This window comes from Oncorhynchus keta, unplaced genomic scaffold (genome assembly GCF_023373465.1).
Source record: "Oncorhynchus keta strain PuntledgeMale-10-30-2019 unplaced genomic scaffold, Oket_V2 Un_contig_10373_pilon_pilon, whole genome shotgun sequence".
NCBI classification, from domain to species: domain Eukaryota; kingdom Metazoa; phylum Chordata; class Actinopteri; order Salmoniformes; family Salmonidae; genus Oncorhynchus; species Oncorhynchus keta.
In genome coordinates, this window is record NW_026277080.1 from 14,682 (window position 1) to 73,752 (window position 59,071).

The 59,071-nt window shown below is 43.6% G+C and overlaps 1 protein-coding gene and 1 long non-coding RNA gene across 2 annotated transcripts; both read left to right on the forward strand.

Annotated features, from left to right (window-relative positions):
* The first annotated feature begins 8,704 nt into the window (after positions 1–8,704).
* Positions 8,705–9,542, forward strand: LOC127916971 (uncharacterized). The gene is made up of 3 exons (XR_008096796.1): positions 8,705–8,786; positions 9,368–9,411; positions 9,515–9,542. It is a non-coding gene; the product is annotated as an uncharacterized LOC127916971 (long non-coding RNA).
* A 14,493-nt stretch (positions 9,543–24,035) lies between these two features.
* On the forward strand, positions 24,036–53,334 carry LOC118370020 (titin-like). The gene is made up of 15 exons (XM_052500372.1): positions 24,036–27,254; positions 27,460–27,621; positions 29,073–29,131; positions 29,260–29,280; positions 32,981–33,237; positions 33,545–33,606; positions 36,005–36,206; positions 36,451–38,117; positions 38,396–38,615; positions 39,747–39,957; positions 40,072–40,260; positions 46,839–47,037; positions 48,158–48,237; positions 49,962–50,033; positions 51,392–53,334. The coding sequence occupies exons 1-14, from the start codon at positions 24,132–24,134 to the stop codon at positions 49,993–49,995; spliced, it is 6,486 nt and encodes a 2,161-aa protein (XP_052356332.1). The 5' UTR covers positions 24,036–24,131; the 3' UTR covers positions 49,996–50,033; positions 51,392–53,334.
* The last annotated feature ends 5,737 nt before the right edge of the window (positions 53,335–59,071 follow it).

Here is a 59,071-nt window from a genome sequence, read left to right on the forward strand (position 1 = left end):
ATTGGGACTGGTGTTCCATCCGATCCAGAGGTGGATTAATTGGGACTGGTGTTCCGTCCGATCCAGAGGAGGTGGATAAATTGGGACTGGTGTTTCCGATCCAGAGGTGGATTAATTGGGACTGGTGTCCTTCCGATCCAGAGGTGGATTAATTGGGACTGGTGTTCAATCCGATCCAGAGGTGGATTAATTGGGACTGGTGTTCCATCCGATCCAGAGGTGGATTAATTGGGACTGGTGTTCCATCCGATCCAGAGAGGTGGATTAATTGGGACTGGTGTTCAATCCGATCCAGAGGTGGGATAAATTGGGACTGGTGTTCCATCCGATCCAGAGGGATAAATTGGGACTGGTGTTCCTCCCGATCCAGAGGTGGATTAATTGGGACTGGTGTTCCATCCGATCCAGAGGTGGATTAATTGGGACTGGTGTTCCATCCGATCCAGAGGTGGATTAATTGGGACTGGTGTTCCATCCGATCCAGAGGTGGATTAATTGGGACTGGTGTTCAATCCGATCCAGAGGTGGATTAATTGGGACTGGTGTTCCATCCGATCCAGAGGTGGATTAATTGGGACTGGTGTTCAATCCGATCCAGAGGTGGATTAATTGGGACTGGTGTTCCATCCGATCCAGAGGTGGATTAATTGGGACTGGTGTTCCATCCGATCCAGAGAGGTGGATAAATTGGGACTGGTGTTTCCGATCCAGAGGTGGATAAATTGGGACTGGTGTTCCATCCAGAGGTGGATTAATTGGGACTGGTGTTCCATCCGATCCAGAGGTGGATAAATTGGGACTGGTGTTCCTTCCGATCCAGAGGTGGATAAATTGGGACTGGTGTTCAATCCGATCCAGAGGTGGATTAATTGGGACTGGTGTTCCAGAGGTGGATGGGACTGGTGTTCCGATCCAGAGGTGGATTAATTGGGACTGTGTTCCGTCCGATCAGAGGTAGTTAATTGGAATCCGATCCAGAGGTGGATTAATTGGGACTGGTGTTCCATCCGATCCAGAGGTGGATTAATTGGGACTGGTGTTCCATCCGATCCAGAGGTGGATTAATTGGGACTGGTGTTCCATCTGATCCAGAGGTGGATTAATTGGGACTGGTGTTCCAAAGGTTCAATTGGGACTGGTGTTCAACAGGAAATCTCAAGATTCTGCCTCCAAAACCTAAAGAAAGACAAGGAAGCGTCAGAAGTGGTAATTGGGATTGTCCTTTCCAGAGGAGGTGGGCCAATTAGGACTGAGTATTATTAAACGCAGCACACTGCCGCTGGATTAATGACTTCAACCACACTTTCCTCCAGAGGAAAAAGTCATCACCTGCCAGAGGTGGGAACAGTGTGTGTCTCTCCAGAGGAGGTGGTGTGTGCATCTGTTCCGTGTGTGGATTAATGTGTGTGTTCTCTCCTATTGTGGATGGTGTTCCATATCAGAGGTGGTCAGGCTGGTGTCCATTCCTCCTCCTGGTCCTAAGAGAACAGCTGGGTGATCTGGTGGCTGCTCTGCTAGCCTCCATGCTGGATGTAGAGGCCTTCCGTCAGGGACTGGTGCTCCTACGACCTGGAAGAGTCCCCGTCCAGAGGTGGATTAATTGGGACGGCCTCAGAGCACTGATTAACACAGCTGTCCCCAGGACACCCACCTCCTCACCCTGCTGGGGCAGAGCCTGGTGGCAGACCAGAGGTGGATTAATTGGGCCTGGGGACAGCAAAGGTCAGTAATTAGTCACCAGTGAGCTCCAGAACTGTGTTAATTGGGACTGGTGTTCTGTCTGTGTGTCTATATGCTTGACAGGTGGTGTATATACCTCTGTGCTAATTTTCGTTCAATTAAGCTGTCCAGGAAAACAAACTCTCCATCCCTCTGCTTTAAGATGGTGGCTCAGCCTCAGAGGTATAAATTGATAAACCTGTCATCATAATAATGTCTGTGTTATTCAATGTTACTGTGAGGTCTGATATAGGTGCTCAATATAACAGCTGGGTGATCTGCAGGCTGCTCTGGCCAGCCTCCATGCAGGCCGTCCAGGGCCGCTCCCTCACGACCTGAATGTCCCTGTCCTGGGCGCGCACGGCCTGGCACTGATACACAGCTGTCCCCACACACGCCCACCTCCTCACCCACTGGGGGCGAGGCCTGGTGGCAGACCCTGCCTGGGGACAGCTCAGTATAGTTCAGGAGCTGAAGTGGCTGTGTCCAGCGTGGGGATAGATGGTGTATAACCTCTGTGAGTCCCCTGGACTCTGGGATCACTCTGAGATGCAGGCTCAGCCTCAGAGGTATAAATTGATAAACCTGTTATAATAATGTCTGTGTTATTCAATCCACTGTGAGGTCTGGGTGCTCAATATAACAGCAGGTACTATGAAGGCCAGTTAGCAGCGCCAGCTAGAAGAAGTGGCCCTGTCAGCGCACACACACACACACACACACACACACACACACACACACACACACACACACAGTGAGTGGCCCCTGACTCAGTTTTGATGAAGTGGCAGTGTCCAGCGAGGGGAGAGATGGGGAAGTTGGAGGGATTGGGAGATTGAGGGGTGGAGATGTAGAGATTGGGAGACTGAGGGGTAGATGTAAATTCAGGAGACTGAGGGTGGAGATGCTTAGAGTTTGGGAGACTGAGGGGTGGGATGTAGAGATTGGGAGACTGAGGGGTGGAGATGCGGGTGGGAGACTGAGGGTGGAGATGTAGAGATTGGGAGACTGAGGGTGGAGATGTAGAGATTGGGAGACTGAGGGTGGGAGATGTAGAGATTGGGAGACTGAGGGGTGGAGATGTAGAGATTGGGAGACTGAGGGGTGGAGATGTAGAGATTGGGAGACTGAGGGGTGGAGATGGCTTGTTGGATAGAGTTAGGTGGGGTTGGGATCACACCCAACCAGCAGCAGAAGTGAGCTTGGTCTCTACTCCCTCACAGGTCCTAGAAGGATGGAGGATTTACACAGGCAGTAAGAAGGGATCTGGGTGGGCGAAAGTGTGTGTGTGGTGGGGATGATGAGTACGGCATGGGTGGTGTGTGTGTGTCCAGGGAGGGCCCAGGAACGTCAGAGTTTTTGGGGCCAGCTGGCATAGACCAAAGTAGGCCACCTCTTTGGGGTCTTTATGAGCTGGTTCCCTTGAACTCATCCAAATAGCAATTATCTGTCTGTGTATGCAGGTACAAGATCTGAGTTAAAAGTACGAATAAAAAAAAAAACATTTTTATAAAAACAAGTCCAATGACCAAATCTGACATCCCGATTCTCGAACTGCAACACAGACATGTACGGAGTTTGTATCAACCGACATGGAGATTATTCGACGCAGCTGCCCCTCCTATTTGTTGTGATGCTGAGTTTGCCGACTGCCAGCTGTAGGTAAACACATGGACAAATCCCTTTTCAACTCCGTGTGTCGTGGAAATGTAAACATGAATTGTTTCAAGCTAATGTTAGCGAACATAAGATGGGCATTCAGTGGGCTCTGAAGTGCCATCATTTCACTCACATTTGCTAGTGAAATAAATTAAATGCAAATACGAAAAATAACTGGTCGCATTTGTGCGATTGTGATATACATTTAATTCTGCGTCCCATTAGTTGTATTTTCCACGTAACATTGCGAGGATCACGCAACCTGATAGAATGTAAATGTAATTATGATCCACGTCACAAAAAGCAAAAGTATTATAACAAAAAATCAAGACTGCGCGATGACGAATGCATGAGTGTCCGGTATTAGCTATAGAGGCAATGCTTCTAAAATGCCTTTGCACTAGATTTGAGATGTTATACATTTCGAAAATCTGAAATGCGGTATGCGCTGCAAATAAATACAATAGGCACGCGGACTCTTCTAGAGAACAGCGTTCAGATTCTCTTGGCGGTAGCCTACTTCGCTTTATTGTAGCCAGTTTTGCGGTCTGTGTCGATGCAATCATTTGTTTTTGTTTTTATGTTTTCAAAATGATTTTGCTTTTAGTGTTGATTAGGAACCGTGTCTAAAAATGCCACTACTTGTGAGCTGGCCCTAGTGATTGGCACTGTTTAAGAGGTGACAAAGCGTTCCCTATACTATAGCGACTAAACTTGGGCGCATGTGCTAAGAAAAAGCGTTACAGATACAAATGTTTTTATCGTTGATAGGACATTTGTACATTTTAATACCCTAAACAAATATCATGTTATTACTTGTTTAATAAAATAAAAACATAAAAGGCCCTTTTCTTTCTAATTAGATCTTGTTAGTGACTTTTACCATATGTGTAAATGGAATGCTGTGAAGAAAGTATACCAACCTTTTTATAGACTTGATTTGGTACAATTCTATAATTGCGATCAGACTCACACACAGCGTGAATGGGGGTGAAGAAAACCCCAATTCTCCGCGTGCTATGCGCACGAAGTTGAATCTCCAATTTGCCATGCTCCTCTGGTACTCTAACAAGTTGGACAGGGTTGGCAAGTCTGCAGCATGTCTGGCCAACACACACACAGTGAGTGGCGTCATCCTCTTCCTCTCTGCTATTCATCATCAGAGCAGACCTTGACTTTATCATCTCGATCCCCTCATTCTCATCACTCACCAAAACGTTGAATTTGATCACCTGTTCCCCTTGTCCAAAATACATTGGAGGACAATCCCCATGCAGTCAGATGAATCTGTAGAGTCTGAGGTGTTTGACTGGGGGTGATGACTTCTGGCTGGTGATTCTGTAATGTTTTTCTGTTCTGTTCTTGTTCCGATCAGGGAGCCCCAGTCGGACGAGAAGGAACCACAGAAGCAGAGAGCCTTACTCCAGACTCAAGGGGCCTGCTGCCCACCAGGTGAGGGCAGTATATCTTGCTGCCCGCCAGGTGAGGGCAGTATATCTTGCCCAGGTGAGGGCAGTATATCTTGCTGCCCACCAGGTGAGGGCAGTATATCTTGCTGCCCACCAGGTGAGGGCAGTATATCTTGCCCACCAGGTGTATATCTTGCCCACCAGGTGAGGGGCAGTATATCTTGCTGTCCACCAGGTGAGGGCAGTACTCATCTTGCTGCCCACCAGGTGAGGGCAGTATATCTTGCTGCCCACCTAGGTGAGGAGCAGTATATCTTGCTGCCCGCAGAGTGCTTGCCCACCAGGTGAGGGCAGTATATCTTGCTGCCCCCAGTATACCAGGGTGAGGGCGAGTATATCTTGCTTCCCACCAGGTGAGGGCAGTATATCTTGCTTGCTGCCCACCAGGTGAGGGCAGTATATCTTGCTGCCCACCAGGTGAGGGCAGTATATCTTGCTGCCCACCAGGTGAGGGCAGTATATCTTGCTGCCCACCAGGTGAGGGCAGTATATCTTGCTGCCCACCAGGTGAGGGCAGTATATCTGGCTGCTTACCAGTTTATTGTTATGGATGGTTTCAATGTATAATATACTACCTGTTAGTATTAGTTGTTGTTGTTTACACATTAACTATTGATCTCTTCAGGTTGATCCAGTACCCACCACTCCCTTCCAAAGGAGGAATCACCGTGACAACAGAGGACCTAGACTGTCTGGACAGTGGCCAGTTCCTCAATGATGTCATCATTGACTTCTACCTTAAGTGAGTTCTAGTGATCTGCCTGTGGACCAATGTTTTCTCCTGTCATTTGAACATCTTAGCCACCTGGCAGATGTAACCTGTGATCATACAATGCGTGGATCTAATCCTGAATGCTGATTGGTTCAAACCATAACTAAGTACAATGAAGCAGGACTAAGGGGACTTTTCTGACCAGCAGCCCTTTGACAGGCTGACCAGCCAAAACCTTAAACTGACCATTATCATAACCAAACCCTAACATTAGCTTCATTTAACATATATGGAAATCAGCCATGTCCCCATAGTTTAGCTCAGCCCACACAGCATGTGACAGTACAGCAAATCCTCAGCATCTTCCTGTCCCCTCAGGTATCTTCTCCTGGAGCGGGCCCCGGGCCCCTGGCAGAGAGATGTCATGTCTTCAGCAGCTTCTTCTACAAGCAGCTGACCCGCCGGGACACGTCCCTGGAGGAGGAGGCTGCCATCCCGTAAGGAGATCAGCACTCAGCGTCTTTTAACGTCTTAGTGGGCGGCTCGGCCGCGCGTCACATGGCGCCCTGCGGGCTCATGTTGGCCTTAGGCTCTGGCGGCGCGCTCTCGTAGGCTGGTGGCTTAGTCGTATGCTAACGATGTTAACGATGTTAATGATGGTATTGACAGAAGTTAAGGAGCATTTTACTCTTGTTAAGAGTATTGTTAAGAGATATTCTTCCTGGATTGTGATGGAAGGAGTAGTATGCATTGCTGTGAAGTGTGTCCCCTCCCCTTCCTCTCAGGGCCAGGGACAGGAGACACCAGAGGGGTGAGGACGTGGACCCGCCATGTTGACATCTTCAACAAGGACTACCTGTTTGTGCCCGGTCAATCACAAGTGAGTGAGAAATCACAGAGGGGGTAGAGCCAAGACTTGACTAAGAACGACACCATTTCTGTCGACTTAAGCAAAGCAGAACAGAATACTCTACAGAATACTCTACTACACTATACACACTGCCCTGCACTACACTGCCCTACACTGCTTTACCCTACACTATACACACTGCCCTGCACTACACTGCCTTACCCTGCCCTACACAGCACTGCCCTACACTGCTTTACCCTACACTATACTACACTGCCCTATACTATGCTACTTTACACTACTCTACTCTGCTGTACACTACATTACTCTACACTGCTCTACTACTGTACACTACTCTATACTACACTACACTACTCTGTTGTACACTACATGTCACGACATGACACCACACTCCATTGATTGGGAAAAACAGTGCTCTTTTCTTCATCCTTCCCCTCTAGCTGTCATGGCTCTGACAAGGAGACATGAAAACAGGGACATTAAACTGGAGGCGGAGGCAGTGTCCAGGCAGGGCAGGGCTCCAGCATAGTGGAGATGAATGGATGTGGCCTGAGCTGTAGTCTCTGTCTGTCTGTGGGTGTGTACTAGTCTCAAGGCTGCGCTGGTGTTGAAACAGCCTCTGTCACGCCTGACGGGGGCCGGATGTGCGTACCTTCATTCATATGTCTGTGGAATGATGACGGTCTGGATGGAGTGCTGCACAGCGTTCCTGTTCCCTCGACTCCCCACTTCACTTTAGGAACGCAGTAGAAGGGTTTTAGTCTACATACTGTACCTTTGTCAACACGGTCTTCTGTCCCCGGCACAATGATTTAGAACCCTTGCTCAGTCCGTGGAGCGTGACTCTTGCAATGCCAAGTGCTGTAGGTTCAATTCCACCCATAGGGAAAATGTCTGCAGGCATGACACTAAGTCACTTTGGATATCAGTGTCTGCTAAATGGCATATATTATTATATACAACTGCAGACCTATTTTACATCTCTTAATGGGTTTTCAATAAAAAAGCATCAGTGACAATACCTCCCGACTGACGTGTAGCTGGATAATGGGCTACGCTCCAGATACAGATTTATATTCTGACACGGTATGTTTCAGTATGTTCCTATACAAAAGAGAAGGCTAGGGACACAGCCAGGCTGGGACAGGGACACAGCCAGGCTAGGACAGGGACACAGCCACGCTTGGACAGGGGACACAGCCAGGCTAGGACAGGGACACAGCCAGGCTAGGACAGGGGACACAGCCAGGCTAGGACAGGGGACACAGCCAGGCTAGGACAGGGGACACAGCCAGGCTAGGACAGGGGACACAGCCAGGCTAGGACAGGGACACAGCCAGGCTAGGACAGGGGACACAGCCAGGCTAGGACTGTGGACACAGCCAGGCTAGGACTGTGGACACAGCCAGGCTAGGACAGGGACACAGCCAGGCTAGGACAGGGGACACAGCCAGGCTAGGACAGGGGACACAGCCAGGCTAGGACAGGGTCCACAGCCAGGCTAGGACAGGGACACAGCCAGGCTAGGACAGGGACACAGCCAGGCTAGGACAGGGGACACCGCCAGGCTAGGACAGGGGACACAGCCAGGCTAGGACAGGGACACAGCCAGGCTAGGACAGGGGACACAGCCAGGCTAGGACAGGAGTCCACAGCCAGGCTAGGACAGGGTCCACAGCCAGGGCTAGGACAGGGTCCACAGCCAGGCTAGGACAGGGTCCACAGCCAGGCTAGGACAGGGTCCACAGCCAGGCTAGGACAGGGCCACAGCCAGGCAAGGACAGGGGACACAGCAGTTCCCTATAGTGTCTTGTGAATGCCATTTACTCCACTAGACTGACTGGTTTCTCTCTTTACAGATTGAAACAACACATGCTGCCGTTGCTCTGTATTTCCATGATCAAATCCATCTATATGTGTAGATGAGAATGTAGATGCGGTAGCACAGATCTCTGTATCCCCAGTCCATTACGCTTTCTCTCCTAGGATAGGATACGATGAACTGTAATGTCCCAGATTGTCTTAGACACACAGTACAGCTGTATACAATATAGACACTGTACGTTACACACTGTACATAATGTATACATTACCCTTATCATACACATTGAACACTTCTCATATAGCCACATACATGATACATTGCACATTCCCTTGTGTCTGAAGCTCTTGTGTCTGATTCCCCAGAGCCCACTGGTACCTTGTGGTGATCTGTTTCCCTGGCCTGGAGCAGGCCCAGCATGAGTGGTCTGGCCTAGCTGGAGTGGAGGCCAACGGGGGAAGAGGAAATGCCAGCCCCAGGCTTCAACTGGGCCTTCTCCAGAGGCCAGCAACCCCAAACTGCAGAACGGAGCAGGTGCGTTGGACAGCGCCCGATGCATTGTGTGTTTGTGATATTTACCTTGGCAGAATCTCACTTCTCTCACCAGGGCTGTAATGTAATAGTGTTTCTAATCAACCCGGGTTGCGTTTACACGCTTCTTTAACTTTAATGATCAAATTAACGTTGGGTTAGATCCTTTTTATTTTCCTCAATAATGTTGGAAGGCAACTAGTGGGCTTTTTAGGCTGCGATGTCAGTCCCTAACTACCCTTTAAAACCCTATGTTAGGGCTTATGTTGAAAACAACTGAAGACCTCTGAAAATGAGGTCTCTCTCTAAAAAAACTGACGGTTAGGGGGTGTTCTAGTTATACCTGGATGTGATGTGTGTTATGTCTGCATGTTCATGCATGTGTGTAATTGAATCCTAACTGCAGATGGAATTATTTGGTTGGCCTGGTGGCTGTAGTTCAGGTCTAGCGTGTCCTCAATACCCAGCCAAGAAACACTGAGAAACAGAACATGCACATTTTGGCCATAACACCACAGATCAAAATCAAAGTAACTAAACATTTGCTGCTGATTTAAAAGTGTGTGTGTGTGTACGTACTTCAGGGAGAGCCAGTGGGAAACCTACATTGAAGCCCCACAACCCACCAGTAAATATCACCCTCTTTTGTAAATCAATAAAAAAATTGAAAACATATCAGATGTTTTGAGCATGTGTGCAACATTCTAAATGACATTATCCCAATTTTGAAGGCGTGTACCCAAGATGGTTGTCAGAGGAGACCATCATTAAGAAGTGAGAGTGCATTAACTGTGAATTAATTGGCTGTACTTCCCTCCATCTATAACAGTGTGTGTAATATCAAGGGGTTGTCTTGTCTCTGTAGACCCTGCATTCTCATCATGGACTCTCTGAAGATCTCTTACCATGAGAGCATCTATAAGCTCTTGCGAGTGAGTACTCTCTGTGTGTGTGTGTGTCTGTCGCGCTTGCATTGTTTTGTGTGTGTGTGGTTCATATGTGTGTGTACACTAGTTTCAATCTCTCCCGTCTGTCCTCTCCAGTTACCTACATGTAGAGTGGGAGGTGCGTAGAGGAACACGCAGAGACTTCACTGTAGACAGTATGAAGGCTTCCCACTGTACAGTCCTCTACAGGACAACAGCAGCGACTGTGGCCTCTACCTCCTGCAGTACGTGGAGAGCTTTCTGCAGGTACGGCCCTCCCCCTGTAACCCCCACGCTTAACAACAAGCTGACATCAACCATCCATTTCATGGGCACTTTTCTGTCTCCACTACACTGTCTAAAACACTTGATCTGAAATGATAACTGCCTGTCCCATGTATGACATCACACCTTATTCCAAACCTCTGGTTGGCTCACTGACTTTCTCCAGAACCCAGTGGTGCACTTTGACCTCCCCTGCGTTTGGAGCGCTGGTTTCACGGCAACAGGTGTGGAGGAAGAGGGAGGAGATCCGGAGCCTGGTGATGGGCTGCACAGTTGCCGGGGCAACGGCGGGAGCAGCTGCAGGTAGCCACGGTACCTGATCAGCAATGCACTACTACTACAACACGCCTAAACTGTGAAGGACTTTGACTTTTTAAATGTACAATACATGGAATATTTATACTATTTTTGTATTACTATTTTTTTTAAATAAAATGTCACAGGATGTTTGTTTTCTCACTTGTATGTAATGTGAATGTACAAAATAATAGGATCGTAAAATGGAATAAAATTGTTCATGTAATGTTTAGTTTTTTGTTATGTTATAGAAGAGCATTTGGAATGGACATATGAGTGAGCGCTCAAATCTAGTTTGCTGAGCAAAAGTGTAACTCGTGTATCCAGAACAGGTTTCTTTTCAAATGTCCTTATGACTCACACATAAAACCACTATAAATATTAAAGTCAATATTACTCAGTTATTCCTGTTCAGTGTGTCAGGCTGTTGTTTCTGACCATCAGTCATAAAGGACTCAATATGCACATGATTGTTTGCAGCTGCTAAACAATAGTGTTATCACACTAGTCAACACGTTGCAGTGTTTTAGTTTTGGCTCTCATGTTGTAGCTGCTTCGTTTGTAAGAGAAACCCAATGTTCCAGTGAGGAACACCAAGTAAGCTTTACACAATGACCACTTGTAATATGAGGATTAGAACAGCACCTCTCCCTGTTCTGTTTACAGGCAGAAATCAATTCCCCCTTTGTGTTTGTGCTGTATGAAAGTCTATGGACCTGACTCACTCTGTCATCAGAAACAGAAATAACATTCTCCCCACACAGCAAAGGGTTTCCATTTGAGTTTCTGTTTGTTTTCACGGTGTAAACATTGATTTAATGGCATGTTTATAATGATGTATTTACAATGGTGTATTTATAATGTGGTATATTCCTGGATTAAAGATGCCCCAAAGTCTACCTAGCAATGGCTGGACAGAACTCTCTTCTGTCACCATCACAATATTGTAGAGCGAGAATCCCAGATATGTCCTTTTAAGTTATTGTGTGTTTTTCACACGGGTACAGTTAATAGGTTTTTCAGTTTGGGTTGTTAACACTAAGTCTGATAGGATATGTGCTTAACCATATGTACTTAATTGGGTTAAGTTGGTCGTTTTTGGATAATTGGAGTCTTTGGTGCAGCCTCTCACAGCATGTGGGCCCCAGACAGAGCCCTCTTAGATAGGACAGAGCCCTCCACCCTACCTGCTGTTGGAAGGGTAACGGTCACACCTCCCAAATGAGTTGGGCTACCCTTTTCCTATTCGCCCCATCCAAATCTCTACCCCATTTGATTTAGCCACTGTCAGAAAATGGCCCCACTACTACAGTATAAAAACTAGTGTTCATCAATTCTTCCATATTGTTATTCTAATACTATAATTATGTTGGCTTTAATTCTGTCTTATAGTTCAGTTAAAGCCGTATAGTCAAAAATGCAGTAGCGGGTTTGAAGGTCTAAGTTGTGCTGTTAAGGTAAGGCCATAGGTCGACTGGTTCACTATGGATGGGCTTTACGGGTTCAAGGGTTCCATAGAATGAACCAAGGACATCCATACTGCTTAACTTGTCTTACACCTTCCAGCCTACAACTACTAATGCATTGGTTTAGGGTCTGGAGATCAGGACTGAGATCAATGTCCTTCCAATAGACCGGTCCAGATAGTCAACAGGTAGTCTGGAGGCGTGTTTTATAGAGAACCGTGTTAAAGCAGTTTGAAGTTTTGTTTTAATTTACAGATAGTTTAACCCATTTAAATGGGCTAACATCAAATCTACTTTGTAATGACAATAAAGAAACTCCATCAAGTGACTGAGTGAAAGTCTTCATTGTGAGCGATAATTGTTAACTGGCATGTTTAGATGAAAACACACTGACGTGTTGGACAAAAGAACCATGTTTATTTATTTATTTCACCTTTATTTAACCAGGTAGGCTAGTTGAGAACACCTTTATTTAACCAGGTAGGCTAGTTGAGAACACCTTTTATTTAACCAGGTAGGCTAGTTGAGAACACCTTTATTTAACCAGGTAGGCTAGTTGAGAACACCTTTATTTAACCAGGTAGGCTAGTTGAGAACACCTTTATTTAACCAGGTAGGCTCGTTGAGAACACCTTTATTTAACCAGGTAGGCTCATTGAGAACACCTATTTAACCAGGTAGGCTAGTTGAGAACAAGTTCTCATTTACAATTGCGACCTGGCCAAGATAAAGCAAAGCAGTTTTACACATACATCAACATGGAGTAAAACAAACATACAGTCAATAATACAGTAGAAAAATAAGTCTATATACAATGTGAGCAAGTGAGGTGAGATAAGGGAGGTAAAGTATAAAAAAATGCCATGGTGGCGAAGTAAATACAATATAGCAAGTAAAACATTGGAATGGTTGATTTGCAGTGGAAGAATGTGCAAAGTGGAGATAGAAATAATGGGGTGCAAAGGAGCAAAATAAATGAATACAGTAGGGAAAGAGGTAGTTGTTTGGGCTAAATTATAGATGGGCTATGTACAGGTGCAGTAATCTGTGAGCTGCTCTGACAGCTGGTGCTTAAAGCTAGTGAGGGAGATAAGTGTTTCCAGTTTCAGAGATTTTTGTAGTTCGCTCAGTCATTGGCAGCAGAGAACTGGAAGGAGAGAGGCGACCAAAGGAAGAATTGATTTTGGGGGTGACCAGAGATATACAGTGGGGCAAAAAGTATTTAGTCAGCTACCAATTGTGCAAGTTCTCCCACTTAAAAAGATGAGAGAGTCCTGTAATTTTCATCAAAAGGTGCACTTCAACTATGATTGACAAAACGAGGGAAAAAATCCAGAAAATCACATTGTAGGATTTTTATGAATTTATTGCAAATTATGGTGGAAAATAAGTATTTGGTCAATAACAAAAGTTTATCTCAATACTTTGTTATATACCCTTTGTTGGCAATGACAGAGGTCAAATGTTTTCTGTAAGTCTTCACAGGGTTTTCACACACTGTTGCTGGTATTTTGGCCCACTCCTCCATGCAGATCTCCTCTAGAGCAGTGATGTTTTGGGGCTGTTGCTGGGCAACACAGACTTTTCAACTCTCTCCAAAGATTTTCTATGGGGTTGAGATTTGGAGACTGGCTAGGCCACTCCAGGACCTTGAAATGCATCTTACGAAGCCAATGCTTCGTTGCCCGGGCGGTGTGTTTGGGATCATTGTCATGTTGAAAGACCCAGCCACGTTTCATCTTCAATGCCCTTGCTGATGGAAGGAGGTTTTCACTCAAAATCTCACGATACATGGCCCCATTCATTCTTTCCTTTACACGGATCAGTTGTCCTGGTCCCTTTGCAGAAAAACATCCCCAAAGCATGATGTTTCCACCCCCACGCTTCACAGTAGGTATGGTGTTCGTTGGATGCAACTCAGCATTCTTTGTCCTCCAAACACGACGAGTTGAGTTTTTAACAAAAATTTCTATTTTGGTTTCATCTGACCATATGACATTCTCCCAATCTTCTTCTGGATCATCCAAATTCTCTCTAGCAAACTTCAGACGGGCCTGGACATGTACTGGTTTAAGCAGGGGGACACGTCTGGCACTGCAGGATTTGAGTCCCTGGCGGCGTAGTGTGTTACTGATGGTAGGCTTTGTTACTTTGGTCCCAGCTCTCTGCAGGTCATTCACTAGGTCCCCGTGTGGTTCTGGGATTTTTGCTCACCGTTCTTGTGATCATTTTGACCCCACAGGTTAAGATCTTGCGTGGAGCCCAAGATCGAGGGAGATTATCAGTGGTCTTGTATGTCTTCCAATTCCTAATAATTGCTCCCACAGTTGATTTCTTCAAACCAAGCTGCTTACCTATTGCAGATTCAGTCTTCCCAGCCTGGTGCAGGTCTACAATTTTGTTTCTGGTGTCCTTTGACAGGAAAGAGGAGCCTCTTAAAGAAGAAGTTACAGGTCTGTGAGAGCCAGAAATCTTGCTTGTTTGTAGGTGACCAAATACTTATTTTCCACCATAATTTGCAAATGAATTAATTAAAAAATCCTACAATGTGATTTTCTGGATTTTTTTTCTCATTTTGTCTGTCATAGTTGAAGTGTACCTATGATGAAAATTACAGGCCTCTCTCATCTTTTAAGTGGGAGGACTTGCACAATTGGTGGCTGACTAAATACTTTTTTGCCCCACTGTACCTGCTGGATCTTGTCATCTTGGCCACCTCAGCAGATGGCCAAGTCGAAAGGTTATTAGGTTACTGTAGAAGACGTTTAACCCCAGATATCTCTGAAAGGGGGTTGGTCATCTGCTGCTGTTATTTTCCCCGAGGTCAGGACGTCGGGGGGTGCGACCATGTGGGGCGAACAGCCGGGAACCTAGCAACCATGTCAACAAAGACGGGAAACACCGAGCATATGGGACCTCTGATGGCAAGAGGATTTGGGGACTGAGGAGCTCTGCTGTTGGCTCTGGCCTTCATTAATTTGGGATGCGTCTAAATGGCACCTATTCCCTATATAGTGCTCTGGTCAAAAGTAGTGTACTATATAGGAATAGGTGCCATTTGGAACAAACAGACAGACAAGGCCAAGCCCAGAGAACTGGACCACTACACGTCAACAGTGATTAACGGAAATGCGCCCAATCCTACCTGTGGCTTTTGGCCCCAGACCCAAACTTCATTCCATTCAGTCTGTAACTATGGTGACCCACAGTAAGCAAGGACACAGTTGAGAGTGTGAGGCATGCTCATCATAACAATGCTGTCATTAACACTAAATAACAGCAGCTCAAGTCAAATGAATACTTATCAATCAAATCAACATCACTGATGCCGACAAGGCGCCACAAGTCATTTGAAAATTAAACAGTTAAATTGTGCTTCTATTCTTTTAAACATAGGCTACACTTTACTGTACAAAATCCTCTTAATGAACACTTCCTTTCAGCAAGCGACCTCCACTGACGCACCATCTAATGAAATGAGTACCATTCTTATACAGGCAATGACCTGTAATCCTGCTTGGCCCCAGCAGGGACCCTGCTAATTACCTGGGGATGAACCTCTCCCTCAGCCAACAGATTTCAGCAGACGCCCTCCAGGTGTGTATCCTAAATGGCACCATATTCCCTTGATAGGGCACTACTTTTGACCAGGGCACATAGGGCTCTGGTCAATAGTGCACTGCAATAGGGAATAGGGTGCCATTTGGGATGCATACTCTGTCTTGTAGACAGTAGGCTAGGCCATGATGAGGTAACTGTGCACCACAAGGGGCCACAGGACAGCTAATCTGAGCCGGACTGCTGGATTAGACAGATTTAGCTAGTTCTTTGGACACGATGGCTCTCTAGAGCCCCCCGTTCTTCTGTGGTCTCTTCATAGAAAACCAGCTTTCAATCCCAGCATTTCTGCAGGGGTCCAGACTCGTTGACCTTAGGCAACTTTATCATTCCCCAGGCTCCGTTACAGTATTTGTCAAAGGCTGCTGGTAATACAGTATTCACATGGTGATAGACTTTATGATTAGGTCCACCCTGTCCATTCATTATAATCTACAAGGCAAAACTGATCCTAGATCAGCACTCCAATAATATGTGCCACGGTGTGTTGTAAACCTGTATGTTTATGTTTGACTCTGTCCTTATTGGTTTCCATGAACTCATTGACCGGTGTGAATATCTCATTGTGAGGTTAGTATTACAGGTCTAATCAGAGGGTGTTGTTTTTCTTTGCCTTGCAGGACAGTGGTATCATCTTGATACCTGGACAGGAGCCCAGACCTAACGAAGACACTGGCCCATCTGCTGATCACATTATCCAATAAACCATGTTACCATTGTTGATTCACCGTTGCCGTAACGCCACCATCATCAGCTGAGTGAGTGTCCAACTGTAGTCTGGCAAGAGACTAATGGCAAGACAACGAAAAGCAACAGATTATTTAATTATAGCATATATTCTGTGTATACTGTTCAAGTATAATTAGTTTGTTGGCTACCTACCTACCTCTGTTTTTAATTGTATTTCCTATTCCCGGATCTGTTGATAATATGTCACCTGACTATAATGTGAAAACAACAAAGTTAGCCATTTGACACAGAGAGATCTCAACTGTATAAAGGTACTTGGAGAAAGCTAAGTCAATTCAAAAACAGTGATTCATTTCAATATCTGAAATCTATTGAGTTGAGATTGAATTGACCCCAAGCCCTATTATAGACAACTGAATCAGTAAAAATGACTAAAGCTGGCAACATAAGCAGTCCAGAGAGTTTTGGGGTGAGAGTGAGTAGATGATGAGGTCATAAAGGCAGCCCTCTGAGCCTTTGTCCTTTTAAGACTCCACCTACCCTTCTAGCGCTAACTTCCAAACAAGCCTCAGTCTGTAAATCAGGCCTCACCAGAGAGAGAGACCACCTGGCTGCCTTGCCCTAGTCTCAGCCATCTCACCTCAGAAACCACCTACTCTGCTCTCTGAGAAGGCATGCAAGGCAGTTATCCACTAATGACCAGACGTGTGGCAGGTCTCAACCCGATCCTAAGCCCAGCGACATGCACATCCTTACTGACCTGTTCTCCAGATGTGCTACCTGTCCCAGACCTGCTGTTTTCAACTCTCTAGAGACAGCAGGAGAGGTAGAGATACTCTGAATTGGCTATGAAAAGCTAACTGACATTTACTCCTGAGGTGCTGACCTGTTGCATCCTCGACAACCACTGTGATTATTATTATTTGACGCTGCTGGTCATGTTCTGTTATAATCTCCACCCGGCACAGCCAGAAGAGGACTGGCCATCCCTCATAGCCTGGTTCCTCTCTAGGTTTCTTCCTAGGTTCTAGCCACCGTGCTTTTACACCTGCATTGCTTGCTGTTTGGGGTTTTAGGTTGGTATCTGTACAGCACTTTGTGACATCAGCTGATGTGTCACGATCGTCATAAGGAATGGACCAAAATGCAGCATGGTATGTAGATAACCCACTCTTAAATCACACCCCGACCTAACCAACATAGAGAATAAAAGCTCTCTCTTTAGTCAGAGTGTGACATGATGTAAGAAGGGCTTTAAAAATACATGTGATTGATACTGAAACTAATCTAATGCTCTATACCAAACACTGGCCCTTATTTGAAGTCCTAATTACAGATGTCAATTGTCTGCCACAGCAATGTTAGACGTTGTGAATACAATAGACAGACGGACAATTCCGTTTGCTGTTCTGTTCTGATTTCCTCTGTCCTGAAGGGAATAAGCACCTTTCCTGTCAGAAAGGATAAGTAGCATCTAGTCACCTGGGTCTACCCCCTTGAGCTGCACTGTCCTGCTACAGGTCAGGCGAGCTTATTGGCAGCAATGTTCATTACTCACCACCAAATCAGCCTCCCGGGAAGATTGCATGTCTGTGTTGTGGTACAGCAAGTTCCACAAACACTGACCTCTACTGACTCACCTACACATACAGATGTAACATCTTAATTTGAGCCAGTTTGCTACAGCAGGAAAATAATCATGGAGAAACAGGACATTTTAATTGTGTGGATTATAATGAATGGACATTTCTTGTCGGGTTCGATACATTTTAAAGTGGAAATTACGAACTTCAGAAGCCTTTTTAAAACTTGAATACACTACAAGTTTGCATTCCCTGCTGTGCGGGAAAATTCTCAGCAACAAAAGAGTGATCAAATTAAGATCCTACATCTGTACTCACCTGAATTTATACTGACCTACCTATACTTACTGCTGTGTGTAATGGCATTGGGCAGAGAGGTTTCAAGATTTCCCTGAAAGACAGAGACAAAGGACACATTCACAGACTCTCTCTAGCTTAAATGAAGGCCACAATCAATTTGTGGTGATTTTGAATGCATTTCACATCTGTTGATAATGTCACCGTGAGAATCACATTTCACATTGTGAATCTCTGCAGTACTGTAAATATAAAAGGAATAAGTAAGTCATTAATTAATGTAAGCAGACCAAGCCAATAGAATAAGTAGGATAAGTTGTTATTGCATGTTTTGCAGTTGTGAAAATATGCAATTATGTAAAAAATAAAATGACCATCACTATCCCTATCCCCCACATTGGCCGACACAGATTATTCACAAGTTAAACAACCATGCACGGTTAGACTAAAGTCTTGCAGAGGCACCACTAAAGCTTATCAAATAGGATTAGGAAGCAGAAAGAAATCTCCTGCCAAAGTCCCATCTGCTTACCTGAGTAAGGCTGGGGAGCTGTCTTCAGCACTGTGACCACATCAAGTTACACTGGGATGATAGCCTAGCCCACGAGGAATAACCAGAGCAATAGCCCTATTTTTACACAATGCTATCAAGTGGATGGACAGTAAACAAAACCCTATTGTTGATGAACTGAGAAGGATTGAGAAGATTTACTCTCTGGGGCTGCATCTTGGATCTTGGCTCTTTGAGAAATGCCGGGGCTAACGAGGAACTGTGTTTTTTGGGTTGTGTCTGCCATCCTTCTGACAGGATACTTTGACACGGGTAGGTACAGTAGAGGATTTAATGATGACTGTTTGACTTCTGGTCACATGTATAACTGTCTCATGTACTTTTACAGATGCTTTGCATGGGGTTGCTATGGATAGAGGTTTGGTAGTGAAACACTTGAAATCTCAAGATCCCTCTGGGATTTCAAGACAACTGGAGTCAGATGAAGGTCTGGAGGCCTTGACCCACAAGACATACAAAGGAAAGGGTGCTATTTCTAGAAGAAAGCGGAATATTCTTTTCCCCAGTGGAGTGAAGCTTTGTTCTCAAGAGACTGTAGACCAGGCGATAGAACACCATCTGAAGTACTTTCACCAGCGAGGTAAGCTTTTTCACAACTGTATCTCATGGGCCCTGGGGATTCATTATGACCTGGAGTCTATTCATCTACCATCTTTGTTGTTCAGCCAGATTAATTGAATTCCTGTGGTGCATGCACTTTTATGCAAAAGGTTTTCAAAAGGGTTCTTCAGCTGTCCCCATAGAATAACCCTTTTGGTTCCAGGTAAAACCCTTTTGGGTTCCATGTAGAACCCTCTGTGGAAAGGGTTCTACCCGGAAACAAAAGGGGTCTACCTGGGGTCTACCTGGAACCAAGAAGGGTTCCTCAAAAGGTTCTCCTATGGGGAGAGCCGAAGAACCCTTTTAGCTTCTAGATAGCGTCTTATTTTCTAAGAGTGTATGTGACAGAAGGCTAATCTCACTCCTTTTATCATATGGCCATCTATGACTTATTACGGATTTAATATGCTTTTATTGTAATAACACAACCATTATATACCATCAAAATGAGTACAACTTTCTGTGATGATCTTATATTTAATTGGGAATGGACAGGTGGGGAAGATAAATAGATGTTTGTCATGTAAATGTGTGCTCTTTAATCACCTCCAACATGAACCATGCAGTAAGCAGTACTTTCCCAGCCTCTTTATTAAAGCCCTATGGTCATCCACGTGCATGGCTTCAGCCGTTGAAATACAGCCCGGTGTTACCATTCTCTATCAGTCGTTTGTTTGGCACAATGGTTCAGAGCCTTGTTGGAACTCAAGGGAAATTACTAGAAGTAAATCAACGACAGTAACTAATCTATCATGATTCAAGGGCTATAGTTATAGTATTCAGTCATGGAGGTTGAGAAATGCTCCACGTTTAAGATCAAATGTCCAACCTCATTTTGGTACAGACTGATTGATACGGGTAAGGGCCAGATTTCAGGTGAGGCCAGGCAGAGAGCCTGGCACCAGACAGCCTTGCACCAGGGTGCCCTTCTGTCAGTTCAACCCGAACACGTGGTGCTCCACCTGGGGAAGCTTAGAGAGAAAGCCCCAGTCCTCGGTCTGAACCCTGCCTCTCTACCAAAATAGTAGTCCTCTAGACATTGATCAGATGAGCCATGCTGCCAGGAAAATATGAGAGCCCTCAGGCCTGCTCCCGCAAGCTCCTCTACCAAGGGCTTTCTGGTTGTCCTCAGCCTCCAAACCTGAAATGTAGCCTACAGATGTGGCTGCAGATTGAGAGAAAAGAAAGGGGGTTAATGTTTTTTGCCAGCTTTTTTTGTTCCAAAGCAGAGGTACTGGTACATTGTGAAAACCACATGTCTTGAGCTGAGAAGTCATTTCAATGTCAGCAGGGGTGGTGAAATGGTGATGCTGTCTGGAACCTGGGAGTATATGTGTGTATGGATCAAAAAATGACCTCACATTTTCCTGATTGCCTTCATTTTTCATAGCTGTCCATTGGAGAGATTTTTCCTGTCAGGATCGCTGGCTAAATGTCAGCTAAATGTCAATGTTTGTTTTGGTTACCATGTCCTTGTACTACACAGTGTTATTTAAATCTAGATTGAATATTCATATACGTTAAGCGGGTCTTCTTCTACATCCATCTGTGTCACAGAGTGTGACCTCTGTGTCACATGTCTCTGTGTCAGTCAGGGTTGGGGTCAATTCCATTTCAATTCTGTCCAATCAGGAAGTACACCAAAAATTCTGGGTGTGAAAGCTAGTCTCTGACCCAGTCCTGTGTCTGTGTGCTGCCCAGTGTGTCAGGAGACGGTGTGGGAGGCGTTCAAGATCTTCTGGGACCGTCTACCTGAGAGAGATGAGTACCAGGCCTGGGTTAACTTATGTCAGGATGGAACTGTCAGCGTGATGGAGATTGGCAGCAACTTCAGCCGATCAGAGGAGCACGTCTCTCTTGTTAGGGCTGTGAGTGAGAATTTTGTACAATTTGATACGTAAAACATTATAGATATTGATGTGTGTGAGTATGCGTGTGTGTGTCCAAGTGTGTGTAGTTTATTGGTATGTGATTGAGAAGCTTTATTTATCAATGGATTCTGTTTTTATTTCAGAGAGTGGTGATGACTGCTGCTTCGAATAGGTGAGTTCCAAACGTTCCAATGTCTCTGTGAGATACCACCACTTGCATTCTGTCACAACGCAAAATACAGTGGGGAGAACAAGTATTTGATACACTGTTGATTTTGCAGGTTTTCCTACTTACAAAGCATGTAGAGGTCTGTAATTTCTATCATAGGTACACTTCAACTGTGACAGACGGAATCTAAAACAAAAATCCAGAAAATCACATTGTATGATTTTTAAGTAATTAATTTGCATTTTATTGCATGACATAACTAGTTGATACATCAGAAAAGCAGAACTTAATATTTGGTACAGAAACCTTTGTTTGCAATTACAGAGATAACACAGTTGAAGTGTGCCTATGATAAAAATTACAGACCTCTACATGCTTTCTAAGTAGGAAAACCTGCAAAATTGGCAGTGTATCAAATACTTGTTCTCTCCACTGTAAGTACATGCATGTGTCACGTTCAGCAGGTTGCAACGTTACAGAACGTTCAGGTCACTTAGAGCAGACGTACAGAATGTTGCATCCCGCTGAACGTCACACACGTTACTCAACCTCAACCCCTCATCAACCACATTGTATTTACACCACTTCCATGTTCTCCTCATCCCCGTCCCATCCACGTCAGCGAGCCCACAAGCTCAGGGTCCAATGTGTGCAGGTAGGCCTGTTCCCAACACTAAAGCCTGCTGTCTTGGTGCCCACACAGCTCTATAGAAACACTGCTGTGTTGTATGCTATCCATAACAGTGATGTAGTCCCGTGTAGCTCAGTTGGTAGAGCATGGCGCTTGCAACACCAGGGTTGTGGGTTCGATTCCTACGAGGACTAGTATAAAAAAAGTATGAAAATTTATATAAGTCGCTCTGGATAAGAGTCTGCTAAATTATGAAAATGTAAGATGTAAATGTAACATCACGGCAGGCTCCGTGCACCACACAGCTCTGCAGCCTGCTCAACCTTTCCCCCCTCGCTTCAACCAGATTTATACAACTACTACATTGTTGTATGATCATAGCCACTGCTGTAGACAGCTTGCATGTAGACAGTAACATGTATTATAGCAGGTCTACTTTTGTAATACCTGGTAGTTACATACAGGGTTACAGTGTAACAACATGTAATACCTGGTAGTTCCATACAGGGGTACAGTGTATACTTGGTACCTACAGGGTACAGTGTAATACCTGGTAGTTACATACAGGGCTACAGTGTAATACCTGGTAGTTACATACAGGGGTACAGTGTAATACCTGGTAGTACAGTTAACAACATGTAATACCTGGTAGTTACATACAGGGCTACATACCTGGTAGTTACATACAGGGCTACAGTGTAATAACCTGGTAGTTACATACAGGGTTACATACAGTGTAAGTTAACATGTAGTTACATACAGGGCTACAGTGTAACAACATGTAATGCCTGGTAGCCTGGTAGTTACATACAGGGCTACAGTGTAACAACATGTAATACCTGGTAGTTACATACAGGGTTCCTGGTAGTTACATACAGGGCTACAGTGTAATACAGTGTAATACAGGGCTACAGTGTAATAGTTACATACAGTAATACCTGGTAGTTACAGTGTAATACCTGATTGTAATACCTTAGTTACATACAGGGCTACAGTGTAATACCTGGTAGTTACATACAGGGCTACAGTGTAATACCAGTTACATACAGGTCCTGGTAGTTACATACAGGGCTACATGTAATACCTGGTAGTTACATACAGGGCTACAGTGTAATACCTGGTAGTTTACATACAGTGTAATACCTGGTAGTTAACAACATGTAATACCTGGTAGGGGCACAGTGTAATAACATGTAATACCTGGTTTTGATTTACAAAATGTTAAAGATTTGCAAATGACATCACAATAGCATGAAAGCCCTGTACTATGTAATTAGTTACATGTACATTCCTGCGTAACTGCCATTTGATTACACAGGTATGAGGGGTGTAAAGTGGGAGCTTTACAACCTATAATCTTTTGTATCACATGTGGAAGTTACTGATTGATTGTCTCTCAACATTGATTGTCTCTCTTTCACACAGTAATACCTGATTGATTGTTCACACAGTCCAACATGTTGAAGTTACTGATTGATTGTCTCTCTTTCACACCAGTTACTGATTGATTGTCTCCCTTTCACACAGTCCAACATGTTGAAGTTACTGATTGATTTACTGATTGATTGTCTCTGATTGATTCTTTCACACAGTCCAACATGTTGAAATTACTGATTGATTGTCTCTCTTTCACACAGTCCAACATGTTAAAGTTACTGATTGATTGTCTCTCTTTCACACAGTCCAACATGTTGAAGTTACTGATTGATTGTCTCTCTTTCACACAGTCCAACATGCGGCAATTGTCTCCACCAGTCCAACATGGGAAGTTAACCACCCAAAACAAGGTTGACCTCTTAACCTCAATTCAATTGTCTGGGCAAAATGCATCCGTATTTTATGCCATCTGTTGATCAGTGACGGTATAGCTAGACTATTAGCCCCTGTCTGTAGTGTAGTACTGTCTTTAGGTTATTGTGGATGCTGCATAGGACTACTGTAGCCTGATCAAGACACGCGTTGCTCCCAGAATAGGCCTTTAATCCTTCTTAATGACACACCACGTTGTCAATGGGCAGTGGATAGAGGGACCGCTAGACTTTCCTAAGAGATTGTCTGAACCGCTTGTCTGGACACACTGCTTTTCAATTTCAGTGCCAGACATGTTCAGTAGCAATTCATTGATGTCATGTAGAATGTTTTCTTATATAATTGTATTTTGTGTCATGTATAATACACCCTCTTTTTATTCATACTTATATATTTTTTGTTTCTGGGTCCCTTCTTGTTTTTTTCTGTAGATAATGAAGTCATTGTCATACAGCCAGACACCTTCCCAACCTTGCGAGGAGATGTTGACGTCATTCCTGTCATTACTGCAGAGCCAGTTGAGGAGGTCACAGAGATGGTCCCGCCAGAAACTACTGACTCTGTGACTGAAGATGCTGACATCGACGTCACCTCAGAGACCGACGAGACAATACAGGAGATAGGAGAGGACGCCACTACCGAAGCTGCCTTTGACGTCAACTCCGAAACAGCAGTTGAAGTCATTGCTGAGACTAGTGATGAGGTTAATATGGCTGCTGTTGAGGAATCATCCGATGCTACCTCAGATGACACTGTGGAGATGGCACTGTTCACATCTGAACCTATTGTCACTGTCATCCATGAGCCCATTAATGAGGTAATTGGGAAAATGTATGAGGAAGTAATCTCAGAAACCACACACAATACAGTGGAGGAGGCAGAAGAGGCAGCTGCAGAGGTCCCACCAGAAGCTGCCATTGTGATCCCTATAGAGGTCCCACCAGAAGCTGCCATTATGATCCCTATAGAGGTCCCATCAGAGGCTGCCTTTGAGATCCCTGCAGAGGTCCCATCAGAGGCTGCCATTGAGATCCCTGCAGAGGTCCCTTCAGAAGCTGCCATTGTGATCCCTATAGAGGTCCCATCAGAAGCTGCCATTGTGATCCCTATAGAGGTCCCATCAGAGGCTGCCGTTGAGATCCCTGCAGAGGTCCCATCAGAGGCTGCCATTGAGATCCCTGCAGAGGTCCCTTCAGAAGCTGCCATTGTGATCCCTATAGAGGTCCCATCAGAAGCTGCCATTGTGATCCCTATAGAGTTCCCATCAGAGGCTGCCGTTGAGATCCCTGCAGAGGTCCCATCAGAGGCTGCCATTGAGATCCCTGCAGAGGTCCCTTCAGAAGCTGCCATTGTGATCCCTATAGAGGTCCCATCAGAAGCTGCCATTGTGATCCCTATAGAGTTCCCATCAGAGGCTGCCGTTGAGATCCCTGCAGAGGTCCCATCAGAGGCTGCCGTTGAGATCCCTGCAGAGGTCCCATCAGAGGCTGCCATTGAGATCCCTGCAGAGGTCCCTTCAGAAGCTGCCATCGATATGCCTGTTGGGTCCACAGACAAGGATATCCCAGAACCTGAAATAACATTTATTCCAGAAACTTCTTTGGAGGCCATTTCTGAAACCCCCTCTGAAGCGCCTACGGAGGCTGCCACAGAAATCACTTCAGATACCATAGACAAGGAGATCACAGAGGGTACTACAGAAATCCCTTCAGATACCATAGACAAGGAGATCACAGAGGGTACTACAGAAATCACTTCAGATACCATAGACAAGGATATCACAGAGGGTACTACAGAAATCACTTCAGACACCATAGACAAGGAGATCACAGAGGGTACTACAGAAATCACTTCAGACACCATAGACAAGGAGATCACAGAGGGTACTACAGAAATCACTTCAGATACCATAGACAAGGAGATCACAGAGGGTGCTATAGAAATCACATCAGATACAATAGACAAGGAGATCACAGAGGGTGCTACAGAAATCACATCAGATACCATAGACAAGGAGATCACAGAGGGTGCTATAGAAATCATATCAGATACCATAGACAAGGAGATCACAGAGGGTGCCACAGAAATCACTTCAGACACCATAGATGAGGAGATTAAAGAGGCTGCCATAGAGGTCACTTCAGATACCACAGATGAGGAGATCACAGAAGCTGTGGTAGAAGAAAACGTCACTTTGGAGACCACTTCAGACATTGCTACCAAGGCAACGTCAGAAGATACTACAGATGAGGATATTCCAGAGGATGCAGCAGAATTAACTCCAGAAGTTTCTCCAGGGGACACTTCAGAGCCTGAAGCTGTCATGGAGATCCCTTCAGAGGGTTCAGATGGAGATGTTCAGGAGCTCCCTGTGGAGACCACCTCAGAGGCTACAGTAAATGTTGCCCCAGAAGACACTGAAGAGGAAACCCCTGAGATTTTAGAGGAAGTTATCTCAGTTGCCACAACGCATTTGATACTCGAGGCTACGGAGGAGATCACTCCAGAGACTGTACTAGAGGATACTGTAGCCACTACTACTAATGAAGTGGTAATAGAAATTGGTCCTGAGGAAGAAGTCACTCCAGAAACTTCAGTAAAGGCCATTCCAGAGGATGTAACAGAGATCACTGAAGAAGCAACAATAAAGGCTGACGTCACTCCTGAGGCTGAAGTAGAGATGAAGGAAGTTACGATGGAGGTCACCTCAAAAGCCACTTTGGAGGTCACTCCTGAGGTTGAGGAGATTACAGACGAAACTCCAGTAGAGGACAATCCTGAGGTGGAGATAGAGGTAACTCCAGAGTCTACTGAAGAAGTTCCTGAGGAAGCAGAAGAGGTCCCTTTGGAGACTGCAGTGGAAGACACTCCAGAGGCTGTAGAAGAAATCCCCCCAGAGACTGTAGAGATAACTCTGGAAGCTGCTGAAGAAGATTCAACAGAAACTGTAGAAGAAATAACACCAGAACCTTCAGAGGAGGAAATTCCAGAAACTTCAGAGGAGGAAATTCCAGAAACATCAGAGGAGGAAATTCCAGAAACATCAGAGGAGGAAATTCCAGAAACATCAGAGGAGGAAATTCCAGAACCTTCAGAGGAGGAAACTCCAGAGGCTTCAGAGGAGGAAATTCCAGAACCTTCAGAGGAGGAAACTCCAGAACCTTCAGAGGAGGAAATTCCAGAAACTTCAGAGGAGGAAATTCCAGAAACATCAGAGGAGGAAATTCCAGAAACATCAGAGGAGGAAATTCCAGAACCTTCAGAGGAGGAAACTCCAGAGGCTTCAGAAGAGGTCCCATCTGAGGCAGTAGACGAGATCATTCCAGAAGCTACAGAAGAGGCTTCCAAAAAGACAATTACTGAAACTACAGAAGAGGCTTCCGAAGAGATCATTCTAGAGCCTTCAGAAGCTGCAACGGAGATAACCACAGAGGCTGCAGGTGAGTCCACTCCAGAGGCGACACAGGAGGCTGCTGTGGAGATTACTCATGAGGTTACCACTGAAACTGGAATTTTGACAGACACAGAGGAGAACAATAATGGCGATCGTTATAAGGATGCAGAGGAGAACAATAACGGTGATCGTTATAGGGTCACCGAAGAAACAAATGATGACTTCCTAGGGATCCAAGATATCATAACAGAGGTGGAAAACACGGTAAGGAAATGACGAGGTTATTATTATTGCAATCAATGAAACACAGAATCAATAATCAAATTGTTACTTCATAAAGGATAGAAGCCTTCTTAAACACACAATAAGAGAGGTGCATCAGCTATAGATTAAAGACACTGTCTACTGAAATGAATGAGAGTGAAGTGATATTGTAATGATGTGATCTGTTTTTGTGTCCTGTGTTTAGCTGGGCAATGAGGTCGAGGACATCATGACGAGGCCGTCCACACCCATGAAGGAGCAGGTGGTAGAACTCAGCATCCAGCTGAAGGGAGAGAACTACAACGACGCCCTGAGAGACCCCTCTAGCTTCTACTACCAACGCGTGGCCAAACATTTCACCCATAAGGTACAGTAGAGTTGGTATACTGCGGTCCCCACGCAGGCTCTTGGTAAAAACTATTGTTTGGTCCCGTCCTTTTTGACACCCGCTTTTGTTTTTGTTTCCTTCTTTTCACATACAGGATGTACACTGAATGTACAAAACATTAGGAACACCTTCCTAATATTGAGTTGCACCTCCGTTTGCCCTCAGAACAGCCTCAATTCGTCAGGGCATGGACTTTACAAGGTGTCGAAAGCGTTCCACAGGGATGCTGGCCCATGTTGACTCCAAGGCTTTCCGGTTGTGTCAAGTTGGCTGGATGTCCTTTGGGTGGTGGACCATTCTAGATACATACGGGAAACTGTTGCGTTGCAGTGTTTGAAACACTCAAACCGGTGTGCCTGGCACCTGCTATCATACCCCGTTCAAAGGCACTCAAATAATTTGTCTTGCCCATTCACCTTCTGAATGGCACAAATACCCACTCCATGTCTCAATTGTCTCCGGGCTTAAAAATCCTTCTTTAACCCGTCTTCTCCCCTTCATCTACACTGTCTGAAGTGGATTTAACAGGTGACATCAATAAGGGATCTATCTGTCATGGATAGCAGGTGTTCCTAATGTTTTGGACAGTGTATTTTACACGATTAACTCTTGCGTGTACAGAGTAGAAACAGAAAGTTCCGAAGAGGTTGAAAGATATCTATATATATTCTACTGTATCTATTTACTGTAAACAGCTTTCGAATGTTGTACTGGTTGTCCGGGCTTGCCAGCTACATACTGTATTCACTGAAGAACAGGAAGAAAGCTGCCTGGAAAAATCAGAGGTGCACCAGTCAGTGTGACAGCTCTGGAAACATGTCCTCTGCTGGGAACCCATAGTGACGGATGGTGTATTCCCATCGCTGGATGTTGCCACCTCACATTTTGGCCTTTTCTCCGGCAGAGCCAGAGTTTATGTCAGAGCAGAGGCCATTAGTTATAGACGTGTCCCAAATGGCCGCCTATTTCTCAATATAGTGCAGTGCTTTTGACCAGGGCCTGATCAGAGCCCCATGGGGCTCGGGTCAGAATTAGTGCACTAAATAGGGAATAGGGTGCCATTTGAGATGCAGACATACAGAGAGGATGAATAAGTAAACAACAGGACAGAGCCTTACTGCTGCTGGCCAAGAGGGGAAAGAAGGGAGGTGGCACAGATCCTAGAGGACAGCTTTAGCACACAGACAGCCACTACACAGACTTGGACAGGGGACTGACTTGATTTTTGTCTATACTGCAGTAACTGATCATACTATGTGGTCCTGGACTGAGAATGATATCGCTCACTGGTGGCGTAAAGGATTCACAGTACTGGTGTAGACGCAGGCATGTCTGGCGAACAGGGTGGATCTTTTTCATTCTCCTGAGAAAAACTCCAACTTGACGTGGTAATTAATTAAGTGTGTTTTCTTTTCATCGTTCTCATCTAGATTGAAGATGCATTTGAAAGGTTACCAGGATTCAAGAAGGTCTTTGTAGTTGAATTCAGGTAAGCGTCATTAACAGCTATAAATACATTGATCTACTACCTATAAAGCATCATATTTAATTGAACAGGCAATATGCTATTTCAATATCAAGTTATAATATTTCTTTGTCTTTTCCAAATGTGTCCAGGCCTCAGAAGGACCTCCAAAGGTAAGCATGTTTTCTTTCTTCTGACCCAAATAACTGTCTCACAAGGTTTACATCCAATTGGCTACAGATGTTCATGCGAATATTCTAAAATCTGCATAAAACCACATGCTTGTTGCGGATAAAATGCTTTGCGCGATGATGTAGTACACATGGAAATAACTTTTGCAGTTAAATTCCCATATACTGAATAATAAATCCAAGTTAAATGGGTTTCCCTCACAACTCTAATTATGTTTTTTTCACCACAAAGTTAGCATTATATAGTGAATGTGCCCACTATGACTTTGGCATATGCATTCTAGCCAACATATAGCATATACAGCAGGCTACTTTAATCAAATCAAATGTATTTATATAGCACTTTGTACATCAGCTGATATCTCAAAGTGCTGAACAGAAACCCAGCCTAAAACCCCAAACAGCAAGCAATGCAGGTGTTGAAGCACATTGGCTAGGAAAAACTCCCTAGAAAGGCCAAAACCTAGGAAGAAACCTAGAGAGGAACCAGGCTATGAGGGGTGGCCAGTCCTCTTCTGGCTGTGCCGGGTGGAGATTATAACAGAACATGGCCAAGATGTTCAAATGTTCATAAATGACCAGCATGGTCAAATAATAGGTCTGGGACAGGTCAGGATTCCATAGCCGCAGGTAGAACAGTTGAAACTGGAGCAACAGCACAGCCAGGTGGACTGGAGACAGCAAGGAGTCATCATGCCAGGTAGTCCTGTGACACTGTGGCCCCATCTGATGATACCCCCGGACAGGGCCAAACAGGAAGGACATAAATAACCCAACCCACTTTGCCAAAGCACAGCCCCCACACCACTAGATCAGTTAGGATATCTTCAACCACCAACTTACCATCCTGAGACAAGGCCGAGTATAGGGGGGGGGGGTGCCAACCCAGACAGGATGATCACATCAGTGATTGTTATGGATAATCATTTTTACTTGTCAAATGGCAGCCAGCCAAGCATTGATCATCATGTCACCAGAATAAGACCCTCAATATTTATCAATGTATGCACATAAATGCTTTTCCACCACCATATCTCTCATAATTAATTCCCACCTTGTCTAGCGGATTTGTTTTGTCTAACAGATTTACCAACAGATTTACTGTTCCCATCAGGCCTGTCGTGACATTTTTTATCCAACATGTACTTTACTTTACATAAAAAGGATGGCTGGAAACGTGGTTACTGTTAATGCATTCACATGTCAGGATTTATAGCTCCTAAATCCATGACAACGACCACTGACACACACATTACAGTTGATGACGTCCTGGACAGTGCTGTAATAACAGGCTAGATACCTGTGTGAAAGTGCACTGGAGTGTGATAAATCCATCTCATTGTAATGCTATCAATCCCAGTTCAACCATTATGACTGCACAGTTGAGCTAACCCAAATCCCACTGAGTCTATCTCACATGTATATCTACTAATGGGATATGCATGTGCATCTGTGTCTGGCTGAGCCAAAGAACCAATCCTTTACTGTACCTACTGCATGGTTAGATGTTTTCTGCTTATGATGAGATTAAAGGCAGAGCTTTATGACAAGATCACTTTCCTCCTGACTGTCAACCAGTACGGAGGCTCCAGGCCAGATTCCCCCGCAGGTTTAGCCCCTCACTGGTTTCCCCTACAAACTGGCATTGTGGAAAACTAAACGTTGCGAGCACAGTGAGGCCTTTAAACCACCTTCGGCTCTTCACAGTTTGTTCTGCAGGTCATATAAAGCCCTGTTAGCATGCAACCTTTAAACGGAGCTGCCAGGGAATTAGAGCTGAAGGAGAATTGGTCTGTCTGGGGGGAGAAAGGGAAGATGGTCATAAACTGACCAGGAACACAGTATCTAGATTAGGATATAGCTTCACCAACCTAGGACCACTTTAAAGGTCCAATGTAGCCATTTTTATCTCAATATCAAATCATTTCTGGGTAACAATTAAGTATCTTACTGTCATTGTTTTCAGTTAAAATAGTCAAAAAGAAACGGAAATATTTTCTTAGCAATGAACACTTTCTCAAGCGAGAATTTCCCTCGGACTGTCTGGGAGTGGTCTGTGTTAAGAGGGGGAAACTGAAAACTAGCTGGTATTGGCAGAGAGGTTTGAAACTCTCTTTCTAATTGTTCTATTAAATAACTGACCGCATGGTGATGAAAAGGCATAAGCTCCATACCACCAAAACAGGCAGAAATGTCAGGCTGTCTTTTTAAACAGCTCTTTTACTTAAAAGGGGATTATCATAGTTTTCACAATTTCACAGTAAAGTTCCAACCTCATTGTGTGGAAATATCTATAAAACATGGGAAAATCACGTTTTTGACTGCACTGTGCCTAAACTAGGACCTCTGTAATAATTAAGCTAGGACCTCTTTAAGCTAGGACCTCTTTAAGCTAGGATCTCTTTAAGCTAGGACCTCTTTAAGCTAGGACCTCTTTAAGCTAGGATCTCTGTAATAATTAAGCTAGGACCTCTGTCTCTCTCTGTTCCTCAATGTATCTCTCTGTTCCTCAATGTGTCTCTCTGTTCCTCAATGTGTCTCTCTGTTCCTCAATGTGTCTCTCTGTTCCTCAATGTGTCTCTCTGTTCCTCAATGTGTCTCTCTGTTCCTCAATGTGTCTCTCTGTTCCTCAATGTATCTCTCTGTTCCTCAATGTATCTCTCTGTTCCTCAATGTGTCTCTCTGTTCCTCAATGTGTCTCTCTGTTCCTCAATGTGTCTCTCTGTTCCTCAATGTGTCTCTCTGTTCCTCAATGTGTCTCTCTGTTCCTCAATGTGTCTCTCTGTTCCTCAATGTGTCTCTCTGTCCCTCAATGTGTCTCTCTGTTCCTCAATGTGTCTCTCTGTTACTCAATGTGTCTCTCTCTGTTCCTCAATGTGTCTCTCTGTTCCTCAATGTGTCTCTCTGTTCCTCAATGTGTCTCTCTGTCCCTCAATGTGTCTCTCTGTTCCTCAATGTGTCTCTCTGTTACTCAATGTGTCTCTCTCTGTTCCTCAATGTGTCTCTCTGTTCCTCAATGTGTCTCTCTGTTCCTCAATGTGTCTCTCTGTTCCTCAATGTGTCTCTCTGTTCCTCAATGAGTCTCTCTGTTCCTCAATGTGTCTCTCTGTTCCTCAATATGTCTCTCTTTTCCTCAATGTGTCTCTCTGTTCCTCAATGTGTCTCTCTGTCCCTCAATGTGTCTCTCTGTTCCTCAATGTGTCTCTCTGTTCCTCAATGTGTCTCTCTGTTCCTCAATGTGTCTCTCTCTGTTCCTCAATGTGTCTCTCTCTGTTCCTCAATGTGTCTCTCTGTTCCTCAATGTGTCTCTCTGTTCCTCAATGTGTCTCTCTGTCCCTCAATGTGTCTCTCTGTTCCTCAATGTGTCTCTCTGTTCCTCAATGTGTCTCTCTGTCCCTCAATGTGTCTCTCTGTTCCTCAATGTGTCTCTCTGTTCCTCAATGTGTCTCTCTGTTCCTCAATGTGTCTCTCTCTGTTCCTCAATGTGTCTCTCTGTTCCTCAATGTGTCTCTCTGTTCCTCAATGTGTCTCTCTGTTCCTCAATGTGTCTCTCTGTTACTCAATGTGTCTCTCTGTCCCTCAATGTGTCTCTCTGTTCCTCAATGTGTGTCTCTGTTCCTCAATGTGTCTCTCTGTTCCTCAATATGTCTCTCTCTCTATCAAATGAATATTGCTCCTCTAGGGGTATCTTGTCTGTGGTAGTCCACTACGCAGTGACTCTGGAAGTGGACGGGGCAGGCATCAGTAACGAGACCATGGACTACATCAACCTCCAGTCCAACGTGGTGGAGAAGTCTTACCGTGACGCCGTTGAACGCCCCACTGTGGTCTACACCATAACAGACTTCCGAAACTACATCACTGAAGCCCTGCACAAGGAGAACTTCATGAGCAACACCACTCTGGATGTAGACCCTGACTCACTGCAGCTAGAGCGAGGTAGGTCTACAGACCAGCTAAACTGTACAACAGGTGGTAATGAACTCTGGTCCTAGAGAGGTACATTATGAGAAGGCTTTTATTCCAGCCCAGAACTAACACACCTAACCAGACTAATAATAGTATTGAGGATTAGTTGATCTAGTACAATTAAGTGTGTTAGTGCTGACAGAAAAGCTTGCTCAGAGAGCAGTCCTCCAGGAACAGGGTTGACGATCACTACTAAATAAGGGTTTAGTCCTGGGATTTGTGTGAAAAGGTAAAATGGTTCTCCAGTTGATTTGTGTACAACTGTTTTATTTTCCAGTTGATAACTTGTTTCTGGGAGGGAGACCCACCACCAAACCAGAAGAGTCCAATGACATGATGGTGAGTGAGTGTCAGTTCACTGCTCCACATTGTCCTGAGGAACATTGTGTATTGCATCCGTTTAACAATATAGTCAACTGAATATGTTGTTGATGACATTGCTAGTTCAATGTGTGTTGGTGTGTAGGCTACACTAAAGTGAATGCAATGAAAGTCATTGCTAGTTCAATGTGTGTTGGTGTGTAGGCTACACTAAAGTGAATGCAATGAAAGTCATGTGTTGCTAAAGTTGCTTTGGAAAATGGAATTCATACCCAGCTGTCTCAGTTCAGTAAAAGTCTGTAAAAATAGTCAAGTCCATTTTACACAAAACTATTCTCAAGACGCAAGTCAGCATGCCATATTAAGCAAACAGTTGTGTTCAATCACTAAGAAATATAGAAAGAAATCTGGTTTGAGTGGAAATATGACATGAATTTATTACGCCCGAATAATTCGCTTTTCTCATAGACGGCACTGTAATTACAAAGACACATTTGACTGGGAACAAACTTAATAATCTCAGAATTTACTCCCTCAATTTTTTCCTATTTTTTCTCATCCTTTATTAAACTGATTTACAATCTTGTTTAGGCTGAATGGCCTTGTCCAATTTGTCTTGACTACCATGTGTTTTCTCTCAATGACAAGCTTCCTAGGGTCTAACACAGGCACAAGGCAGTACTGGTAGTTAAAGATAAGCACATCTGAAGTCCATTCGTTATTAAATGGGTCCACTTTGACCAAACAGAACTTTATTGTTGTCCTTAGGGCATAACACAACTTTTTGTTTATCCTGTGGTGAAAGACAATGACGCTCTGCTCATTTGTGTGAACACAACCTGGTTTGACGGTCTCTCTGAGTCACATGGCTGTTTGCAGGAAGCCCATTTTCATTGTGGAAGATGAAGTGTGTGTGTGTGTGTGTGTGTGTGTGTGTGTGTGTGTGTGTGTGTGTGTGTGTGTGTGTGTGTGTGTGTGTGTGTGTGTGTGTGTGTGTGTGTGTGTGTGTGTGTGTGTGTGTGTGTGTGTGTGTGTGTGTGTGTGTGTGTGTGTGTGTGTGTGTGTTTCTCTGTCCCTTGAGCAGGACATACTAATACAGAACATATGTTGAGGTTAAAAGGCCTGTGTTGTTGCATTCATTCATATAGGGCATCTGTTGCTAGCGATGTATATGTGAATTTCACTCAGATTTAGTTTATCGTGAGGTATTTTGTGTTTCTGAATATTTACTTTGTGAAGCACACATATCAAGGGCTATATCTGTATCTGTTACAACTCAACCTTGTGAGAGAGAAACACTGCTACAACTCAACCTTGTGAGAGAGAAACACTGCTACAACTCAACCTTGTGAGAGAGAAACACTCTGCTACAACTCAACCTTGTGAGAGAGAAACACTCTGCTACAACTCAACCTTGTGAGAGAGAAACACTCTGCTACAACTCAACCTTGTGAGAGAGAAACACTCTGCTACAACTCAACCTTGTGAGAGAGAAACACTGCTACAACTCAACCTTGTGAGAGAGAAACACTGCTACAACTCAACCTTGTGAGAGAGAAACACTGCTACAACTCAACCTTGTGAGAGAGAAACACTCTGCTACAACTCAACCTTGTGAGAGAGAAACACTGCTACAACTCAACCTTGTGAGAGAGAAACACTCTGCTACAACTCAACCTTGTGAGAGAGAAACACTCTGCTACAACTCAACCTTGTGAGAGAGAAACACTCTGCTACAACTCAACCTTGTGAGAGAGAAACACTCTGCTACAACTCAACCTTGTGAGAGAGAAAAACACAACTAATCTGCAGCTGCAGCTAGGGAGGCACAGAGGGCCGGCTTTTGTGTCCAAATGTATCTTCTGCATGCCAGTGCAATTTCTTTCCACTGAAGTTAGTCTGGATAGAAGGATGAATTTCTACTGTAATTCATAGAAGATGTTGAGGATCATTTTTTCCCCCCACTTTGACTTCTATAAGGGCTGTTGAATGTATACGTGATCATATCTGTCATTCTATGCATGTGCTTTTTGATCTGTGCATGGGAAAATGTAGGTATTTATGTATGCATGGGTGGTATAGGTCTATATAAGTCTATGTAGTTCTATGTACTATAGTTGCGTGTGTCCATCCTTGGGGCATGGCCAGCCCAGGTGTATCGTCTGGGAAATTCCCGTATAGATAGAGGATTTAGGATTATCTTTCCTCTAGCCAGCCTAATCTAGGTATATTCTTGGCATTTTCTATGTTTGCCATGTCTGCCAGCCTCCCGTTTGGGCTACAGGCAGACAACAATACACACGGACGTTCATTTAAGTGTGAGTTACTAGACGTACATTTCTCTAACGTTAGTAGAATGTAAGAATAATGTCAGTGCACTTTTATCGACCTTTGTCTTTTCTTCCTGGTGTGTCAGGACAATGTTCTGGCTGCTGAGAAACCACCAGATGCTCCTGGCCAAGACTTGGATGTCAGCGACATCTTCCTGAAGAAGGATGATTTCCTGTTTCCTGTGGACCCTTTGAAAGGCTCCGGGAGCGTTGTGGCCAGTGAAAATGATGTGTTCGTTCTGGATGAAACCACCTTGCCACCCAGCACCACTGCTGTCCCTGCAGAGAGTGAGCCGTCCTGTTTCTACTTCCTAAATCACGAGATCACATTCACATCACCTTGTATAGTGTCAACCACACAGTAACACACAACACAAAAAAACACATTCAAATCTGATTTAATAGAGTTTTGAAACCATTTATCCATTGTTAATATCATGGATTCTCCTCTATTCTGTTTTCACTCTGTTTCCTGAAGAGAAGGGAGATTCCGTGTTCCAGTAACAAAGCATGTGTTTTCCTGTTTTTCTAGATAATGGAAATATTGAAGAAGAGGGATTTCTTCTCAGCAACACTCAGCAAGACTCTGATACTCCCGATGGGGATGGTGTGGTCGGTGCTGGAGGCTCCTCTACCTCCTCCCCTTCACAACCACAGACCACAGAGGCCCCGGTCCCGGCACCTCCCAGAGTAGACCCAGATTTGGATGCTGGCTCTGGCTCCGGCTTCTCTGGGGATGACCAAGGGGCTGACGTCTTCCCATGGTTTCCCGTGACAACTGAGGAGACAGACTACATAGAGGAGGATGAGGAGGATTCTGTGGTGGGGGAGGTGCATTTTCCAGATCCAGAAGTGGAACCAAAGGAGGAAGAGAAGAAGGATGAGGAGAAGGGGGAAGAGATCACCGAATCTGTCCTGACTGAAACTCCAGAGGATATGGGTCTTTTTGAGTCCCATCCAGAATCTGCCCCAGTTGAGGAAGAGCCACAACAGCCTTTCTTGGACAGGCTGCCTGTGACCCAAGACATTAGTACCCGACCTGACTACACGACCACCGCTGAAGTCCCTGTGTTCTGGACTGCAGAGACCCTGACCGTGGAGCTCTCCATACAAACGCTGGAGGCCTCTGGGATTTATGACGATTATTACCCAAGCGAACCATTCACCATCATAGCACCAGTCACTGATTATCCCAATCCTCAGTTTTACACCACTGAGGCCCTGGTGTTGGAAGGGCCAGCAGCTGAGACCCATGGTTCTGTTGAGGAGCTGTCGGAGCCAACTAGTCCAATAGAGGTTGAACTCCCCACAGTTACTGAGTCACCTACCTTCATAGACATGGAGCTGTTCACAGTCAAGGAGTCCATCTTCGATATGATCACCTCCGAACCACCAGAGATCGAAGCCTTCACCGACAGACCTTTACTCTTGGTGCCCGATCCTGAGGATGAAGATGGAGAGGTGGAGATCTTGGAGGAACAGGGGGCGGAGGTCGCAGGGCCCTTGGCCACAGTACTCCCAGCCCTTGACATCTCAGAGGAGGACCTAGCTGAAGATCAAATCTTTGTTGTGGCTGCAGGTACAGCAGCCCCGGAAGTCATAGAGTCTCATAGCATCTTATCCCCCGAGAAGGAATCCCCCTTCTCTCGTATATCTGACTCTGTACCAGAAGAGGAGGAAGCCACACACCATTCAGCCACCACAGAAATAGCACCACATGGTGACATTGAAATCTCTGAGACACCTGAAATTGCCCCAACAATCCTACCGCCATTCTTCCAGCCCACATTCAGACCCACAGAAAACCTGCTTGGGGCAGCAGAAGAGTCAGATGTTAGCATTGAAGAAGGAGATGTTAGCATGGTGCTAGCAACCCCTTCCCCAGCTCACGACACATACGAACTAGAAGTCGGCACTTCAATCCAAGCGGTTGGAGACTACGCACCAGACTCCCCCATGTCGGAAATTGACCTCACCTTCAACGTGTATGACGGAACGAGTCACATAGACGGGGACAGCAGCGGGTACTCCAGCATCGCCCACGGATCAGACGTGGGCAGCATCGTCATGGCGAAGAGCCCTGGCAAGGATCTGATGGTGTTCTTCAGCCTGAGGGTGACCAACATGATGTTCTCTGAGGATCTCTTCAACAAGAGTTCCACAGAGTACAAAGCCCTGGAGCAGAGGTTCCTCGAACTGGTAAAGGATATATGGGATTATCTGCAATAACATTGGGGTATGGGGGCCATAAATGAATGTTCAGTATGCGTAGAGATGGCCTTCTCAAGTTCATTTGACCATTTTCATTGCTTTGAATGTTGTAATATGTTGCATATAATGGATTCTGTAGTAGAACTTTCTAATGAACTGTTTCCATGGTTATTGGATTTGTCACAAGTCATACAGTACCTGTGGAATACAGTATATCTTGGTGTTTTGGGAAGCATAAAGTAACAATGTCTCTTTCTCGTCTGTAGCTCGTCCCTTACCTGCAGTCCAACCTCAGCAACTTCCAGAACCTGGAGATCCTGAATTTCCGTAACGGCAGCATTGTGGTGAACAGCAGGATGAAGTTCGGGAAGCCCGTCTCTCGGGGGGTCACCAACACTGTCTACCTTATCTTAGAGGACTTCGCTAACTCAGCCTTCCAAACCATGAACCTCGCCATAGACAAATACTCACTGGATGTGGAATCAGGTAAACCTCAGCTGCAAACAAGTGATTCTTGAGTTTTGAGTGATGTTATTCTGCAGTGAGAGTAGGAAATGCATGAAATCATGTCAACAAGGACTCATTGTTGTGAAGCAGTTCCTGACAGTAATGTCCGTTTGGAGGCTGATCTTCTGTAGCTGAGGTTTCATTATTGGATCTTGAAAGATGTGAAAGTCGACAACAGAAGCAATGGCATGCTGCCCTAACCCAAACTTCTCCCATTAACACATCAGCAGGAGATTGCTGTATTGAGTCATTGAAGTGAGATGACTCTCTAGTTATGAATCAAGTTGTTTTCTCAACACTTTGTAACTCAAAAAGCCCATGAAAATAACATAACGATCTCAATGTGTCAATGGCTTTGATACTGTGGCCCCGGGGATGGTGATCTCATGTGGTTGACACTTCTGTTTGGGCTACGGTTGCAAAATTCCGGGAACTTTCAATAAATTCCCTGGATTTACCAAAATCCCGGTTGGAGGATTCCAGGAATCAGGAGGGATTAAGCAGGAAATCCAGAATCCTCCAACCGGGTCTTCTGGAAAACCTGGGAGTTTTGCAACCCTCGTCTGGGCAGATGTACAATGTGACCAGCAACAGTACAGTACAGTATGTGTCATAATGACGATGAGTCACCAAGGTGTTATTCTATTAGGCCGGCTGGGTCGTTACAGTATAATCTGTGTTGTAATCTGTCTGAGCCATTCATAATCATCTACTGTAACACTGATGCTTAATCATGTCACATCATGTAAGGTCTCCACAGGGCATCGGATTAGAAAAAGACAAAGGTATTTGTTAAGGGTTAAGGTTAGAGTTAGAGAGTTAAGGTTGGAGTCAGAGTTAGGGTTAGAATACTTTGCTCTTTTCTAGAATGTTCCGATAGTGACAACTAAAGTACTCTGGGCACGTCATCATCAGCCAATTTACGACTAAAGTCTGAAACATTCTAACATATATTTTCTGTGGTGTATTTATGTGTTATTTTAGAATTAGTGGGCTTTAACCACCATCACCAGCACAGTCAAACCTCCAACCCTGAGTCACCAGGTTCTCAGATGGTAGAACTGAGGTCACACAAAACACATTTCTTTATGTTTTCTTTGTCGTTGCCAGGCAACCAGGCAAACCCCTGCAAGTTCCAAGCGTGTAATGAGTATTCGATGTGCACGGTGAACCGCTGGTCCGGGGAGGCGGAGTGTGTGTGTGACGCGGGTTACTTCAGCGTGGATGGACTGCCGTGCCAGAGTATCTGTGACCTGCAGGAGGACTTCTGTCTCAACGATGGGAAGTGTGATGTCATCCCTGGCAAGGGAGCCATCTGCAGGTGGGTGGGAGTTTAGTTAAGGACACTGACATGATGAATTCACTATAGGGTTGTGCATGTGTATGTGTGTGTTTGAGATGCATATGGTTCTAATGCTGTTTTGTGTGGTTCTAGATGTCGTGTTGGAGAGAATTGGTGGTACCGCGGTGAACACTGTGAGGAGTATGTGTCAGAACCTCTGGTGGTGGGCATCGCCATAGCGTCGGTGGCTGGATTCCTATTGGTGGCCTCTGGAGCAATCTTCTTCCTGGCCAGGACTCTGAGGGACGGTTATGAAAAGGAGGATTCAGAGGATCCTCTACGGTAAGCAGCAGACTCATAAACCCAGAGGGAGAAGGAGTAAATCTGATTATTTACCTGTCATGTGTAATGGTTATTTAAGATATCACTGCAGTGTTGCTTGTAGAGTAATGTTATCTGATAATATTTTGCCTTATCTTGCCTAATAACTGCAGTACCAGTCAAAAGTTTGGACACACCTAGTTAGTGTTTTTCTTTATTTTTACTATTTTCTACATTGAAGAATAGTAGTGAAGATATCAACACTATGAAATAACACATATGGAATCACGTAGTAACCAAAAAAGTGTTAAACAAATCAAAATATATTTTATATTTGAGATTCTTCAAATAGCCACCCTTTGCCTCGATGACAGCTTTGCACACTCTTGGCATTCTCTCAACCAGCTTCACCTAGAATGCTTTTCCAACAGTCTTGAAGGAGTTCACCACATATGCTGTGCACTTGTTGGCTGCTTTTCCTTCACTCTGCCGTCCAACTCATCCCAAACCATCTCAATTTGGTTGAGGTTGGGTGATTGTGGAGGCCAGGTCATCTGATGCTGCACTCCATCACTCTCCTTCTGGTCAAATAGCCCTTACACAGCCTGGAGATGTGTTGGGTCATTGTCCTGTTGAAAAACAAATGATAGTCCCACTAAGCGCAAACCAGATGGGAAGGCGTATCAATACAGAATGCTGTGGTAGCCGGTTAAGTCTGCCTTGAATTCTAAATAAATCACTGACAGTGTCACCAGCACACTGACAGTGTCACCATCACACCTCCTCCTCCATGCTTCACGATGGGAACCACACATGTGGAGATCATCTGTTCACCTACTCTGCGTCTCACGAAGACACGGCGGTTGGAACCAAAAATCTCAAATTTGGACTCATCAGACCTAAGGACAGGTTTCCACCAGTCTAATGTTCATTGCTCGTGTCTCTTCTTATTATTGGTGTCTTTAGTAGTGGTTTCTTTGCAGAAATTCGACCATGAAGGCCTTATTCAGATAGTCTCCTCTGAACAGTTGACGTTGAGATGTATCTGTTACTTGAAATCTGTGAAGCATTTATTTGGGCTGCAATTTCTGAGGCTGGTAACTCTAATGAACTTATCCTCTGCAGCAGAGGTAACTCTGGGTCTTCCTTTCCTGTGGCGGTCATCATGAGAACCAGTTTCATCATAGCGCTTGATGGTTTTTGCGACTGCATTTGAAGAAACTTTCAAAGTTCTTGAAATGTTGCATTTTGACTGACCTTCATGTCTTATAGTAATGATGGACTGTTGTTTATTGTTGCTTATTTGAGCTGTTCTTGCCATAATATGGACTTGGTCTTTTACCAAATAGGGCTGTATACCAACCCTACCTTGTCACAACACAACTGATTGTCTCAAACGCATGATGAAGGAAAGAAATTCCACAAATGAACTTTTAAGAAGACACACCTGTTAATTGAAATGCATTCCAGGTGACTATGTCATGAAGCTGGTTGAGAGAATCCTAAGCGTGTGAAAAGCTATCATCAATTCAAAGGGTGGCTACGTTGAAGAACCTCAAATATAAAATATATTTTGATTTATTTAAAAACGTTTTTTTTTATTACTACATGATCCCATAGGTGTTATTTCATAGTTTTGATGTCTTCACTATTTTTCTACAAAGTTGAAAATAGTACAAATAAAGAAAAACCTTTGAATGAGTAGGTGTGTCCAAGCTTTTGACTAATACTGTATGTAGTAGTACAGTTAAGAAGGTTAAGAAATACTATACTGGTGTGTAGATAGACAATAAATGTAGATGGTTGTCCTAAAATGTTTTGGTTAAGTGAAGCTTTGTGCATTGTTAACGGGGTGCTTGACCGAGAATCTCTCCGAGAGAAAGAACTATGAGAGCGTGATTAGCGTCTCAGACTTCCTTGGCAGCCATGTTGTTTTTGATTAACCAATCAGGACATGTTTATTGAGAAGTATCAAAACAGTGCTGATTGTATTTAGAAGCCCCGAGTTGCAGGATCAACAGTATACAGTGGGGCAAAAAAGTATTTAGTCAGCCACCAATTGTGCAAGTTCTCCCACTTAAAGAGATGAGAGAGGCCTGTAATTTTGATCATAGGTACACTTCAACTATGACAGACAAAATGAGGGAAAGAAATCCAGAAAATCACATTGTAGGATTTTTAATGAGCTTATTTGCAAATTATGGTGGAAAATAAGTATTTGGTCAAAAACAAAAGTTTATCTCAATACTTTGTTATATACCCTTTTTTGGCAATGACAGAGGTTAAATGTTTTCTGTAAGTCTTCACAAGGTTTTCACAGACTTTTGCTGGTATTTTGGCCCATTCCTCCATGCAGATCTCCTCTAGAGCAGTGATCTTTTGGGGCTGTTGCTGGGCAACACGGACTTTCAACTCCCTCCAAAGATTTTCTATGGGGTTGAGATCTGGAGACTGGCTAGGCCACTCCAGGACCTTGAAATGCTTCTTACGAAGCCACTCCTTCGTTGCCCGGGCGGTGTGTTTGGGATCATTGTCATGCTGAAAGACCCAGCCATGTTTCATCTTCAATGCCCTTGCTGATGGAAGGATGTTTTCACTCAAAATCTCACGATACATGGCCCCATTCATTCTTTCCTTTACACGGATCAGTCGTCCTGGTCCCTTTGCAGAAAAACAGCCCCAAAGCATGATTTTTCCACCCCCATGCTTCACAGTAGGTATGGTGTTCTTTGGATATAACTCAGCATTATTTGTCCTCCAAACACGACAAGTTGAGTTTTTACCAAAAAGTTATATTTTGATTTAATCTGACCATATGACATTCTCCCAATCTTCTTCTGGATCATTCAAATGCTCTCTAGCAAACTTCAGACGGGCCTGGACATGTACTGGCTTAAGCAGGGGGACACGTCTGGCACTGCAGGATTTGAGTCCCACGGACAATCCAAAATACAGACAGGGTGAAAATATCCAAAACAGGATAACAGACAAACCGGAGAATAAATAAACACAAAAACACCGACAGCCGAAACGAAATGACAAAAACAAACAATCCCGCACAAAACAAGGGCGGGACAACCTACATTATATACAGATACTAATTAACTAACACACAGGTGAAAACAATAGACAAAACCAACAGATAACCGAAAAGGGATCGGTAGTGGCTAATAGGACGGTGACGACGACCGCCGAGCACCGCCTGAACGGGCAGGAGAGCCAACCTTGGCGGAAGTCATGACATTACAGAAGAAGTTACAGGTCTGTGAGAGCCAGAAATCTTGCTTGTTTGTAGGTGACCAAATACTTATTTTCCACCATAATTTGGAAATAAATTCATAAAAAATCCTACAATGTGATTTTCTGGATTTTTTTCCCTAATTTTTTCTGTCATAGTTGAAGTGTACCTATGATGAAAATTACAGGCCTTTCTCATCTTTTTAAGTGGGAGAACTTGCACAATTGGTGGCTGACTAAATACTTTTTTGCCCCACTGTATGTGTGTGTGTGTGTGCGTGCATGTGTGCATACATCCATGTGTAGGCGTGTGTGAATGTGTGTGTGATTGTTTTATGAATCAGTGTGTGCCCCGGCAGCTGCCCTGAGATGAGCCTGCCTGCTTCTAGTGACACAAGGCCTGGCCTCGACAGATAGACCTTGGGCCAATGCCCATGTTAGCACCATGGGCCCTTCTAACAGCCCCGCCCTGCAGTCTCACACTGTTACCAATAAACTGTCCACAGACTGCTAGATTGGACTCCTGAACAGTTCAGTGTGTTTCTCATATGAGTGTTTGAGTACGCTCATGGAACATGGCGTACTGTATAATGTAAAGCCTGTATCTGATGGAGCTGCAGTCCACAACACTTCCTGTTCAAAGGTTGGAATGTATAGTTAACAAAACATTTCCAAATGGGAAATTACATTAGTTTGTGCCGAAGGTTTTTTATTTAGTACAAGCGTAGCTTGTCAGATGTTGTTTATTACAGATATGGAGCAGCAGCTGGAGCTACAGGCAGCGGAGAACTCACAATGAAACTTCATCTGTGGTAGGAATGGGAGAGAGGGAGAGAGAAATACAGAGAAATAAAGAGAGAGAGAAATAAAGAGAGAAAGGGAGAGAGAGAGAAATACAGAGAAATAAAGAGAGAGGGAGAGAGAAATACAGAGACATAAATACAGAGAGAAATAAAGTGAGAGAGAGAGAAATAAAGAGAGAGGGAGAGAAAAATATATGTAGAGAGAAATAAAGAGAGAGAGAGAAATAAAGAGAGAGGGAGACAAAGAGAGAGAGAAAAATAGAGAGGGAGAGAAATAGAGAGAGAGTGGGAGAGAGAGAGAAATAAAGAGAGAGGGAGACAAAGAGAGAGAGAAAAATAGAGAGGGAGAGAAATAGAGAGAGAGTGGGAGAGAGAGAGAAATAAAGAGAGAGGGAGAGAAATAGTGAGAGAGAAATAAAGAGAGAGGGAGAGAGAGAGAAAATATATAAATATAGAGAGAGAAATAAAGACAGAGGGTTGAGAGAAAGAGAGAGGGAAGGAGAGGGGAATAAAGAGGGAGAGAGAGAGAGATATAAAGTGACAGAGAGAGAGAAATAAAGAGAGAGAGAGAAATAGAAAGATAGAGAGAAATGAAGAGAGAGAGGGAAATAAAGAGAGAGAGAAATCAAGAGAGAGAGAGAGAAATAAAGAGAGAGAGAAATCAAGAGAGGGAGAGAGAAATAAAGAGAGAGAGAGAAATAAAGAGAGGGAGAGAAATAAAGAGAGAGAGAGAAATCAAGAGAGTGAGAGAGAGAAATCAAGAGAGAGAGAGAGAAATAAAGAGAGAGGGAGAGAGAAATGTGTGTGTTGCATGCCAACGTAGGTTGATATCAGATTGACATCCTTTTTAGAGTGGACAGGACACAATGTCACTTTCCACCCACTGGCATAGGTCATCATGTATCATGCCAACCCCATACTGCTGTGGGTGTGTTTGTGTTTGTATGTGTGCCTCACTTGGCCGCACCGCACGTACAGGCTGAAATGTTATTGCTCATCATTATTACCGGTAAGTAGACAGAACACATCATTCTCAGTGGTGTGACATCAGCCACCTTTCTATTGCACCAGAAGAAAATTTCCTGCTTCCATCGTTTTCAAAAAACATTTTTTTAAATGTATTTTATTTCACCTTTATTTAACCAGGTAGGCCAGTTGAGAACAAGTTCTCATTTACAACTACGACCTGGCCAAGATCTGGCCAAGACCTGGCCAAGATAATGCAGTGTGACAAAAAAAACAACGCAGAGTTAAACATGGGATAAACAAATGTGCAATAACACAATAGAATGATAAATGTGCAGATGAGGATGTGCAAGTAGAAATACTAGTGTGCAAAAGAGCAGATAAACACAAATATGGGGATGAGGTAGGTAGTTGGGCTATGTACAGCTGCAGCGATCGTTAAGCTGCTCTGACAGCCGATATTTGAAGTTAGTGAGGGAGATATAAGTCTCCAACTTCAGTGATTTTTGCAATTCATTCCAGTCATTGGCAGCAGAGAACTGGAAGGAAAAGCGGCCAAAGGAGATGTTGGCTTTGGGGATGACCAATGAAATATACCTGCTGGAGCGCATGCTACTATGGTGACCAGTGAGCTGAGATAAGGTGGAGCTTTACCTAGCAAAGACTTATAGATGATCTGGAGCCTTTGGGTTTGGCGACGAATATGTAGCGAGGACCAGCCAACGAGAGCATACAGGTCACAATGATGGGTAGATATGGGGCTTTGGTGACAAAACGGATGGCACTGTGATAGACTGCATCCGATTTGCTTAGTAGAGTGTTGGAGGCCGGATAGTCAGTTTTACGAGGGTATGTTTGGCAGCATGAGTGAAGGAGGCTTTGTTGCAAAAATAGGGAGTCGATTCTAGATTTAATTTTGGATTGGAGATGCTTAATATGAGTCTGGAAGGAGAATTTACAGTCTTGCTAGACACTTAGGTCTTTATAGTTGTCCACATATTCTAAGTCAGAACCGTCCAGAATAGTGATGCTAGGCAGGCGGGCGGGTGCGGGCAGCGATCGGTTGAAGAGTATGCATTTAGTTTTACTAGAGTTTAAGAGCAGTTGGAGGCCATGGAAGGAGTGCTGAATGGCATTGAAGCTCATTTGGAGGTTTGTTAACACATTGTCAAAAGAAGGGCCAGATGTATACAGAATGGTGTCGTCTGCGTAGAGGTGGATCAAAGAATCACCCACAGCAAGAGCGACATCACTGATATATACAGAGAAAAGAGTCAGCCTGAGAATTGAACCCTGTGGCACCACCATAGAGACTGCCAGAGGTCCAGACAACAGGACCTCCGATTTGATACACTGAACTCTATCTGAGAAGTAGTTAGTGAAACAGGCGAGGCAATCATTAGAGAAAACAAGGCTGTTGAGTCTGCATATCGCGGGGACTATTCGAAGTTAGTGCAGTGCGCCACAAGATGTTTTTGTGCTGATCAAGGGCAGTCAAGTCTGGAGTGAACCAAGGGCTATATCTGTTCTTAGTTCTACATTTTTTGAAAGGGCCTTCTTAATAACGATGCCCCTCTCCTACCTGTTTCACAGAGATCGGGACAGTGTGCCATCCTTAGAGAGAGCCACCAAGTTCAACCCCATGTATGAGAGTGATGTGGCCACGGCAGAGTACTGCAGACGGTACGAAGACGACGTGCCGCACCACAGTACGGGCAGCGCAGACCCCTCTGTGGACTTCTGCAGTGACGAGATACTCCAAATCTACGACAACTCCGAGCTCACCAGAGAGGTACGGAGAGGCTGTCTGAGTGGTTGACTGCTGGGAGGACTGTAAGAGAGAGACAGACAGTTTGCAACAGACTGGCTCTCTGGGGGATTTCTATGGAGATCATTCCAGATCATTCCAGGGATCTTAACGTTGTTAAAGATGTTTTTCAAGTAAATGCAAGAAGGTTAGAGCTAAAGTGTAAAGTACTGTGAAACTGTTAGTACTAATTGGTAATTATACACTGGAGTACATTATACATACATGTAGTATTGCGGTATAGGACCTAGGTAACATGAAGTGTTACCAGAGAGCTTTGTCAACAATCAACTTTAGGTCTAAATAAGGCACCGTAACACGTGTGTATGAGATTCTATTTTCACCCTGAGTCTTTAGCTTCAGTGCTTATGGTGGAAGAGTAGTGCTCGTCCAGACACCAGCATTGGGCAGGCAGTACGGAAACCAACACAAATCTATCGGCCTTACATCAACCCCTAATGTTACATAACCGTCTCTCTCTCTCTCTCTCTCTCTCTCTCTCTCTCTCTCTCTCTCTCTCTCTCTCTCTCTCTCTCTCTCTTACCTCTCTCTCTTCTACTCTCTCACACCTCTCTCCCCTCTCTTACCCCCCTCTCTCTCTCTCTCTCTCTCTCTCTCTCTCTCTCTCTCTCTCTCTCTCTCTCTCTCTCTTACCTCTCTCTCTTACCTCTCTCTCTTCTACTCTCTCACACCTCTCTCCCCTCTCTCTCTCTCCTCTCTCTCTCTCTCTCTCTCTCTCTCTCTCTCTCTCTCTCTCTCTCTCTCTCTCTCTCTCTCTCTCTCTCTCTCTCACACACACCTCTCTCCCCTCTCTCTTTCACTCTCTCTCTTACCTCTCTCCTCTCTCTCTTTCACTCTCTCTTTCCCCCCACATTATTCTTTCTTTCTTTCTTTCTTTCTTTCTTTCTTTCTTTCTTTCTTTCTTTCTTTCTTTCTTTCTTTCTTTCTTTCTTTCTTTCTTTCTTTCTTGCTTGCTTGCTTGCTTGCTTGCTTGCTTGCTTGCTTGCTTGCTTTCTTTCTTGCTTTCTTTCTTGCTTTCTTTCTTTCTTGCTTTCTCTTTCTTTCTTTCTTTCTTTTGCTCTCATTGTCTCTCTCTCTCTCACAGCAAATTCAGGACCGCCTAAGGATAATTGAGTTGTGTGCCAAAGACCGTCAGTTTGCAGACTTTGTACGGCAGCATCAAGTGTGAGTTAATGATGCTGTATTCTTACTGTCTGTCTGTGTGCATTCATACTGTCTGTCTGTATAGCCAGACTACAGTAGGCTGGCCCACCTGATACACTAAACCTCCTGCTAGCTGGAGATTATGTACTTTCAGTGTAGTGCTGAGCAGTGAGCCAGGGTTCAGACTGTCAAATCTCTCCTTACCTTGGGGCTGGGAGGACAAGACAGGACACACGTCCTCTGTATGGTCATGGTCACCCCAGACCTTGGAAAGGGAACAGAGCAGACTAGAACGCAGCAGACTACAGGAGGCCTTTCTGTCTGGCCTGGCCTGTCTGTTTGCCAGTGGTGTGACTGGAGCCGGATACACACTTCACACAGTATGAGAACCTCTATACAGGAAACGTCTCCAGTCCAGAATACCTGTTCCAAAACCATTAGTGGAGCTATTTAGACATTCAGTTGTAGAGTTTCTGTTTCACTGGCCTTGTGTCAGCTCACTTATGGTGTGCATCCCATATGGCACACTATCCCTACAAAGTGCACTATTTTTGACCAGAGCCCTATGGACCCCAGTCTATAGTGGTGCACTTTATAAGGAATAGGGTGCTATTTGAGATGCAGACCATAGTCTGTCTCTTTCTATGGAATGTTCTAGAGTATGGACGGTGCTAGAGTATGGATGTTCTAGAGTATGGACGGTTCTAGAGTATGGACGGTTCTAGAGTATGGACGGTTCTAGAGCACTCAGTAAGTCAGACAGAGACACAAGCAGCTGGGGCCGTGGGGGCGTCAGTCATTCACCTGTTCCAGGTATTAAGTTCCAGACAAAAACACCACTGCAGGATGGCCAAATACTCAAGTCAAATCACATTTTATTTGTCACATACACGTTTAGCAGATGTTATTGCGGGTGTAGCAAAATGCTTGTGTTTCTAGCTCCAACAGTGCAGTTGTATCTAACAATTAACAACAATACACACAAATCTAAAAGTAAAAGAATGGAATTAAAGGAATATATAAATATTAGGATGAGCAATGTCGGAGTGGCATAGATTAAAATACAGTAGAATAGAATACAGCATATGAGATGAGTAAAGCAAAAATATGTAAACATTATTAAGTGACTAGTGTTCCATTATTAAAGTGGCCAGTAATTTCTATGTCTAAGTCTATGTATATGGAGCAGCAGCCTCTAAGGTGCGGGGTTACCTAACCAGGTGGAAGCCGCCTAGTGATGGCGATTTAACAGTCTGATGTGCTTGAGATCGAAACTGTTTTTCAGTCTCTCGGTCCCAGCTTTGATACTGGTTAAGTTCCTTCCCAGCTGTAAACAGTGGAAAAGGAGAAGAGTTGGGCCAGTCAGAACCGGGATAGCTAGGACGGTCAGTTCAGGTACACTTCTGATCTAGAGATACTACGGCCAGTCTGCTGTACAAAGAGAATAGACAGAGTCTTTGTGAAAGGCAGATGGAAGGAAACCCAGTAAGCATAATAGTCTTTGGGCCTGTGTAGAGCCAGTCAGAGGAGGCAAACAGACCAAGAGAAGGGAGGGGGTTGGAGACGGTTCATAGGCCACATCCAACATCCCTCTTCGAGGCAGAAAAATAACATTTTAAAGTTGACAGGCATCCCCAGGGTTTAAAGGTTGGGTACTAAAGTGTGGTTTGTGTGCAATTTTGAGCCACTTCTGTCACTGTCAAAAGCCTCAATCTAATCTACTCCTGTTGTGTGTGTGCTGACAGAGCGCTGGACAGAAGAGCGAGCTCTGAAACATAGGAATGCTGGAGAGCCAGCTGATCACTGTGAACCTCAAGGTAATTTATTGTTGATTCCTGACATGTCTAGAATGGTCATATAATAGGCCTAACCTTAGCTTGTCTTAGATATACTTTGTACTATATTGTCATTGATTCCGATAGGCAATGTGTAGTTGTTGCGATATTGTCTGTAGATGGTAGTAAGCCACAGTGTGCTGTCGTAGCTGGGTTTAATAGCTACAAACTATCTACATTTAAACTGTAAACCTCCCTTCTGATAGATTACAAACTATCTACATTTAAACTGTAAACCTCACTTCTGATAGATTACAAACTATCTACATTTAAACTGTAAACCTCACTTCTGATAGATTACAAACTATCTACATTTAAACTGTAAAACTCACTTCTGATAGATTACAAACTATCTACATTTAAACTGTAAACCTCACTTCTGATAGATTACAAACTATCTACATTTAAACTGTAAACCTCACTTCTGATAGATTACAAACTATCTACATTTAAACTGTAAACCTCACTTCTGATAGATTACAAACTATCTACATTTAAACTGTAAACCTCACTTCTGATAGATTACAAACTATCTACATTTAAACTGTAAAACTCCCTTCTGATAGATTACAAACTATCTACATTTAAACTGTAAAACTCACTTCTGATAGATTACAAACTATCTACATTTAAACTGTAAAACTCACTTCTGATAGATTACAAACTATCTACATTTAAACTGTAAACCTCACTTCTGATAGATTACAAACTATCTACATTTAAACTGTAAACCTCACTTCTGATAGATTACAAACTATCTACATTTAAACTGTAAAACTCCCTTCTGATAGATTACAAACTATCTACATTTAAACTGTAAAACTCACTTCTGATAGATTACAAACTATCTACATTTAAACTGTAAAACTCACTTCTGATAGATTACAAACTATCTACATTTAAACTGTAAAACTCACTTCTGATAGATTACAAACTATCTACATTTAAACTGTAAAACTCACTTCTGATAGATTACAAACTATCTACATTTAAACTGTAAAACTCACTTCTGATAGATTACAAACTATCTACATTTAAACTGTAAAACTCACTTCTGATAGATTACAAACTATCTACATTTAAACTGTAAAACTCACTTCTGATAGATTACAAACTATCTACATTTAAACTGTAAAACTCACTTCTGATAGATTACAAACTATCTACATTTAAACTGTAAAACTCACTTCTGATAGATTACAAACTATCTACATTTAAACTGTAAAACTCACTTCTGATAGATTACAAACTATCTACATTTAAACTGTAAAACTCACTTGTGATAGATTACAAACTATCTACATTTAAACTGTAAAACTCCCTTCTCTCTTTCCTTTCAGAAACATGCCTTTGTCTTTGACTTGAGAAAGAGGAAAGTGTCTTCTGTTGCCATAGTGCTTCTGATGGACTCTGCAGGATGACCAGATGAAGAGGATGTATATTTAAAAGAACATCTTCTCTATGAGGCGTGATGTGTTGTGCTGTTGCAACGTGTCACTGACTCTGTTTCTATGACCTGATCTTTTTCTAAAGGGGGAGTGCACTGTAAATACTTTTATTTTTGATGTTTCAGTTTTTTCTTCGGTTATCACAGCCATCACCTTATCCTATGAGCTAGCTTCCTGCTCAGCTAGCCATCTAACATCTAGATACAGTTACTGTCAAAAAGGTTTGCTGCATTGCACCTCTTACTTGCACAAATCTGTGAACAAACAACAAACAGACTTCAATTGTTTTGTCCTTAGTTAGTTTGGACGTGTGGGTCCCTTCCTGCTCTGTTCTCCCTAATCATGGTCTTCTTCAGTGCCTTCACTTGGTTTCAGTTAGCATTGTGGGGTGTTGTGTCCTGAAACGTAAAGCGGCTGCTGGCAGGACCCTTGAAGTTCACTGGATGTCACTGGAAGGCTACTGTCCTGCATGGAAACTAACTACTGGTTTAATCTATTTTGTTTCCACATAATTTCAACCCCCAAATTAAATGTGATGAAATGGAACTGTTTGGAGTAGAAAAGACAAATCAACGTAAGAGAATTTAGATTTTTTTCACCTAACTTTTAACCTAAATCCAATGACTTGGTGACATTTTTTGTTGATTCCACATTGAATTCACGTTAGTTGACAACTCAACCAAATGTAAATCAAAACTATATGTAGAACTGACATCTGTGCCCAGTGGGTACTGACTGGATGGCACAGGCTAACGCTATATAGCATCCACTGAAATGATCAAATATCCTGGTTGCTGTACTTACTTGAACATGATTTTGGCAAAAAGTTGTAGATAATCAATTGTGTAGACATAAATTCATTGTGTATTTAACTGTTGGAATGAATATAGATTGATATACTGGAATTGTGATTGTTAGTAACCCCTTTTGGTCATAGCCAATAGCCCATGAAAACATGTTTCTCTGAGTTTTCTCATTTCTCAAATCTGACATCTGCTGCTTTGGGTTAGTCCACGTATCCATGACGATCCCAAGCAACCATGACGATCCCAAGCCTTTGTATATATCAGGAGTCGACTGTATTCATCCACATGTTTTGATGAACCAAATGTCCTCGACCCATTGAAAAAGGGGTGACATGTGTACGTTGTCTCTGTTGATGTGTTTTCTATGTTTTCTCATAGTTCAGAGACTAACAAGACAATGGGGTTATGATCTGTGTTGTGTATGTTAGACTTACTGGTTGAAAGCCAACAGGCACTTTTTGTAATAAAATGTCAATATTTTTTTACAATATTATAATCCATATGTCATTTTATCAAGCAAATCTATATTTATCAAGCCTTGATATCATTGTACACTGAGTATACCAAACATTAGGAACACCTTCCAAATATTGAGTTGCTGTACAGTATTGGTTTGTTCTGGAATGAAAGTAAAGTGGCCAACGTCAATAATATTCCTTTGCTTTTGCTCTGTATATTTGAGGTGCAAACATTCTTGGTACACAGGTCGCTCCATGCTGAATGAAGTTGACATTTAGGTAATCTTTGAGATTGGCAGTCTGCCTGCGTTGGACACAGCCAGTAGCTCACTTAAATACAGAGTGACAAGTAACCTTACCACAGAGTTAAGGTCATACTTAAGAAAGACATTTACTCAGTGTAGAGGCTTACAATGATTTAAAGTAACAATGACTGACAGTGATTAAAGTCCAACGTTGTTGGTGTTCTTGGACAAAACATTTCCACACCCTTGCATGGAACACCCATATCCCCTCTGAGATGTTTCAGTGGTTTTACTCCACCCTCTGGAAACAAGGATAACCCTCTGATTTCTTCTTCCCTGTACAACTCCACTATTGGGTGTCAACTTCTTGTCTAGATCATTTATGGAACCATCAAACAAGTGAACCCATGTGTGGACAAGAAAATTATGGCATATTCAATGGACACCCCAATGACATAGAAAATGACTTCCACTGGATGATATTGCCGTGTCTTTGGCTATGCCGGATTAAGTGATATGACATGCTATTCAATAAAATAATTTCTCTGTAATTAATATTACCTGATTGAGCTAATCATGTAAATGTAATTAACTAGAGAGTCGGGCACCACAAAATAATATTTACAGAGCTGTTATCTTCCGAATAAACTCTTAAAGACCTAGTAATATTTTACATCAATAGCAGTCAATATTTATCGTCACCTTAATTCAGTCTCATCTGAAAGTTGTAAATTCTAGTTATCTTCACGAACCCTGGCTAACAAGTTGAATCAGCAATACAAAATTGGGTTTAATTATTTATTTACCAAATACTTAACTAATCACACAGAATTAGACATACACATAATTAATCATAACTTGATTACAAATTATAAAGGAAAACGTCCCTAGCAGGCGGAACAGATATGACAGCTTGTTACACAAAGGAAAAGGGTTGGGTTTGAGTGAAAGAGCGGGAAGACTGAGGGACATCTTATGCATTCTAAATTACCGCCCATTTGGAAAAGGAAAATGCAATAAATATTTACTCTGAGCTGTGCTTCAGTAGGTTGGTGGTAGATGGAAGGCCGTGTTGCCAAACCGAGTCCTTTATCCTTTGAAGAATGTCTCTGGTGGTCAATTGGATACATTGTGCTACCTACTTCCGGCGCCGATAGAGATGGCCGCCTCGCTTCGCGTTCCTAGGAAACGATGCAGTATTTTTTTTTTTTACGTGTTATTTCTTACATTGGTACATTTACAATACATTTACATTTTACATTTAAGTCATTTAGCAGACGCTCTTATCCAGAGCGACTTACAAATTGGTGCATTCACCTTATGACATCCAGTGGAACAGCCACTTTACAATAGTGCATCTAAATCTTTTAAGGGGGGGGGGGTGAGAAGGATTACTTTATCCTATCCTAGGTATTCCTTAAAGAGGTGGGGTTTCAGGTGTCTCCGGAAGGTGGTGATTGACTCCGCTGTCCTGGCGTCGTGGGGGAGTTTGTTCCACCATTGGGGGGCCAGAGCAGCGAACAGTTTTGACTGGGCTGAGCGGGAACTGTACTTCCTCAGTGGTAAGGAGGCGAGCAGGCCAGAGGTGGATGAACGCAGTGCCCTTGTTTGGGTGTAGGGCCTGATCAGAGCCTGGAGGTACTGAGGTGCCGTTCCCCTCACAGCTCCGTAGGCAAGCACCATGGTCTTGTAGCGGATGCGAGCTTCAACTGGAAGCCAGTGGAGAGCGGAGGAGCGGGGGTGACGTGAGAGAACTTGGGAAGGTTGAACACCAGACGGGCTGCGGCGTTCTGGATGAGTTGTAGGGGTTTAATGGCACAGGCAGGGAGCCCAGCCAACAGCGAGTTGCAGTAATCCAGACGGGAGATGACAAGTGCCTGGATTAGGACCTGCGCCGCTTCCTGTGTGAGGCAGGGTCGTACTCTGCGGATGTTGTAGAGCATGAACCTACAGGAACGGGCCACCGCCTTGATGTTAGTTGAGAACGACAGGGTGTTGTCCAGGATCACGCCAAGGTTCTTAGCGCTCTGGGAGGAGGACACAATGGAGTTGTCAACCGTGATGGCGAGATCATGGAACGGGCAGTCCTTCCCCGGGAGGAAGAGCAGCTCCGTCTTGCCGAGGTTCAGCTTGAGGTGGTGATCCGTCATCCACACTGTTAGATTACGGTTCCACGGATCCACGGTTAGATTACACGTTGGTTATTACTGCATTGTCGGAACCAGAAGCACAAGCATTTCGCTACACTCGCATTAACATCTGCTAACCATGTGTATGTGACAAATACATTTGATTTGATTTGTAGTAACGTCGTTGTGTGATAGACCGGATACTCTGTCTGTTCTTTCCTAACCCTCGTTTGCAGCTGCTGTTGCTAACTCAACGGCTAGGAGGTATCACTTCTGTAGTGAATAAGACTTCAAAGTTCAAACCATTCACAACCAAAGCTCACGCTGATGTTGGCTTCGTTCTGTAGTTATTATCTGAACCATTCTGACATCTTACCGTCGTCCTCACATCCTCGGACAGGAAGTTACATTTTCGTCAAGGCTTTATATAGTGGAGCGAGAAGGGTGTGTCTGAAAAGTTTTATAACCCATGTCTCTTCACAGGGGCGGGCCACTGATTGAGCAGAGCCCTTGTCACGTTCTGACCTTTATTTCCTGTGTTTTGTATTTAGTTAGTATGGTCAGGGCGTGAGTTGGGTGGGCAGTCTATGTTTGTTTTTCTAGGTTTTGGGAATTTCTATGTTTCGGCCTAGTATGGTTCTCAATCAGAGGCAGGTGTCATTAGTTGTCTCTGATTGAGAATCATACTTAGGTGGCCTGGGTTTCACTGTGTGTTTGTGGGTGATTGTTCCTGTCTCTGTGTGTGCACCAGATAGGACTGTTTTGAGTTTTCACATTTCTTGTTTTTGTTAGTTTGTTCATGTGTACCTTAACGTATTAAAAAAGTACCATGGACAATTACCACGCCGCGTATTGGTCCTCTGATCCGTTTCGCCTCTCCTCTTCGGAAGAAGAGGAGGAAATTCATTACAGCCCTAACCTCATGAAAACCCAAATCTCACATTTTAGAAGCTAAAATCACATTTCATCCCATCACGAATAATTTCATATTCAAACATTTAAATTGAACAACAATTCCATGTGAATCCGATAACTCTGATGTGTAGACTTTACACTGTAGAGTTTATGTCATCTTATCATTGATGAGAATGTCTCAGATGACAACTGAACTAACATCATATTCATTAAGTACCACTGCATATGTTCAATTGGTCGGATTACCAGAATATAGTTCATTTCCCCCCACCTTCTGATGTTCCCAGAATCTCTATGTTAACCAAGGGGTTTTCAAATGTAACATCAGTAGGGTAGAGAGAGAGGAAAAAGGGGGGAGAGGTATTTATGACTGTCATAAACCTAACCCCCAGGCCAATGTCATGACAATATGCTAGCTATGCAATTCTACTTCCAAAACCACAATGGCTTTAATAACAGCTCTCCCCCACACATAGTCTCTAAGTATCCATAGCACCGATAGAAAACAGTGCTATCAAGTCTTACTAAGGGGTCCCAGTTGGGACACAGTCGAGTCACTGAACTACATGCACGTCAGTTGTGTTACCATGCAAAGAGGAGATTTATCAACCAGCTGTGCATTTGCTTGGGATTCAGGACTAATGGAAAGGTCATCGGGTTTAGCTCAAATCTGATCATGTAGTACTTCTCCAATGATGTGAACGCCATGACGCCAATAGCTAAGTGAATCATCCCTTTGATGGGCCAGATCACTTCCTGTTTTCTTCTCATTGTGTTTTGAAACACAGGACGACATAGTGGAATGACTAGAGTTCTTTATAATAAGGAAGTGTTAGCTTAAAGTTGCACTATGCAGAAATAATTCCACCATTTCCTGGTTGCTAAAGTTCTATTAGTTCGCCTAATTTCAGTTTGTGATAAAACAAGCAAGTATAGTGTAGAGAATCATTGTACCATCGGAACCGCTGTTGAAATATATTTTCCATAAACAAAAATATAGTTTTTTCACCTGTTTGAAGGTGGTGTGCAAAACCGAAAGTAAAAGATGCAAAACCAAAACTTAAGAATAGGAAGCATAGAAATAGCACACACAGAACAGATCTACCACTTCTCAGACTTTCTTCCAATGAGAATGACGGATCTATAACTCATTTATATGTGAATTTGGATGTGTCGCCCACAAACCTAGATATTGCAGCTTTAACTGTCTCACTCCCTTGAAAAATTGCCATACCTTTAATTTAAAGCAATATCCTGATGACCTTGACCATGTAAAAAGTGTTCCCTTGTCACCATTCATTTTGACCCAATTCCCTTTTTGCTTGTCCTATCCAAAGTGATATTGAGTGGTGTAACATCCTTGCTTGCTTTGACGGTGCTGAGGTTTAAGAGTGGATCGGTGTTAGAAGTACCGCTCAGAGCCTCTACCCATGGCTAATCACATCCTGGCTCTAGGCCTGCCCAACACCATCATCAAAGTACACCATGTCCATAAAAGTTGTACACACGCACAGACACACAATGTAAAGATAAGTCCTTACAGTGAATTTCAAAAAAGCACACTCAGAGAGGAACGTTTATTATTTATTTATTCAGGATAACATAAAGCACACTTAGAGAGGGATGTTTATTATTCATGTATTCAGGATAACATAAAGCACACTTAGAGAGGAATGTTTTTTTTCATTTATTCAGGATAACATAAAGCACACTTAGAGAGGGATGTTTTTTTTCATTTATTCGGGATAACATAAAGCACACTTAGAGAGGGATGTTTATTATTCATGTATTCAGGATAACATAAAGCACACTTAGAGAGGAATGTTTTTTTTCATTTATTCAGGATAACATAAAGCACACTTAGAGAGGAATGTTTATTATTCATGTATTCAGGATAACATAGAGCACACTTAGAGAGGGATGTTTATTATTCATGTATTCAGGATAACATAAAGCACACTTAGAGAGGGATGTTTATTATTCATTTATTCAGGATAACATAACGCACACTTAGAGAGGAATGTTTATTATTCATGTATTCAGGATAACATAGAGCACACTTAGAGAGGGATGTTTATTATTCATGTATTCAGGATAACATAAAGCACACTTAGAGAGGAATGTTTTTTTTCATTTATTCGGGATAACATAAAGCACACTTAGAGAGGAATGTTTTTTTTCATTTATTCGGGATAACATAAAGCACACTTAGAGAGGAATGTTTTTTTTCATTTATTCGGGATAACATAAAGCACACTTAGAGAGGAATGTTTATTATTCATGTATTCAGGATAACATAAAGCACACTTAGAGAGGAATGTTTTTTTTCATTTATTCAGGATAACATAAAGCACACTTAGAGAGGGATGTTTATTATTCATTTATTCAGGATAACATAACGCACACTTAGAGAGGGATGTTTATTATTAATTTATTCAGGATAACATAACGCACACTTAGAGAGGGATGTTTATTATTCATTTATTCAGGATAACATAACGCACACTTAGAGAGGGATGTTTATTATTCATTTATTCAGGATAACATAACGCACACTTAGAGAGGGATGTTTATTATTCATTTATTCGGGATAACATAAAGCACACTTAGAGAGGGATGTTTATTATTCATTTATTCAGGATAACATAAATCACACTTAGAGAGGGATGTTTATTATTCATTTATTCAGGATAACATAAAGCACACTTAGAGAGGGATGTTTATTATTCATTTATTCAGGATAACATAACGCACACTTAGAGAGGGATGTTTATTATTCATTTATTCGGGATAACATAAAGCACACTTAGGGAGGAATGTTTATTATTCATGTATTCCGGATAATGTTTGAAGTAAAGATACAAATGTGCTCTGTGAGCATTCCCCTTTCAAGGATTTGGCCACGAGTGAAGAGGTGCTGAAGGAGATGGTTCACTTTTACAGCACTGCACAGTGTCCTCTGAAGGACATCCTTCTCTTCCTCCTCCTCCTGAATCTCCCGTGGGCAGATTCTCCCCTA

What these genes read in the sequence shown, in the direction of transcription:
- LOC118370020 (XM_052500372.1), top strand. Translation starts at nt 24,132, where the DNA reads ATGGTCCCGCCAGAAACTACTGACTCTGTGACTGAAGATGCTGACATC. An exon ending in CTCACTGCAGCTAGAGCGAG is followed by an intron (nt 33,238 to 33,544) that starts GTAGGTCTACAG and finishes TTTATTTTCCAG; the next exon opens with TTGATAACTTGTTTCTGGGA. An exon ending in AGCAGAGGTTCCTCGAACTG is followed by an intron (nt 38,118 to 38,395) that starts GTAAAGGATATA and finishes TCTCGTCTGTAG; the next exon opens with CTCGTCCCTTACCTGCAGTC.